The sequence below is a fragment of the Nicotiana sylvestris genome, chromosome 2 (genome assembly GCF_000393655.2).
Source record: "Nicotiana sylvestris chromosome 2, ASM39365v2, whole genome shotgun sequence".
NCBI classification, from domain to species: Eukaryota; Viridiplantae; Streptophyta; class Magnoliopsida; order Solanales; family Solanaceae; genus Nicotiana; species Nicotiana sylvestris.
Genome location: NC_091058.1, coordinates 116,035,556 through 116,107,644, shown reverse-complemented (window position 1 = coordinate 116,107,644; position 72,089 = coordinate 116,035,556). Strand labels below are relative to the sequence as shown.

General features: G+C 40.3%; 2 protein-coding genes across 2 annotated transcripts; one reads left to right on the top strand and one right to left on the bottom strand.

Annotated features, from left to right (window-relative positions):
- Window positions 1-31,111: 31,111 nt before the first annotated feature.
- LOC138885451 (uncharacterized) lies at window positions 31,112-32,320 on the top strand. Its single transcript, XM_070166402.1, has 2 exons — window positions 31,112-31,828; window positions 32,042-32,320. Exons 1-2 carry the CDS (start codon window positions 31,112-31,114, stop codon window positions 32,318-32,320), a joined length of 996 nt encoding a protein of 331 aa, XP_070022503.1.
- Window positions 32,321-59,909: 27,589 nt separating this feature from the next.
- LOC104239403 (ABC transporter I family member 11, chloroplastic-like) lies at window positions 59,910-66,886 on the bottom strand. Its single transcript, XM_009794033.2, has 11 exons — window positions 66,692-66,886; window positions 66,556-66,601; window positions 65,529-65,608; window positions 65,152-65,203; window positions 64,904-65,037; window positions 64,445-64,559; window positions 64,243-64,329; window positions 64,046-64,094; window positions 62,803-62,887; window positions 61,067-61,198; window positions 59,910-60,360 (listed from the first exon to the last, which is right to left on the bottom strand). Exons 1-10 carry the CDS (start codon window positions 66,802-66,804, stop codon window positions 61,120-61,122), a joined length of 840 nt encoding a protein of 279 aa, XP_009792335.1. The 5' UTR covers window positions 66,805-66,886; the 3' UTR covers window positions 59,910-60,360; window positions 61,067-61,119.
- Window positions 66,887-72,089: the final 5,203 nt, after the last annotated feature.

Here is a 72,089-nt window from a genome sequence, read left to right as displayed (position 1 = left end):
GCTTTCCCATGGCTGACATCATGTTTTGGAAATAGTCGGACTCCTGAGCCTGGAGAAAAGTGGTGACCATTTCTATTTCGTCCATGGGAGGCTTCACCCTTGACGCCTGTTCGCGCCACTTAATAGCATATTCTCTGAAGCTTTCTGAAGGTTTCTTCTTCAAGTTAGACAGAGAATTTCGGTCTGGTGCAATGTCGATGTTATACTGGAATTGTCTTACAAAATCTCTAGCGAGATCATCCCATATATGCCACCGGGATATGTCCTGGTCCATGTGCCATTCCGAGGCTATTCCTACCAGACTTTCCCCGAAATATGCCATTAGCAATTCCTTTTTTCCGCCAGCTCCCCGCAACTGGTTGCAATATTTCTTGAGATGAGCAATGGGGTCACCGTGCCCGTCGTACTTCTCAAACTTTGGGGTCTTGAAACCCACTGGTAGGTGCACGTGAGGGAACATGCATAGATCGGTGTAGGAGACGATTTTCTGTCCGCTCAAACCTTGCATGTTCTTCAAACTCTGTTCAAGGCTTCTCATTCTTTTGGCCATCTCTTCTTGTTCAGCCATTTTGGGGTTCTGATCCTGCATAGGTGCAAACTCGCACTGAGGCTGTGGAGGGTGAGTGCTCGTGACAAACCGAGTTGGTTCCATTGAGAAAGACGGTGCTTGGAATGTAAAAGAAGATGAGTCAAAACTTGGCTTGTACGTAGCCGGTTGTGCCGCGATCGGGCAGGGTGGTGCAGTAAAGATGTTTGTGTTTGCATCTATTGCTGATATCCGGGGATGAGAATCAGAGGGCGCTCCAGTAGAGAAGGTCGAGATGGCTGGGTATCCGAACGGGGTAGCAGGATAGCTTATGGGGACATTAGAAGTCCCGCTTGTTCTGGAGAATAACTCAGGGAATCCAGGGACGACACTTGGCGGCTCTTTTCCGTTATTCCAGTCATCCAGCATTTCCAACATGCGGAGCCGAAGGATTCTATTTTCCTCCGCAGTTGCGGACTCAGGCGTGAGGACGGCCGAGATCGAACTCTCCTCGGAATCAGGAACTGTTGGTAAAGGAATTTCTGCAGACATTTCTATGCTTCCTTTGGACCTTGTGAAATAAGTGTGAGCACCGCCTCCTGACTTAATAACAGGTAGTTGAATACTCCCTTTCGACCTCGTGAAGTATGAGTGCGAGGCCAGACTTTCACCAAACCAACCGCCTTTTCCAAAAACCTAGAAGAACTCAACGACAAACGAACGGTTAATTCGAAACAAATAACAGATAGGCTATCTCACGTTGGGGCATGATGCACCTATACAGTTAAATAGATTCCTAAATTTATGCGACGAAAGCATGCGTCATTCCAGCTTCCTTTTAGGATTCCCCTTTTTTTTCTTTTTTTTTCTTTTATTATTTTTTATTATGTTTTTCTTTCTCCTTTTGTTACTGTTTTCAATTTTTGTGGTTAAAATGTGACCGGATCCGATGAGGATTGCCTACATATCACGATGCCACGCGAATCAGATCATTACGTAGTTCAAAAACAAATGAGTGTAAAAAGAAACACACCTTTATTACTGAAATGATCGATTACAAACATCATTTTTGCAAAAGGAAAAGCAAACCTTGAAAAATAAACTTAGACTCAAACAGACTAAAACACCCTGATGCGAAAGGACAGACAGAAAATGTTAAGATACAGACTCGACTTATGAGTACATTATGGTTTTAAAAATTGGTGCCCACGGGGCATCGTTCGGCCTCGTCGCGGTCCTAGGTGCGAGATCCCTTTCGAGTTGCTCCAACTCGTGCATGGTCTGCTTGACATAACCCATCACTGCTGAGAGAACGGTAACGCTGGTCATGTTCTCACACCGTAGACACCGTCTGATGATGGCGTGGGAAATGGCCCTGATCCTATCTCTGGTTTGTTTCTTCTCTATGAGTAGGTGTCTTATCTGATCACTGCACGTCTTAAATACCTGAGAATCCTGTATATGCTGATTCTTTAGTCGCCGCACTTCTAATTTCATCTGGGCTAACATGTCGTAACAGTATCTGCTCTCAATTTGGAAATCCTCAGCCTGATTAGCTGCTTTGATCTCAAGTGTAGCCATCTCTCTTTATTTTGGCAACAGTTTTCTCGTGGTTGCCTTTAAATTGATTCAAGTATAGGTGATGCTTATCTGCTCTTGTATCCCACTGTGCCCTGAGCTCTACTATGACGTTTTCAGATTTCTCTAAACCATCTTGCCATTCCCTGACTTCACTTTTTAGCCTTTTTATCAACTGCTCGTCTGATCGACTCCTTGGCTGTTTATCAGCATCCATCCTTATCTGTTTGATCTGGGCCCTGAGCATTTCGTTTTCCTAAATCAACCTGTTCTGCTCTCCCAGATCGGTAGCAACTTGCACGTTGTGCTCATATTTCTGGCTTTCCACTTGTTGCTTTAACCTGCTGATTTCGGCGCAATAGCCTCTTTCTTTCGCTAACCAATCCCACTGCCTTTGCGACGATTCGGCAAAATTCAGGATGTGGGGTCTTTTAGCCGGTCTTCCATGTTCGAGTTCTCTTCTGTACCATGCAAGGTAGCCTGGTGCCATCTCACTTTTGGCCCGATCCCGCACGCAAGTATCTGCTTTCAAATATTGACATTCATTCCAGATCTGGCAGATTTTTGCTTCAGGGAATTGTCCGTCAGGACTTATCTCAATTGTTTGAGCACTAAGATCCTCCTCGTGTGGTACTATCTGGTATCTTCCGAGCTGTCTTAAGACTCGGCAGGGCGCGTAAGGTTGAATGCTCTTAAGTCCCATCAGTAGGAAATGAGTTTTAGTTGCTGGCATATATATGACCTCATCAACAGGTAGCCATCCCAGTGTCCACTGTATTTGGCTGGCAGTAAGAGCTTGAAAGAATGAGGTCCATGCTATAACTCCTTTGGGCAGACTGATCTCTTTGGTTCTCGTGTAAAATTCTTCTATGTAGGTTTTCTCCGAGGAACCATGGCTCAAGAGCTCGGAACGATGGCAGAGATGTTCAGTCATCCATATTTGTAGCAGCAAGTTACAACCTTCGAAGAAATTCCCCCGGCTTTGCAAGCTGTGAGAGCTCGAAAGATATCAGATACCACCATAGGCGCGAGAGTGCTATCGTTTTGAGTAAGCAAAGTACTAACTACCCCGGATATCTTCAGATCAATATTCCTATCTTTCCTTGGAAATACTAAAAGGCCCAAAAATGTTATCATGAAAGCCACCCGTCTGTGCTTATCCCACTTCTGACGACTACCCTTGCTGCATAGTTTGTTAATCGGATTGTTGAATCCTCCTACATGACCATACCTGTCGTATATGAAGCATGGATTACAAAAACCGGCGGCCAAATCTGGATTGCAGACCGTCCTGGGTATTTTTAGCGAGTCCAGGAATCGATGTACCGTGACAGCTCTTGGGGCGACTAGGTATTTTTGCCTTAACGGAAGTTCAGCGTTCCCGATGTACCCAGCCATTTCTTCCAGAGTTGGGGTGAGTTCAAAATCGGAGAAATGGAAAACATTGTGTGCCGGGTCCCAGTAGGTAACCAAAGCTCTTATGATATCTCCCCGAGGCTGGATTTCCAATAAACCTACGAGACCTTTCAGATATTTCTTGACCTCATCTTGTCCTTCAGCACCTAAATCATTCCACCATAGCCATAACTTGATAGGGATTTTAGTCATTATCGAAAAGTGTTCATTTTGCATCATGCTCATCCTGCACATTTATTAAGGTGACCCTTCTTTTAAAAAAAAAAATAATATTTTGACTATTTTTCAAAAAAGAAGATCAGATTTTCGAACACGACCTTTAAGAAACTCAGGGATGAAGATTTTAAGGCTGCGTGGGTCAATTGGACAAAAATCCTAAACATGACCCAAAAGGTGGCTGTTTATGCAAAGTCAGCCTTCCGGCGTCCGCTTTGGGAACATTCGGCCATTTATGATAAAACAACATCACCTGACTTATTTTGACACATTTTTTTTGTTTTATTGGTTTTGGCTATCTTAACAAAGAGCGGGGTTGAACCCGATGGGGGTTGCCTACGTATCTCACATCCGGTGAGAATCAAACCGGCGTAGTTCGGTACATCGTGAATAGAGTAAATCAATTAAACCCTCTTTTTTTTTGGAATACAAAATTTTTTTTTAAAAGGAAAAAGCAAGAATATGTTTTTATTTTTATTTTTATATATTATTATTATTTTTATTTTTCTTTCAAAAAGAGATACAGAAAATATTCTTAAGGACTACTAAATAGCATGTTTTTTTTTTGGATTTTTAATAAATCAAACTAAAAGACAAATTTTATTTTTTTTAGAAAATACCGGTGAGGTTTTGACATTACTTGGACATTGGTTTTATTTTTCCAAAATAAGTACTTATCTCCCTACACTGCTTTTCTTCCCTTTTTAAGTTTTCCTCTTTTTTTTTTAGGAACCGGTCAACATGCAGATCCGAAGCAAATAAATGCGACAAAATAAACGGGATGCAGCAGGATGGTCTTTTTATTTCAGGTTGCCTGTCCTAGACGGACCCAACCCCTGTGTTGAGTCCCCTATGTCAAATGCAACATGATGCAAATAAGCGTTCCTACTAGGGATCCGGCATGAAGTTTCGTTATACTAGGTTTATAACCTGGGTATATGTTCTAGACTGTGTACCCGAGCGGACAACTCGAGTCGAGGAGGGGGCTACGTACCGGGGACCCGCGAGATCGTCCGGCTTTGTAACTTGTCCGGCCTCTTTCTTATTTCAGGTATTGACACTAACAGAATAGGGAGTCTCGACCAGCGAGCTTCTCCCCGGAGGTAAGAAGAGAAGGGTTTCGGCACAGTTTATATACAGTTCAAATAATATCAAAGCGGTAAAAGCAGCATTTAGCACATTAGGCTCAAAACATGTAAAAATCAGATAAAACCAAATATAACGATTTATCTAATCTCGAATTCTAACCCTAAACCAGTGGTTCTGGGTCTTTTCCCCAGCAGAGTCGCCAGAGCTGTCACACCTCCTTTTTGCGCGCCCCGCCCCGAAGGGTAAAATGCGCGAGGGGAGTTTTTCCAATTTAAGTGACAATATTCGAAATGGGATTATTTATTTAATTCAGAGTCGCCACTTGGGAAAGGTTTGGTTTTTGGTGTCCCAAGTCACCGGTTTATCTTGAATCCCAAATCGAGGAAATTTTCGACTTTTCCAAATGAAGTCTGCGAACCAGAAATTCTAAGTAAGGAATTCTGTTGACCCGAGGGAAGGTGTTAGGCACCCTCGAATCCCGTGGTTCTAGCACGGTCGCTTAAATTGTTATAATGGCTAAATATCTGATTTAAATACATGTCATGACTTATGTGCTTTTATTAAGTTTAAACTGCTTTTATTATTATCATTTATTTTTATAGAATTGCAACGTCGTGAAAATGCATCTCGAACCACGTCACAATCAATGCACCCGTAGTTGTTAACACATATCTACTCCGTTGAGATTTGGATTTGGGTCACATCAATGTGCACCCGAGTTTAAGAATGTAATTCGATTAAGTTGCGCCTAAAGAGCCTAACGCGTTATTATCTTTGGGGAAGGAGTGAATTTTACTAGACAGTCCATCCCAAATCCTATGTGTTTATTATGATCAATTATTGAGGGCCCCGCAGTGTGTATCTTTATTTGACGAGGCTCGTCTCATTTTTTTAAAAGGGATATCCTAAAGTGACTACATTTCTATTATGTTTGTCTCTAAAAATAAAAGAAAGAAGATACCAAATTTACTTGTTTAAGCGACTACATACTAAATCTCTGCTATGTTTGCCGAATCCGAATTTTGTTTAATTACCTGATTGGTTGTTTATGAGGTGAGAATTGTCTCATGCCTTATCTTCAACGAGTGAATACGCTTGTTAATTTGCTAAGGGAGATTGCAAGCAAACTAATAACATATACTAAACTTACACTAAACAACCTTCAAGTTTGAATTTAAAACTAGCTTGTTTGGGCTTGATTAATGAAGTCGGCTATTTATTAGAAAAAAAACTGCTACTAATTGAATTCAAAACTGCCTAATGAAGTTTGTATGTAACGGAGTTAAATTGAACAGTTTGAAACCAATGTTGCATCTGTCCAGGTTAATAGCAATCCATTTTATACATGTATGATATAACTAAGAATGACTTATGTGCGTATACCAATTACTCGTGCATTCCACAAATTGCGTAATCACATCACACACACAATTAAACAAGATAAACCATTGTAAGTTAAGACAGTTAAACAGACCCAGTTTTCAATTAAATACAAAACTACCTGCTGTATCTTCCTATCGAGTTTGCAATCTAAAGATTTGCGCGAATTTATTAACACTTTAAAAGACTATAAGTGCAATACTGAAGGACTAAAAATTCTTTGCGTCTTTCATTTCAACTCATTGCTATTGTTACATCAATATGAGATTCAAAATGTGTACCTGGATGCTGAAATGCAAAGAGGAAAATGGAAGCAGCAAGTCAGCAACAAACTCAAGGGACAGTAGTGATCACAAGTAAAAGCGACGAGCAGCAGTAGTAGCAACAAATAACAGCAGAACAATTGGAGTAGAATCAAAATCCCAACTAGACCAAATCCGGGAACAAACCAATGAAACACACAACTAGTAAACTCAGTTGGGAACTTGGGAAGATCAGTATTGATTAAAACAGGTCGAACAGGTGAAATCAAGACCAGCAAAGGGAAGAACAGTTTCTGATTTGTCTCTGTGTTTTCTATCTCTCCCCCCCTTATCTGTCTGTGTGTGTTCTCTTTGTATATGTGTATTACTGTATTTCTGTTTTTGTGGTATCCCTCTTTTTTCAAATTCCGTCCCTTCTTCTAATGGAAGTTCTCCTATTTATAGCCTAGCATCAGCCTTTCACAGCCTGTTAAACAACTCAGAACCCATTCCTTTTCAACTGTTTTTCCACTCAAACATTTAAAATTAGAAACTCTCCCATGAGATTCCCTGACAGCCCTTTTAATCATCTTATTAAACTAAAAGCAGACATGGGCAGCAAGAATATATCCTGACAGCATATGCTGTCAAGTTATTTTAATCTCTAAAGAGGCCTTAATGCGCATGTTGTGCACAAGTGCACATGCCACCAATTCAGACCAAAGTTTGAACTGCAACTATAAACAAACATCCTTAAAGGTTTCTGAATTGAACAACTGACAGACAACTATACTCAGTTCCTAATTGGATTCAACCACACTTCAACAGAAAATCCACAATATGAATCAGATTGATATCCTTCCAAAGCCAAACTAATTGGCGACGTATATCGACTCGACTATACTAATTGTAACATATACAATTGAAACCAATGATTGGAATCGAGCAGTATTGAACAAGGGGTTCAGATTGTACTGTCAATACAGAAATGACCCTGGGAACTAATTAATCGACCCATTTCAAATTGGTTTTATTGTACAGCTTACACATACACACGTTATCAGTAAATGAAAGAAAGACTCGATCAAACAGAGAGGTCCAGGCAAGGTGGATAGGACACAGTCGACCAACAATTCAGAAATAAAATCAACTAACATTTTGTGGCAATAAACAAACATTTAATTACAACAAAACTCATGAACTGATAGAAAAGAAAACAAAAATACCTGAAATCTTGAAAAATCAGCAAACCCTAGCTCGGATTTGAATCGATCTTTCTTAAGGTTGAACGGACTTTAATCGAAGTGTTCTCAACTAAGAACACTTCGATTAAGGTCCATTAGACCCTAATCATTTGGCTCAATGGACACAGATCAGACATGAGGACTCTTACGGTTCTTAAAGGGCGGATTTGGGATCTGGGTTCCCCTGGTTAGATTCGGACCAAACCAAGCATGGTTTGGTCACGAGGGAGGTCAGGGGAGTGTCTGGTGTTAACCTGGGGTAGATCGGTGTAGATCGAAATTCTGCTCGAATCTTCAAATGAAGATTCGAGAAGCTAGGGTTTGATTCGAGGCAAAAGGACAACAAATCTATGTTCAGGGTGGTGAGGCGGTCCTATGGTGTTAAGGTGGGGGTCACCGGCGTCCATGCTGCCGAGATTAATGGTGAGGGGAAAGGGGGCGGCTAGGGTTCCTAAGGTTTTGGGTCTGTAGAGGGATGAGGACGAAGGAGGGGTGTTTGGATAGGGGGTGGGGTATGGTGTGGAGGCTTTTATACGGGGTAGATGGTTGGGTCTTGGCCGTTAGATCACTCGAGATCAACGACCTGGATCTAAAGGTTAATCCAAACGGTGCCATTTGGTTTAGTACTAGGGTCGGGTTGGTCTGAGTGGAATGGATCGGGTTCAAACAACGGGTAGGTGTATGTGATATTGGCCGTTGATCACTCTGAGATCAACGGCCCAGATCAAGCAATATCGAAACTACGTCGTTTGGACGCCCCTGGGGTCAGCTGGTTTTGACCGGGCAAAACACAGGTTTTGGGCTTGATTTGGTTCAGTTTTGGGCCTGTTTTATTTTAATTTGGACTGGTCCGATCCGAAAATCCTTCTTCGTTTTTTTTTCTTTTTTTTTCTTTTTAATTTCTTAAATTAAATTGCCAAATAATACTATATAAAACATTAAACAACGATTATCACACAATTAACATTTAATTACACTAACATCACTTAATGACAAAAATAGAATGAAAGATGCATTTTTTTTATTTTTTCTTTTAATAAACGGATTACGGTTCACACGACATATATTTCTTTTTATATTTTGTTTGAATAAAAATAAACATGGACAAGACCACAGATAACTAACAAAAATGCCACGTAAAATCTAAAAATTGTAAGGCGAGACCAATTGCTATTATCTTTATTTTTTTTGGAGTGATCGTCGCGTAAACAAAAATCACGTGCTCACACCCATGATCAATCGGACAAAAATATCCTCCACAATAGAAGGGCCGATCCGAGGCTGCATGGAGGAAGACACCCTCACATTCAGCGAAGAGGATCTCAAGACCTTGGCAGAACCACACAACGACGTGCTGGTAATCTCATTTCTTTTAAACAACATTCAAGCTAAACATGTGCCCGTGGATCCAGGCAGCTCGACCAACGTAATCAGGTCAGGGGTAGTAGAACAGCTTGGCTTGCTCGATCAGATCATACCCGCCTCTCGGGTCCTCCACGGCTTCAACATGACCGGCGAAGTAACAAAAAGAGAAATCACCCTTCCAGTCGACACGTCCATCACGGTTCAGAACACCAAGTTTCAAGTCATCAATAGCGACGTAAGGTATAACGCATTGCTTAGAAGGCCATGGATACACTGCATGAGGGCAGTACCATCAACTCTGCACTAGATGATTAAATTTCCCAAAGGATGGCATAACAACCATATATGGGGAACAACATGCGGTGAAAGAAATGTTCACGGTTTATCAGGAGGAGCCGAATCCCGTACTCTCGACCTCGGATGTGTCTAGGAGCATATACACCCCCGAGGACGACGAAAAAGATTTCCTTGCTCCTCAAACTTTCGTTGACCCCAAAGAGTCGGAAGCAATAAAATCGACAATTGAAGATCTAGAGCAAGCTATTTTGATCGAATACCTCTCCCGAACTCAGGAAAAAATTCATTCAATTTCTTATTGATAATATTAACTGTTTTGCTTGATCCCACGTAGATATGACAGGTATCCAGCTAGAAATAACCTCCCACCGACTGAGTGTTGCCCCCAGGTTTAAACCGGTGAAGCAAAAAAAGACCCTAGTCCGAGGTAAAACACGCATTCATCAAGGATGAGGTAAAAAACTCCTTAAAATAGGGTACATTAGAGAGGTAAAGTACCCCGAATGGCTGGCCAACATAGTAGGGGTACCCAAAAAGGGAAATAAGCTTAGAGTGTGCGTAGATTATATAGACTTAAATAAGGCATATTCGAAGGATTCGTTCCCATTGCATAACATCGATTGTCTGATCGATGCTACGACCAGCCACAAGACCCTTACTTTTTTGATGCCTACTCGAGGTACAATCAAATTCAGATGAACCCCGAAGACAGGGAGAAGATTCCGTTCATCACAAAGTAAGGTATCTACTATTACAATATTGCCATTCGGACTAAAAAACACAGGGGCTACATACCAGCGTCTAGTTAATAAAATGTTTGAGAATCAAGTAGGTAAATCCATGGAAGTTTATATTGACGATATGCTATTTAAGTCCCTGCGCACCGAGGACCATTTAACCCATTTGCAGGAAACATTCGACATCCTCATAAGTTACAACATGAAGCTCAACCCCGAGAAATGTGCCTTCAGAGTGGGTTCGGGCGAATTCTTAGGCTTCATGGTATCAAACAGGGGGATCGAGATTAACCCTGATAAAATCAAAGCCATCGAAGAAATCACAGTGGTAAACAATGTAAAGGCCATGCAACGACAAACAGGGCGAATAGCAGCTTTGGGCAGATTCATATCAAGGTCATCCGACTGGAGCCATGATTTCTTCTCTTTACTCAAAAGGAAAAACAACTCCGAGTGGACTCCAGAATGCCAATGTGCCTTAGAAGAGCTGAAGCTATATCTGACTTGCCCACCTCTGCTCCACACGCCAAAGGAGGATGAAACACTATATCTATACTTGGCCATATCCAAGATAGCGGTAAGCGGCGTGCTAGTTCGAGAAGAGCAAGATACACAATTCCTTGTTTATTATGTAAGCCGGACCCTAGGGGATGCCGAAACTAGGTACCCACACCTAGAAAAATTAGCTCTTGCATTAATAAGCGCATCGCAAAAATTGAAACCCTATTTTCAATGCCACCATATTTGCATTCTAACGACATACCCCCTCTGGAGCATATTGCACAAACCTATACTATTTGGTCGATTGGCCAAATGGGACATCAAACTCGGGGGGTATGATATTGAGTATCAACCTCGAACGACCATCAAGTCCCAGATTTTGGCGGACATCGTGGCCGATTTCTCGCCCTCCCTCGTGCTCGAGGCAGAAAAGGAGATTTTACTAAAATCAGGCACGTCTTCCAAGGTATGGACCCTGTTCACTGACGGCGCCAAAAACGTGAAAGGTTCCGGACTCGGTATAGTCCTAAAGCTACATACGGGCGGCGTAATCAGACAATCTATAAAAACTGCAAAATTGACTAACAATGAAGCCGAGTACGAGGCTATGACAGCAGGTTTAGAACTGGCCAAAAGCCTGGGAGCCGAGACCATCAAAGAAAAATGTGATTCACTCCTGGTAGTGAACCAGGTGAATGGGAGCTACGAGGTCCGAGAAGACAGGATGCAGAGGTATTTGGAAAAAATCCAAGTTGTATTACATCGCTTCAAAGAATGGACTTTAGTCCATGTACCTCGAGAGCAGAATAGCAAGGTAGATGCCCTCGCAAACCTGGGATCATCTGTTGAAGAAGATGACCTACTCCCCGAAGCTGTTATTCAGCTATCTAAATCAGTGATCGAGGAAGGTCATGCGGAGATTAATTCCATTAGCCTAACATGGGAATGGAGAAATAAATATATTGATTATCTAAAAGACGAAAAATTGCCCGCGGATCCAAAGTAATTGAGGGCCCTGCGAACCAAAGCAGCCCGATTTTTGCTCTATGAAAATAAGACTCTGTACAGAAGAACTTTCGATGGCCCCCTAGCAGTATGTCTGGGGCCAGGGGATACAGATTATGTACTCCGGGAAATTCACGAGGGCACTTGCGGAAATCACTCCAGCGCCGATTCCTTGGTCCAAAAGTTAATCAGGGCAGGCTACTACTGGGACAGCATGGAAAAAGATACTAAGGAATTCGTCCAAAAATGCAATAAATGCCAGAGATTTTCCCCTCTGATTAACCAACTCGGCGAACAACTACATTCGATCTTATCGCCATGGCTATTCATGAAATGGGGGAGACATCATCGGGCCCCTACCGACGCACTAGGTAAAGCTAAATTCATTTTTTATATGACTGACTATTTCTCAAAACGGGTAGAAGCACAGGCCTTCGAGAAGGTAAGACAGAAAGAAGTCATTAACTTCATCTGTGACCACATTATGTGCCGATTCGGGATTCCTTCCGAGATAACATGCGATAACGTGAGCCAATTCATCGAGAACAAGGTAACACAATTCCTTGAGTATCACAAAATCAGGAGAATCCTATCGACGCATTACCACCCATGTGTAAACGGCCAGGACGAGTCCACAAATAAAACCATCATCCAAAACTTAAAAAAGAAGCTAGAAAACGTCAAGGGAAATTGGAAAGAAATGTTTCCCGAAGTGTTGTGGGCATACCGAACAACTTCAAAATCAAGCACAGGGGAAACACCTTTTCTCTCTAGTGTACTGCATCAAGGCTTTGATACCAGTGGAGATCAGGGACCCGAGCACCAAATTCCAACACACCACTGAGAGCTCGAACAACGAGGCCATGATAACGACCCTCAAACTACTAGATGAAAAACGGGAAGTCGCGCTGGTCCGGATGGCCGCCCAAAAGCAAAGGATATAAAGATATTATAACAAGAGAACAAACCTTCAACATTTCGGAGTTGGGGACTTGGTTCTAAGGAAAGTCACCCTTAACACACGAAACCCTAATAAAGGAAAGCTAGGCCAAAATTGGGAAGGATCGTACCACGTCCTCGGAGTAGTCGGCAAAGGGTCTTACAAGCTCGGTACCACAGAGGGCGAACAGCTTCCAAGAAACTGTAACATATCAATGCTAAAACGATATTATTGCTAGGTCATCCGATTGAAAATTCCAAAAACATCCCCGAGCGTGCGTTGCACTCTTTTCCTTTGATCAGATTTTGTCCCTAGAAGGGTTTTATCGGCAAGGTTTTTAACGAGGTAATGGCCATACGACACCTAAAAAGACTCAACAATTATTCAAGATTCTTTTGCAATCCACCTTGAATACTGGGGGCCACCCCCCCCGGAAGGTCGCCTACTCGGGAAAGCCAAGATACCCCAAATGGGACCTCAATAGGAAAAGTAATGTACCGGGACAAACGGTCGAACAAACCATGCCCGTTTAGAGCAACCAAGCTTTTAAAAGCAACAACGTGAATACTTGTACTAAATAATCAATGAACACTTTTCATCAAAGAATTTCACGCTTCAAAAGAAACTCGACGTTTTAGCGAAAAAGACACCTTTGTCAAAAATGTCCCGAACACTCGGAGACTGGCGTCAACAATTCAACACCTGAATGACCCTCGGGTAAAAACTCCAAGCTCATAAGCCCTCAACGAGGCAACATCAAGATCATAAAATGTCTCCAAAATCTAAGGTGTCCCAAACACTCGAAGACTAACGCCAAAATCTCAAAAATCGCATGACCTTAGGGTCGGAATCGCCAAAATCGTAAGCCCTCAATGAGGCAATACCAAGTTTACAAGTAATGGCTCCCGAGTCAAGAAACCCTCGATGACTCGGGGACTATCGTCAAGCGCCACCTCCATCGACTTATCAAAACCCGAGGTTGTAAGGCCACATGCGGGCAGCCTCAGTCTCGTAAGACCTACATAAGGCAACAACAATATCTGTAAGACCTTAAGCAAGGCATGAACAATACTTGTACCAAGTATCCAAAACTGTATAACCTCAAAGGCATGAAAAACTGTAAGACCTCAAAGACATGTAAAATTTTGTAAGACCTTACTAAAGGCATAAACCCGATCTCAAAGTCTCGGCTATATATCGAACTTGTAAGACCCCTAAAAAGGCATACCCTCAATATAGATGTTGAAACTATTTCACTCAGGACGTAAAGGCTCCGGCCAAGCACAAATGACTCTGGCCATAAGATTGTACCAACCGAACTAACACGACTCGGGGACGCCTGACCATCGCTACAAAATCACAGGCCTTCAATTACTTCGAATCTACTTCAAAAAGAACCGGTTAAACAGGCTACCCTCGACATAGGCAAAAGAGCTTCGTCCATGTCAACTCCAAATCACAGGCTTCGAGATACTCAACCTCTGAGCCAAACCTCCCGAAGTGCTCGATTATCGCCACATAATGGCTCGTAATCGAGGTTTTTATCGAACCATCGAAGAGTCAGGAAAAAATTATTTCAAAAAGTCCTTAACGAGGGAAAAACGCCAAGAAAAGGTAGCTTCGACCCAAGGCATAAGAGCCATTGTTGCCTGCCCACACTAAAAGGTCGCATCGGCCCAAGGCATAAGAGCCATTATTGCCAGCCCGCACAAATACAAAACTTGAGAGTCGAATGAGCTCGAGTCGAAACCTGACTCGAATATTGAACCCAAAATAGTTAACTAAATATGCCTAAGGGTAAGGTGTAAGAGCCATTATCACCAGCCCACTCAAATCCAAAAGCTTAAGGGTCGAATGAGCTTGTGTCGAAACCCAACTCGGAGACTGAACCCAAAATTGTTAACTAACTATGCCTAAGGGCAAGGCATAAGATCCATTGTCGCCAACCCTCATAAAAAGGTCGCTTTGACCCAAGGCATAAGAGCCATTGTCGCCAGCCCACATATAAGGTCGCTTCGACCCGAAGCGTAAGAGCCTAAGGGCCAGCTAGAAATTTTAAAACTTGAAGGTCAAATGAACTCGAGTCAAAATCCGACTCGAAGACTGAGCCCAAACTAACAAAAATGCCTAAGAGCGAAAGCATAAGAGCTCAAATGCCAGCTTACACTAAAAGGGCGTACCGACCCAACACATACGAGTCACTGTCACCAGCGCTAAGATCAAAGGTCGTGCCGGCCGGATACATAAAAGCCAGGTCACCCGACAATTGCAATGCTCGAGGTCTAACTCGAGGTCTGGGATCTTGGGTCAAAATGCATCACATTGAATTTCCGAAAAACAAAAGGGAAAGAAGGGATAGGAAACAAAAAGCTTTCTTATGGCCCCCAGGGGGATGTTTACAAGCCTTGAAAAACCCTTACAAAGAGAGAACCAAACAGAATCCTAATCTATCATCGAGCCTACATCTTTGATGTCTCTGCCAAAGGTTGCACCCCAACACTATGGGCCCTTCAGCGGCCCCTCTTCGACGGCCTCTTCCCCTCCGGGGGCTACGCCTTCATTTTTATCACCTCTTGAGCCACTGCCTGGCGCACCTCCGAAAGCAAGCAAGGCAGCATCTCTTTTCTCTAGGGTCTTCACCCTCTCAAGCTCTGCACGCAAAATGATATCTCTCGCATATATGTCCCCAAAAGTTTGCCTCCGAGATCCCAGTCGAGCACGCTCCACAACCCAAGTCAATTTCGGCTCGGCCCCCTCAGGCGCCCTCCCCGTTTGAGTGCTTATCGCAATGGCATCCTCTCCATGCAAAGATATAAGCGCCTCGGCTTTAGTTTTGATCCCGAATAATACATCTACCAACTAGTACAAGTAATCTGTCTACATTCATTTTTTATGTCTACATTCATTCTTTAATAGTGGTTAACCATTCTGTTGCAAAGTTGATATTGGCATTTTTATCTAGTATAAGATTAATGCTTGTTGTACGTATGGGAGGGCGGAGCCTTGTACCTTAGAACGTAACTAACATTCTATTATTATAAAATGTCCATTACTTCTTTTTCTTTCATTCTCTTACCTCAAGCTTGCTAATTTTGAGTTACTACTACTAGACTTGGAAATATTACAATTTACAAGTAACCATTTTGTTCCTATAAGCTGTATTATTTTCTATTACTCTGAAAAAAATACAAGAATTGAGTTTGCTTCATTTAAAGTCATGAGCTGTGAAGAAAAAGAAACGTCCATGGATGAGGAGTATGATGAATACGTGAGAAGTAAGGCTTGTGAAAGAGTTGTCAAACCAACCCCTAAGGTGAAAGACAAAGTAATTTCTGCTTTATGTATGTTCTGTCTTCATTTTTAAAACCTTGGTGTTTTATCGGCAAGGTTTTTAACGAGGTAATGGCCATACGGCACCTAAAGAGACTCAACAATTATTCAAGATTTCTTTTGCAATCCACCTTGAATACTGGGGGCCACCCCCCCGGAAGGTCGCCTTCTCGGGAAAGCCAAGATACCCCAAATGGGACCTCGATAGGAAAAGTAATGTACCGGGCCAAATGGTCGAACGAACCATGCCCGTTTAGAGCAACCAAGCTTTTAACAGCAACAACGTGAATACTTGTACTAAATAATCAATGAACACTTTTCATCAAAGAATTTCACGCTTCAAAAGAAACTCGACGTTTTAGCGAAAAAGACACCTCTGTCAAAAATGTCCCGAACACTCGGAGACTGGCGTCAACAATTCAACACCTGAACGACCCTCGGGTAAAAACTCCAAGCTCATAAGCCCTCAACGAGGAAACATCAAGATCATAAAATGTCTCCAAAATCGAAGGTGTCCCAAACACTCGAAGACTGACGCCAAAATCTCAAAAATTGCATGACCTTAGGGTCGGAATCGCCAAAATCGTAAGCCCTCAATGAGGCAATACCAAGTTTACAAGTAATGGCTCCCGAGTCAAGAAACCCTCGATGACTCGGGGACTATCGTCAAGCGCCACTTCCATCGACTTATCAAAACCCGAGGTTGTAAGGCCACATGCGGGCAGCCTCAGTCTCGTAAGACCTACATAAGGCAACAACAATATCTGTAAGACCTCAAGAAAGGCATGAACAATACTTGTACCAAGTATCCAAAACTGTATAACCTCAAAGGCATTAAAAACTGTAAGACCTCAAAGGCATGTAAAATTTTGTAAGACCTTACTAAAGGCATAAACCCGATCTCAAAGTCTCGGCTATATATCGAACTTGTAAGATCCCTAAAAAGGCATACCCTCGATATAGATGTTGAAACTATTTCACTCAGGACGTAAAGGCTCCGGCCAAGCACAAATGACTCTGGCCATAAGATTGTACCAACCGAACTAACACGACTCGGGGACGCCTGACCATCGCTACAAAATCACAGGCCTTCAATTACTTCAAATCTACTTCGAAAAGAACCGGTTAAACAGGCTACCCTCGACATAGGCAAAAGAGCTTCGTCCATGTCAACTCCAAATCACAGGCTTCGAGATACTCAACCTCTGAGCCAAACCTCCTGAGGTGCTCGATTATCGCCACATAATGGCTCATAATCGAGGTTTTTATCGAACCATCGAAGAGTCAGGCAAAAATTATTTCAAAAAGTCCTTAACGAGGGAAAAAAGCCAAGAAAAGGTAGCTTCGACCCAAGGCGTAAGAGCCATTGTTGCCTGTCCACACTAAAAGGTCGCATCGGCCTAAGGCATAAGAGCCATTGTTGCCAGCCCGCACAAATACAAAACTTGAGAGTCGAATGAGCTCGAGTCGAAACCCGACTTGAATATTGAACCCAAAATAGTTAACTAAATATGCCTAAGGGTAAGGTGTAAGAGCCATTATCGCCAGCCCACTCAAATCCAAAAGCTTAAGGGTCGAATGAGCTTGAGTCAAAACCCGACTCGGAGACTGAACCCAAAATTGTTAACTAACTATGCATAAGGGTAAGGCATAAGATCCACTGTCACCAATCCTCATAAAAAGGTCGCTTTGACCCAAGGCATAAGAGCCATTGTCTCCAGCCCACATATAAGGTCGCTTCGACCCGACGCGTAAGAGCCTAAGGGCCAGCTCGAAGTTTTAAAACTTGAGGGTCAAATGAACTCGAGTCGAAATCCGACTCGAAGACTGAGCCCAAACTAACAAAAATGCCTAAGAGCGAAAGCATAAGAGCTCAAATGCCAGCTTACACTAAAAGGGCGTACCGACCCAACACATATGAGTCACTGTCACCAGCGCTAAGATCAAAGGTCGTGCCGGCCGGATACATAAAAGCCAGGTCACCCGACAATTGCAATGCTCGAGGTCTAACTCGAGGTCTGGGATCTTGGGTCAAAATGCATCACATAGAATTTCCGAAAAACAAAAGGGAAAGAAGGGATAGGAAACAAAAAGCTTTCTTATGGCCCCCAGGGGGATGTTTACAAGCCTTGAAAAACCCTTACAAAGAGAGAACCAAACAGAATCCTAATCTATCATCGAGCCTATATCTTTGATGTCTCTGCCAAAGGTTGCACCCCAACACTATGGGCCCTTCAGCGGCCCCTCTTCGACGGCCTCTTCCCCTCCGGGGGCTACGCCTTCATTTTTATCACCTCTTGAGCCACTGCCCGGCGCACCTCCGAAAGCAAGCAAGGCAGCATCTCTTTTCTCTAGGGTCTTCACCCTCTCAAGCTCTGCACGCAAAACGATATCTCCCGCATATATGTCCCCAATAGTTTTCCTCTGAGATCCCAGTCGAGCACGCTCCACAACCCAAGTCAATTTCGGCTCGGCCCCCTCAGGCGCCCTCCCCGCTTGAGTGCTTATCACAATGGCATCCTCTCCATGCAAAGATATAAGCGCCTCGGCTTCAGTTTTGATCCCGAATAATACATCTACCAACTAGTACAAGTAATTTGTCTACATTTATTTTTTATGTCTACATTCATTCTTTAATAGTGGTTAACCATTCTGTTGCACAGTTGATAATGGCATTTTTATCTAGTATAAGATTAATGCTTGTTGTACGTATGGGAGGGCGGAGCCTTGTACCTTAGAACGTAACTAACATTCTATTATTATAAAATGTCCATTACTTCTTTTGCTTTCATTCTCTTACCTCAAGCTTGCTAATTTTGAGTTACTACTACTAGACTTGGAAATATTACAATTTACAAGTAACCATTTTGTTCCTATAAGCTGTATTATTTTCTATTACTCTGAAAAAAATACAAGAATTGAGTTTGCTTCATTTAAAGTCATGAGCTGTGAAGAAAAAGAAACGTCCATGGATGAGGAGTATGATGAATACGTGAGAAGTAAGGCTTGTGAAAGAGTTGTCAAACCAACCCCTAAGGTGAAAGACAAAGTAATTTCTGCTTTATGTATTTTCTGTCTTCATTTTTAAAACCTTGGTGTTTTATCGGCAAGGTTTTTAACGAGGTAATGGCCATACGGCACCTAAAGAGACTCAACAATTATTCAAGATTTCTTTTGCAATCCACCTTGAATACTGGGGGCCACCCCCCCCGGAAGGTCGCCTTCTCGGGAAAGCCAAGATACCTCAAATGGGACCTCGATAGGAAAAGTAATGTACCGGGCCAAATGGTCGAACGAACCATGCCCGTTTAGAGCAACCAAGCTTTTAACAGCAACAACGTGAATACTTGTACTAAATAATCAATGAACACTTTTCATCAAAGAATTTCACGCTTCAAAAGAAACTCGACGTTTTAGCGAAAAAGACACCTCTGTCAAAAATGTCCCGAACACTCGGAGACTGGCGTCAACAATTCAACACCTGAACGACCCTCAGGTAAAAACTCCAAGCTCATAAGCCCTCAACTAGGCAACATCAATATCATAAAATGTCTCCAAAATCGAAGGTGTCCCAAACACTCGAAGACTGACGCCAAAATCTCAAAAATCGCATGACCTTAGGGTCGGAATCGCCAAAATCGTAAGCCCTCAATGAGGCAATACCAAGTTTACAAGTAATGGCTCCCGAGTCAAGAAACCCTCGATGACTTGGGTACTATCGTCAAGCGCCACCTCCATCGACTTATCAAAACCTGAGGTTGTAAGGCCACATGAGGGCAGCCTCAGTCTCGTAAGACCTACATAAGGCAACAACAATATCTGTAAAACCTCAAGAAAGGCATGAACAATACTTGTACCAAGTATCCAAAACTGTATAACCTCAAAGGCATGAAAAACTATAAGACCTCAAAGGCATGTAAAATTTTGTAAGACCTTACTAAAGGCATAAACCCGATCTCAAAGTCTCGGCTATATATCGAACTTGTAAGATCCCTAAAAAGGCATACCCTCGATATAGATGCTGAAACTATTTCACTCAGGACGTAAAGGCTCTGGCCAAACACAAATGACTCTGGCCATAAGATTGTACCAACCGAACTAACATGACTCGGGGACGCCTGACCATTGCTACAAAATCACAGGCCTTCAATTACTTCAAATCTACTTCGAAAAGAACCGGTTAAACAGGCTACCCTCGACATAGGCAAAAGAGCTTCGTCCATGTCAATTCCAAATCACAGGCTTCGAGATACTCAACCTCTGAGCCAAACCTCCCGACGTGCTCGATTATCGCCACATAATGGCTCGTAATCGAGGTTTTTATTGAACCATCGAAGAGTCAGGCAAAAATTATTTCAAAAAGTCCTTAACGAGGGAAAAAAGCCAAGAAAAGGTAGCTTCGACCCAAGGCGTAAGAGCCATTGTTGCCTGTCCACACTAAAAGGTCGCATCGGCCTAAGGCATAAGAGCCATTGTTGCCAGCCCGCACAAATACAAAACTTGAGAGTCGAATGAGCTCGAGTCGAAACCCGACTTGAATATTGAACCCAAAATAGTTAACTAAATATGCCTAAGGGTAAGGTGTAAGAGCCATTATCGCCAGCCCACTCAAATCCAAAAGCTTAAGGGTCGAATGAGCTTGAGTCGAAACCCGACTCGGAGACTGAACCCAAAATTGTTAACTAACTATGCCTAAGGGCAAGGCATAAGATCCACTGTCACCAACCCTCATAAAAAGGTCGCTTTGACCCAAGGCATAAGAGCCATTGTCGCCAGCCCACATATAAGGTCGCTTCGACCCGACGCGTAAGAGCCTAAGGGCCAGCTCGAAGTTTTAAAACTTGAGGGTCAAATGAACTCGAGTTGAAATCCGACTCGAAGACTGAGCCCAAACTAACAAAAATGCCTAAGAGCGAAAGCATAAGAGCTCAAATGCCAGCTTACACTAAAAGGGCGTACCGACCCAACACATATGAGTCACTGTCACCAGCGCTAAGATCAAAAGTCGTGCCGGCCGGATACATAAAAGCCAGGTCACCCGACAATTGCAATGCTCGAGGTCTAACTCGAGGTCTGGGATCTTGGGTCAAAATGCATCACATAGAATTTCCGAAAAACAAAAGGGAAAGAAGGGATAGGAAACAAAAAGCTTTCTTATGGCCCCCAGGGGGATGTTTACAAGCCTTGAAAAACCCTTACAAAGAGAGAACCAAACAGAATCCTAATCTATCATCGAGCCTACATCTTTGATGTCTCCGCCAAAGGTTGCACCCCAACACTATGGGCCCTTCAGCGGCCCCTCTTCGACGGCCTCTTCCCCTCCGGGGGCTACGCCTTCATTTTTATCACCTCTTGAGCCACTGCCCGGCGCACCTCCGAAAGCAAGCAAGGCATCATCTCTTTTCTCTAGGGTCTTCACCCTCTCAAGCTCTGCACGCAAAATGATATCTCCCGCATATATGTCCCCAAAAGTCTGCCTCCGAGATCCCAGTCGAGCACGCTCCACAACCCAAGTCAATTTCGGCTCGGCCCCCTCAGGCGCCCTCCCCGCTTGAGTGCTTATCGCAATGGCATCCTCTCCATGCAAAGATATAAGCGCCTCGGCTTCAGTTTTGATCCCGAATAATACATCTACCAACTCAAAATGGAGACCTCTGTAATTGTCACTATCCTCCCTTGCACTACACTGACGCCCAACTAAGGTCACCTTCTCCTGGAGGGCATCCCTCTCAGAAGTTATCTCTCTCTCATGCCATTTGAGTTCGGAGACTTCGGAGTCTCTGGCCCGGAGCTCCTCCCTCAGTAGGGCACCTTCCTTCCAAAACTACACGAATCAGATCCAAGATGTTAAAACATTGGGATCTGGCAAAGCATTCAGATAATGGAAAACGGGGACTAGATAACTTGTTCAGTAAGGAGAGCCTTCTCACGCTCATGACGGGTCACCTCGGCCTAATATCGGGTGAAAGTTTGATTGTAAAGCACCTTGGCCTGAAGCCACAAAAAAAAAGACAAGTTAGAAAGATAAAGGTCAGAGCATCCGAGGCCTGAGCAACTGGCAGGGTTCGCAAAGATTAACTGCTCACAAAGCATGCTCATCTCGCCAAAGACGAGGGAAACATCGATCTCAGGGATTCCCTCGGGAATGGTTGGAAGCCTTTCGAGCACATCTCCTCCTTTGATAGGCATTCCAGCATCGGATGATTCTTCGTGCGGAGCATCTTGCACTCCCTTAGGAGGTAGGGTTGTTCCCTGAGGGGAATCAATCACGACCCCGGCACTAGCAGGGTCAGTCAGGACCATCCCTTGTCCATTCAGGGCCTCAGAACTAGGCCCCTCCGAACCAACTAATGAAGGCACCCCAAACTGAGGGAAACTCTGGCCATTTGCCAGCTCGAGGGCAGAACCTGATACTCCCTCAGTTGTCTCTCCGCTACGAAGTTGGACCGCAACAACATCAGACTCCGGCTCGGAAGCCACCATCTCTACAGCCCTAGGATTGGCCAGGTTTATTCCTTTCTCGGGCATTGTTGAAAAGCTATTTTCCCCCTTACCTTCAACTTGAGGGTTTTCTGCTATTTTTGGAGTCAGGGCTGCTGGGTCGGCCTTATTTTCCTCTGCCTTAACCTTCTTGGACTCCGAAGGTCCATCCGACGGGTCCCTTGGTCTTTTCTTCCCTTCATCAGGTACCAAATCACCCTCCCCACCGGGTAATGCTCCCTTCATCAAGGGGACTTCCCCCAGGCCTACACAAATGCAAGAGGTAAGTGTCGGGAACAAAAGCACTGCTAGTAGTGATTTAGATCGAAAAGGATGACTATAGTAGGGGTAGAGGCTCACCATGATCCTTAGCTTCCCACCGAGCCTGGGATAAATCACGCCACACTCGCTCAACATAAGGGAAAATCGAGTCCAGACGGCCGACCCAACCCGAGAGGTCCGGAACCGCGCAAGGATAAATTGATGCAACTGCATTAACAAGAAAAATTAAGTGCGTGGAAGAGCGTATTCAAAGAGAAGCGAGGGAATGCTAGATAACGTGTCAACTTACGTTCCATATTCTACCTCTCAGGATACGGCATCCATTCCACCGAGATCAGGTCGGAAGTCCTTACTCGGACAAAGTGGCTTATCCATTCCCCATTCCCGAGCTCCTCGGTACAGGCGAAGAGGACCCTCGGTGCTCGGCAATGGAATTTGATTAGACCCCCGCAGAAGAGACAGGGCTATACATCCGGATCAGATGATCGAAGGTGAAGGGCATCCCCTCGATCATGTTCACATAGTACCTAATCATGTAAACAACATGCCAGAATGAAGGATGAATTTGGCCAAGGGTCACTTGATACCGTTGGCAGAAGTCGAGAATCACGGGGTCGATCGGGGGCGAAGATGGCTCCACCGGCCCTAGCGTAAACGGGTAAGTATACACATTGAGAAAATCGGCTTTATATGTCGTAATATCCTCCTCCCAAGTAGGAATCTCCACAAGCACCACGTCCCCCTAGCGACAATCAACTCTCACTCTTTCGACGTCTGTTATCAAGCTAATATACTGAGTCATGGTCTCACGGTGCCCCGGCTTCGAAGAAGGCCTCTCGACCTTGAAATTAGAAGCCATTGTAAAAAATCCTAGAACGCATTCCTCAGCATGAGGAGGCATCACCGCTTCACCTTGAAATAAAAAAGAAGAGGATGAGGCCGCATTCTCATGAGAAAAAGAGATGGAAGTTTTCACCGTTACTAGAAAATTTCGGAAGAAAAAGGGAAGTCGCACTCCTAGGAAATAATAAAAGTAAAGGTACAAGGAACCTTTTTGGGGGTTTGGAAATGAAGTGAGTTGGAAAGAATAAGAAGGGAAGTATTTATAGAAGCCCCACGTACGCGTTGAAGGAGGTCAAGGGGCAGCTAACTGCCATAATCAATGCGGAGGCCTTCAAGGGCTGCGTGTGCATCGTCTTTTGGCACCTTATGACTGTCGTCATTATAAGAGTATCGGAGGGGGCAAATATTCAAGGTCATTTCTTATCACTTTCACTCTAAGAAACGCGAAGACTATCTGTGCACGATGAAATCGGAGGGTCCAATTTCCTCGTCATTATAACCCCACGAACATACTTTCCTAGGGCTCGAGACTGGGGTCGAGGTTCACCTTCGAGGGCTGTCGATGCTCGACCTTGGGGCAATGTAGAACAATGGCTTTATTGGAAAAGAGGTGAGTTCCCAAAGTTTGTCACGCTAGTCTAAGCCCGCATCATGACGTCGACTAGCTATCCCATCTCCATATCTTTGTAATAAATGCATTAGTACTATGATAGGATCCCACATTTTTCTATATAAAGAGGGTCCTTACCACATTTTAAGGATTGATTGCTCCATACTAAATAAACAAGAATATTTTCTCTGCTCTCTAACATACTCTCTTGACATTACTACTTCCATTTGCTATCTTCATTATTGTTCATCATTTATTGCTTAGCATTGGCCATAAAGAGCCTTCGTTGATATCATTATAATTGTTAGCCATACTTCCACCACCTTCGATAGTTCCCAGTCGAGCTCCGGAATTGACCTCGAGGCCCCTGAATCGACGAGCTCGAGGCCCCGATTATTAACGTATAGGTTCGGTTATCACCTTATCCTTAACTCCTATTTTGTTTCTAAGTCTCACACATAGCATCATCTTCTTAATATCTAGCATAAAAATAGATCACGTATTTTTAGAGTCACATAATCAAATTTAATTTTTATTACCATTTTGACGGTAAACAGTGATGAATGTACATTCTCTTGTTAATGAATCGTGTCTTACAAATGAATAGGCCCCCCGTTATATAATAGGGGAATCCTAATTAGGGTACACTTCTAATTATAATTAAGGTACACTTCTAATTATAGTATAGAATCTAATTGGACAGATGTCTAACTGCCAAGGATGAATCAATTCTGAAATTTATGCCGTGATCTTTGGGTCGTTGCGGAAATCTTGCTCTTTTTGTTATTGAACCCTAACGATATTATCTCAAAATGGGCCTTCTTACAACTTCGAATTAAAGTTATTGACCTCAACCTCGATATTGGAAAGAGCCTCGACCCCGAGCTCGGCGTCCTGACCTTTCGATGTGGCATCACCTTTTCTATTGGAGAACGAAATCGGGTAGCCCCGATTTCCACCGTATACACTAGAAATTCTATGTACTCACTTGAAAATAGAAAAACTCTAGTATCACTATCTTGAAACACAATAAGCCAGGTAATTGAAAAAAATGAAGGCAGAACATACATAAAGCAGAAATTACTTTGTCTTTCACCTTAGGGGTTGGTTTGACAACTCTTTCACAAGCCTTACTTCTCACGTATTCATCATACTCCTCATCCATGGACGTTTCTTTCTCTTCACAGCTCATGACTTTAAAAGAAGCAAACTCAATTCTTGTATTTTTTTCAGAGTAATAGAAAATAATACAGCTTATAGGAACAAAATGGTTACTTGTAAATTGTAATATTTCCAAGTCTAGTAGTAGTAACTCAAAATTAGCAAGCTTGAGGTAAGAGAATGAAATCAAAAGAAGTAATGGACATTTTATAATAATAGAATGTTAGTTACGTTCTAAGGTACAAGGCTCCGCCCTCCCATATGTACAACAAGCATTAATCTTATACTGGATAAAAATGTCAATATCAACTTTGCAACAGAATGGTTAACCACTATTAAAGAATGAATGTAGACATAAAAAATGAATGTAGACAGATTACTTGTACTAGTTGGTGGAAGACGCACCAACTTTGATTCTACCATACTTGTTTATCACATGGTATCAGAGCCGGTGTTGATTTTGAAATCCGGCCGAGAAATAAACGGTCTCACTGGAACTTGACTGATTTTAGGAGAGTCCTTTGGTCTGGCGAAGTAACTCTCACCATCAATCCTTTTGATATACATGTTTCCAAAATCTGGTGGTCGGATTTATTGTTTGTGAATCCTACACACCGATAGACGAATTCTGACATAATCTGGCCCGACAGCATGTGAGGGCACATGCGACATTGGTTGGAGACTTGGTTCACTGTTCCTAGGTCACGTCGTTATTTTCAGCGTGTCTCTGGTGGTTTCTACTTGAACTGACCACGATTTGAAAAGACTTTCTTGCTCCCATAAGTGTTGCTCATTTACAGTCTCATCCGAAAGTCTCAGGTTACTGATTTCCATCTAAACTTTGTTTCGTCCATCTTGATTTGGTCCTTCGCAGCTACCTACCTATTTGGAGTTTGAAGATAATCTGGTATTTTTGAGTTCTTTTAGTGGTGGAATATACTTCATTATTCTTGGTTATATTTTCTGGTGGAGTATATTACTGGTTTATGTGATTTATTGGTGCATCATTGGTTATTTGGTTTGGTCATATTTCTAGTGGAGTATATCTTTATTGACTATCTGCTTGGAACTTAGTTAATCTCTTCTTGAATATATTTCGTGAGTTTTATCAGAATGACTATAAATAGTAAGCAAGGAGGAAATAGTGCTACAACTCCTAGTCCAGCAATCTTGGTCTCGGATAAGTTTCCTGAGTTCCTTAAATATCATAAATCAATAAAGAAATCTTCTTCAGTTATTGCTTTTGCTGGTTCAGATAAAGATATGTCTTATCACCTCTTCAAATAAATGGGTGATTGATTCTGGTGCCACAAATCACATGACAGGTAATCCGAATATTTTTTCTAGCTTTCGATCACACAAAGAACCCTCTTCAGTTACTGTAACTGATGGAACAACTTGTAGCAGTGTTGGATCTAGGACTATTAAACCAACTACCTCTATTACTCTGTCATTTGTATTAAGTCTACCAAACTTGGCCTTTAATTTGATTTCTGTTAGTAAAATCACTAGACCTTAATTGATGTATAGCGTTCTTTCCCAATCATTATTTGTTTCTAGATCTTATGACGAAACAGATTATTGGTAAAGGATATTTATCTGGTGATCTCTATATCCTTGATGAATGGGAGCCACAGTCTATTGCATGCTCCAATATCGTGTCTCCTTTTGAAGCACATTGTCGATTAGGGCATCCCTCTCTGCCTTTATTGAAGAAACTCTATCCTCAGTTTCAGAATATTTCTTCATTGGATTGTGAGTCATGTTGATTTGCAAAACATCATCACATCTTGTTAGGTCCAAGGGTTAATAAGCGAGCTGAGTCAGCTTTTGAGTTAGTTCATTTTGATGTTTGGGGACCATGTCCTGTTGTTTCTAAAATTGGGCATAAGTATTTTGTCAATTTTGTAGATGATTTTTCCCCGATGACTTGGATTTACTTTATGAAGAGTCGCTCTGAAGTGTTTACTCATTTTTCTGCCTTCTGTGATGAAGTCAAAACTCAATTCAATGCTTCAGTGGTACTCTAGGGAGTGATAACGCTAAAGAATACATGTCAGAGTTATTTCAGTCATACATGAGACAACATGGTGTACTATATTAGTCTTCATGTGTTGATACACCCTCTCAAAATAGAGTTACTGAGAGAAAGAATATGCATCTAATTGAGACTGCTCTGGCATTTTTGATCCAAATGAAGGTTCCTAAACAGTTCTGGGCTGATGCGATCTCTGATAAGTGGGGATTTTAACCATTATTTGCTCTCTTTTTACTTGTGTTTTGGGCTTTTAATGCATAAAGGTATCCTCGAAAACTAACATAATATGCTTGCTTGCAGGTATTGTTCACACTGAGCCAAATTGGCCATGATCAACTCATAAAGGAGTCAAAACCTGAATAAAGACCAAGGTTGGGCCAAGACTGTAGAAAGAGGACCGCAATAGAAAAGTGTGGCTGCGAAAGTGTCATCGCAGACGCGGTCATGAATTTGTAGACCGTGAAAGGGAGAATCAGAGAGGTGGATTTTGGGAACATTCATGGACGCGGACGACACTGGAAATTAGCGGCCGCGAATATACTACCGCGGCCACGATTGGTATTTCGCTGACCGCATTTGCTTAGGTTCAGAGAGCTCGCTAAAAAAGGCAAAAATGTTAAGCGCAGACCGCATCACAATTACGCGGCCGCGAAAGGCTCTCACGCGGACGCGGTGAAAATTACGTGCTCCGCGAAACAAGTTCCATCCAGTCTTAGATATGAATAAACACGGACTGTGCTAAATATTACACGGCCGCGAAAGCAAGAGTGCGGTCGCGGTTAGAATTACACAGCCGCAAAACTTTCGAAATGGCATTTTTGTTCGGGAATTTTAGCCTAGTATAAATATATCTTTTTCACATGTTTAGGTTATATTATGTTTTGCTGAGTACGTGAGACGACTAGTTTTACCTGTTTGGGCAATTTTGTACAAGATTTACCTTATAACTTTAGATCTTCATCTTTTAATATAACATTATGAATTTTATATTTTCTTTATCTTTGATTTTTGCTATTTTCATGATTAGCTAAACCCATAGCTAGGGTTGTGACCCAACCCTAGTGTGGGTATTTAATGGGTCTTGAAATTTAGGGCTTGAATGTGTATGGGTTAGTGATTTTTAGCCTAGTTCTTGCTAGAACTATTGAATTAGTGGTTGGAAACATTGATTTATGCCCTTGTGACTTGGTCTTTACTTGAGAAAGAGGGACTAAGTCTAGGATAACTAGGCTAACAAGGAATTAGGGTGAACTCAAGAAATTGATAGCCCCAATTAAAGGGTTAAACCTAGAGATAGTAATACCTGACTTGAGCTTAAATCACTTGAATTGCATGAATACCCATTTGGACTTGAGAAAGACAAATTGGGCAAAATCACTCAAACTACCGAGAGGTATAGAGTGAGTACCCGAGTATTATAGCTAGATTATGAACCCAATTAATCACATAATTGCCCCAAATTCTTTCTACCGGTTAGATATCCACCAAGGCGGAAGTCACTACCCTAGTCCCTTTAAATCTTTGAAAATAACCAACAAAAATATTGTACTTAGATTTAACTATTGCATGCTATAGAATAGAAGTAGAAGTAGAAAACAAAACCAACCATTTGTGGAAGTACAATTAAGAGCAAAACCCGCATCTCTACTTGAATATAAACCTAACTCCAAACTAATTAACTCCTTGTGGATTCGATCCCGACCTTTGTTGGGTAAAGCTTCATCGACCATCCTTGCTACTCTATAGTAGTGCAGGTTTGGAACCGATTATTTTTTGGCACCATTGCCGGGGAGTTAAACGGTTTTAGCTATATATCCGAGTATTTGTGTGTTTTGTTTTTCTTTCCTTTTGATTTTCTGATTTGTTTGTGAATTGCTTTTAGGTACAAAATGGCTCTTAACAATGATGCTCCTGGAAATTTGCCATTGGGGGAGGAGGTAGATGATGATAATGTGGATGAGATTCAACCCGAACCACAAGCACAAAGGAGAGGCCGACCGCCTCATGATAATATTCCAAACCCTCCCCTACCTCCAGCAAGGGCAGCACACCGGGTGTTGCCAACGAAGGATACGCAAGTGCAATAGTCTCGCCCCGGATTAGGGCGGGCAACTTCCAAATAACCACCATTATGCTTACACTCTTCGAACAGAGGGGTTTATTCACCGGAGCTCCACACCAAAATGCCTACAAGCATCTTAAAGTTTTTGTTGATACATGCTGGGGGAGAAAGCAAACTAACATTTCTAAGGACGCGTTGAGATTAAGGCTTTTCTCATTTTCTCTAAGGGGGAAGGCTTTGAATTGTCTTGAGAGGTTGCCCAACCATTCCATCACCACATAGGATGAGTTAGCCGAGAAATGCATAGCAAAGTTCTTCTCGCCGGTACATATGGTGACACTGAGAGATGAGATCCTTACCTTTAAACAAGAGCCAAATGAACCGCTTCATAAGATTTGGGAAAGGTATCGGATGATGGTTAAAGAATGTACGAACAATGACATGATCAAATCCATGATCCAACAAACATTCTACCGTGGCATTAACACTACCAACCAGTGTGTAGTTAACCAACTCGCCGGGGGAAACTTCATGAACACACCTTATGCTGAGGCGTGTGATATACTTGATGAGATGGCAGATACTTCCTAGGCATGGCAAAGTTGAGCTAATGTTCCACAAGGTGATCCCAATGTCATTCACCTACACAAAGAGCTCCATGACCACGACCAAGCAATAGCCGAGTTAACTACGACCATGAACCAGTTGGCCAAAGCTCAATTGCGACAAGTTCGAGGGCCAAAATAAGTGAATGCCATGGAAGGGGTAAATATGATAGTCAACAAGAGGAGGCAAAGAGGTCAACAAGTTCAAGGAAATCCGGATCAATTTGAGAAAGGTGGTAGTGGTTATAATCAAGATAATGTGTATGATGATCAAAGTGAAGTGGTTCAGTATGTGAACAACTACCAAGGACAACGGGGCGATGCTCTAAATTAACAACAACAGTGGAGATGCCAAGGAAATTGAGGAAATCAAAATCAACAAGGAAACTAGAACAGCGGAAACAACAATAAACAAAGCAACTGGGGGAATAACAATCAAAATTGGGGCAACCAAGGTAACTGGGGTGGAAATAACAATAGCAATTGGGGAGGCAATAACAACCAAGGTGGTTGGAATAATAATTAGGGGAATTGGGGGCTGGGCTTTCAAAGGCCTCCGATGTATCAACAACCTAAAAACCTACCTTCATATCCATCACAAGGTCGTAGTTCGTCCAACAATGATATGGGACGGATTAGGACAATGTTTGAGCAGATGATGAAGAAAAGCGCCGACTCCAATGCCCAATTGGCATCCCACAATACTTCTATCCGCAACTTGAAGGTCCAACTTGGACAAATTTCTCAAGCTTCGAATACCCTCCCTAAGGGGGCACTACCTAGTGACACGGTAGTAAACCCAAAGGGAGGGAACAATACGGGCCATGCTATGGCGGTGACTACAAGGAGTGGTAGAGGTGGAGTTTCTAGTACCTCTAATGCAAGAAATGTCGTGAGTGATGATGTGTTGGTTCAAGATGATGATGATAAAATCAACGATGTGCAAGTGAGTGATGGGAATGTGCATGAAGAAGTGAGAATTGACATTGATGACAATGTGGAGGAGGCACAAAATGATTTGAACCCGTCTAGGGAACACGTGATAGACATACCAGAAATGGTAGTGCCAAATGCCAAGGCTCCTTTGCCAAGGCCTCCTCCACCATATCCTCAAATGCTTGAAAACAAAACAATGAGAACCAATTCAAGTAATTTATTGATATGATGGAAAGTTTGTCCATAAACAAGCCTTTGACGAAAGCTCTAGAACAAATGCCAGGATATGTCAAGTTTATGAAAGACTTGGTAACAGAGAAGAGATCCATGAATTGTGAAACAATCAATATGACGCATCAAGTGAGTTCCATTCTACATTTCATGGCCCCAAAGCTAGAACACCCCAGTGCTTTTACAATCCCGTGCACTATTGGTAGTGCCGATTTCGCCAAAGCTTTGTGCGACTTGGGGGAAAACATTAACTTGATGCCATATTTTGTGTTTAAGACATTTGGGATTGGGCAGCCAAGGCCCACATCCATGAGGTTGCAAATGGAGGATAGGACAATGAAGAGGCCATTAGGGATAATTAATGATGTGTTAGTGCGGGTCGACAAGTTCATACTTCCCACGAATTTTGTGATACTTAACTGCGAGGTTGTCTATGAGGTACCGATCATATTGGGGAAACCTTTCCTAGCTACAAGGAAGGATTTAGTTGATGTGGAAGCAGGGGAGCTCACCTTCTGGATGGGTGATGAAAAGGTTGTGTTCCATGTCTGTAAGTCAATGAGGCAGCCTAATAGCAACGAAGTATGTTCATTTGTGGATCTTGTGACCGAGGTGATTGCTGAAGACACCAGTGATGTGATTAATGTGGAGGACCCTTTGGAAGCTATTTTGTTGAACCATGATATGACTGAGGATGAAGGCTTGGTGGAATATGTCAATTCTTTACAAGGAATGGGTTCATACACATATGAGCCCCGAAAACTTTCCTTGGATCTTGAGAACCGAAAGACTCCACCAACAAAGCCCTATATCGAGGAGCCTCCCATATTTGAGTTGAAGCCTTTGCCTTCACACCTCAGGTATAAATTCTTGGGCCCTTGTTCAACTTTACCTGTTATTCTTTCTTCGTGCTTAACTAACGTGCAGGTAGATGCCACCCTTGCGGTGCTCCAAAGAAGAAAGAAGGCGATTAGATGGACTTTGGCTGACATTCGGGGTATAAGCCCCCGCCTTTTCATGCACAAAATTATACTAGAGGATAATGCCAAACCCTTTGTGGAACTTCAACAAAGGAGGTTGAATGAGTCCATGCAAGAGGTCGTCAAGAAGGAAATTATCAAGTGGCTAGATGCAGGGGTTGTGTACCCCATTTCGGATAGTTCATGGACTTCGTCGGTACAATGTGTTCCGGAGAAGGGAGTATGACTATGGTCACAAATGTGAAAAATGAGTTGATTCCCACTAGGACTGTCGCCAGATGGAGGGTATGCATGGATTACCGAAAGCTGAACAAAGTGACCCGCAAAGATCATTTTCCATTGCCCTTTCTTAACCAAATGTTGGATAGACTTGTCGGGCGTGCCTACAATTTATTTTTGGATGGGTACTCAGGTTACAATCACATTTTGATAGCATCGGAAGACCAAGAGAAAACCACTTTAACATGTCTGTATGACACCTTTGCTTTCTCACGGATGCCATTTGGTTTGTGTAATGCACCGGCTACCTTTCAGCGGTGTATGATGGCAATATTTACGGATATGGTGGAGGACTTCCTTGAAGTGTTCATGGATGATTTTAGTGTTTTGGGTGACTCCTTTGAAGAATTCTTGGATAATCTTGACAAAGTGTTGGCCCGCCGTGAAGAAACCAACTTAGTACTTAATTGTGAAAAGTGCAACTTTATAGTTGAGGAGGGCATTGTCCTCAACCATAAGATCTCAAAGAACGGTTTTGAAGTGGAACAAGTGAAGATTAAAGTGATTTCAAAACTCCCTCCTCCTACTTCTGTCAAAGGAGTGAGGAGCTTTCTAGGGCATGCGGGGTTCTACCGTCGGTTCATCAAGGATTTCTCAAATATGGTGAATCCCTTGTGTAAGTTGTTGGAAAAAGATGCAAAGTTTGTGTTCAATGATGATTGCATGAAAGCTTTTAAGCTTCTCAAGTATAGATTGACTACCACTCCCATCATCACCGCACCCAATTGTAGCTTACCATTTAAGCTCATATGTGATGCTACTGACGTTGTGGTAGGAGCGATTTTGGGGCAAATGATCAACAAGGTATTTCATCTGGTCTATTATGCAAGCAAAATGATGAATGATGCCCAAGTCAATTATACGGTGACCGAGAAAGAGTTACTAGCCATTGTCTTCACTATGGAAAAGTTTAGGCCATATCTCATGGGTACCAAAGTGATTGTGCACACCGATCATGCGGCACTCCGTTACTTGATGATAAAAAAGGAATCTAAGGCTAGGTTGATGAGATGGGTTTTGTGCTTCAAGAGTTTGACCTTAAAATTATTAATCGAAAAGGTTGTGAAAATCAAGTGGCGGACCACTTGTCCCCCTTGGAAAAGGAGGGGAGGCCCCATGATGGCCTCAAAAGTAATGATTCGTTTCCGGATGAACAAATCCTCTTCGTGTCTTTGAATAGTATTCCTTGGTTCACCGATATGGCTAACTTTCTTGTGACCAGAATTATCCCAAGTGAGCTCTCTTCTAACCAAAGGAAGAAGCTTAAACAGAACAGCTTGGATTATTACTAGGACGAGCCCTATCTTTTCAAGATTTGTAATGATGGTGTGATCCGGAAATACGTTCAGAAAGAGGAGCAATTGAGTATTCTTGATACTTGCCATTCCTTGCCCTATGGTGGTCATCATGGTGGGGCGAGAACTGCTTCAAGGGTTCTCAGCTGTGGATTTTATTGGCCTACCCTATATAAAGATTCTAGTGAGCTTGTTAAGAGATGTGATGAGTGTCAAAGAGCTGGTGGATTTTTCAAGAAGGATGAAATGCCTCTCACCCCTATTCTTGAGATTGATATTTTTTATGTATGGGGCATCGACTTTATAGGTCCATTTGTGAGTTCATGTGGGAACACCTATATTCTAGTTGTTATGGATTACGTCTCCAAATGGGTTGAAACTGTGGCTTTGCCCAACAATGAAGCACGAAGTGTGGTGGCTTTCTTAAAGAAAAAGCATATTTACAAGGTTTGGCACTCTAAAGGCGATCATCAGTGATAGGGGTTCTCATTTTTGTAACAAAGCCTTTGACACTTTACTCTCCAAATATGGTGTCACTCACAAGGTGTCAACTCCCTATCACCCTCAAGCAAGTGGACATGTTGAGGTCTCCAACAGGGAGATCAAGAGTATTCTTTCCAATGTTGTCAATGCAAACCGGACTGATTGCTTAAGGAAACTTGATGATGCTTTATGGGCCTATAGAATAACTTACAAGACTCCAATTGGTATGTCCCCGTATCGATTGGATTTTGGGAAAGCATGTCACCTCCCGGTAGAATTAGAGCATAAGGCCATGTGAGCGCTGAAGAAGTTAAACCTTGAATGGGATGTAGCTTCAAATCTCCGGGTAGAGCAACTAAATGAACTTGATGAGTTCCGGTTTCATGCTTATTCCAGCTCGTCCTTGTATAAGGACAAGATGAAGTACTTACATGACAAATATACCAGAAACAAGAAATTCAAGGAGGGTGACTTGGTTCTTCTATTCAACTCTCGGTTACGACTGTTTTCGGGAAAGCTCAAGTCAAAATGGAGTGACCCTTTTGAAGTGGTGCATGTAACTCCTTTCGGTGCTCTTGATTTGAAAAACAAAAATGATGAAATCTTCAAAGTTAATGAGAACCGAGTGAAGCACTATTTGGGCAAGTTTTATGATAGCCACGTGGTGGCATTGATCTATTTCAAGCGAATGATGGTAACATGCATCGTGCAGCGACGTTAAATTAGGTGCTTCTTGGGAGGCAACCCATGTGTTTTTCTTTCTTTGTGATTTTCTTCTTCGTTTAGGCTTTGTTTTGGACTAACTGGTTGTAAAGTTTGTGTAGGAATTGTTTGTGCAGTGCAGGACTTTGGCTGGAAAATTTGGCTAAGTATGGGGCATTTCGCGGACCGCCAAAATTTTGCGGTCCGCGTTAGAAGTACGCGGGGGAGCTTTTTGTTCGCGGACGCATACTTAAAGAGATCAAAATATCATCTCTCTGAAGTTGAGTTCGCATCTGTGTTCATAATTGGGCGGTCCGCGGTGAATTCCGCAGTCGCGTTCATAATTTCGCGGTTGCTTGAGGCTATTCTTCATCAGGTAAAAGAATGCGGACCGCGGTAGAATTTCGCGGCCGCATTTAGGTAAGTTGTGGGGTCCATCTTCTAAGTATAAATAGGAGGTCCCTAGATCTTTTACCCTTTTCAAACCCTAAACTCCTAGAGCACTGTTCATCTATCTGGCTTTCACTCTAAATTTTTTTGAATCAAGCATTGTTTGTCTGCTAAACATTCACATTTGCTAGTTCAAATCCATAGGTTAATTTTATCTGCCTCTGTTCTTTTCTTTTTGTTTTAATTTTTCTTTTTAATTTTTTTAGTTAGAATGAAATACATCCTTCGATTTAAAATTACTGATTAAGCATATGTGGGTAATGTTTACATGCCTAATGGGGGGATAGGGTTAGTAACCTTAATTGCTAATTGAATGGATTGGATGCACTTAGTGAAAACCCTAGGTTAAATTGTTCTTCAGTGTCAGATGCGTTAGAAGTTCGCGGCCACGATTAATTTTTTGCGGTTTGTGGTAGGGTATTTTTTTTATTTCTTAGTTTTGGTACTAGTTCGCTGTCTGCGGTTGATTTTTCGCTGTTCGAGGTTGTTTCTTCGTGGTCGCGACCAAGTTTTCGTGGACCGTGCTATTGAACTTCAAAAAAGTCTGATAACATCATTCGTGGCCGTGTCTACTTTTTTCCGGTCCGTGGTTGATCATTCGCGGTCGCATTTACTTTTTGCAGTCCGTGGTGATCAAAGTTCAGAGAGTTAGTAGTCTGATCCTAACCTCTTTGCAGACGCGGTTACTTTTTTGTGGTCCGCGATGGCCACTTTGCGGACATGTTAACTTTTCCGCAGTTATTCAAATTCAAAGAAAGGAATAAAAATATGATTAACACTATTTCGACAAATACAACATATATATACACCAAAGAATGAATTGCTTATGAAACTAAAAAATGATTCATCAAGGGAAGAAATATTTCCAAGAATTTTCATTATTTTTATTTAGTGCAAATTATATTTTTTTTTTACTTACCATTGATTTAAAGTGTTGCAATTTGTACATGTACATCTCAACTTATTCTCATATATTCGTTTTTAATCTAATAGGCGAAATTATTTTAATTAATTATGCTTAAGACTGAGTTGGGATAGATATGTATATATAATCAAACCAATTTAATTCTCAATCTATATGAATTATTACTAAGCATTATCTTTCACATTGTATAAGTTCTTAGGCCCTTTATTATTAAGAAAGAGAATAAATCTACCTGTTGACTTAATAAAAAGATATTGCATACAATATTACTCATCATATTTGACATCGTGAACCTAGCGGATTATACTAACGCGTTTTTTTAACCATTGATTATAACACGACCAAGTTTGTGCCAAAAGATAGCAAATTGCAACCAACATCATCTAGCTTTAAACAACAATTAACTTACTAACAAAATAAACCAATAGCGTATTTTTCCTTGATATTTCCATATTGCGCTATACCTAGCTAACAATACCATAAAGTGTAAATAAAAGCCAACTTTCTGCCATGCTTCCTATTTACACAACTCAAAGATAACTAAACTAATGAAATTTTGACATGGAAAACATTATTACAAAGTTTTATATGAATTTCAAATAAAGACAATTAACTCATAACTATCAAATTGAATTCACTACTAGTTAACTAACATGAAACAAAAAATGAAATTTAAACTAATAAACTTGGACAAATGGAAAACAGAATTGCAATTCAAGCTTCATTGATTTGTCATGCTGAATCTTTTTCCAACATAGAATTTAAGAGATAAGTACCTGGAAATGAAGGTAGAAGAAGTAAGTTTTCAGCAGTTGCAGCAGTAACAAAATACTGGCAGAATATCAGTATTTCCACAGATTTGAGCAATTATAAGACCCGAGAAACCTAGATGCACAGTAACAGTATTTTTAAAGAAAACTTCAGATTTTAACTGAACTATGGATTCAAATAAATCCGAACAGATTCAACAAAGGGACAATATTTCAGATTTCAGTTTCTTTTCTGTTTCAAATTCCTTGTTTTTGATTTTTTCCTGTTTCTGATTTTTTCTGTTTCTTCTTTCTCTTCAAATCTGATTTTCTCTTCTCAGATTTCTGTTTCACTCAAATGTATATGTATTTCTGTGTGTATTTTCTATGCTTTAGAAATCAACCTCTCTTTTCTTTCTTTTTCTTTTCTCTCTTTTCTTTCTTTTTCTCTGATCCCTTTTTCTCTCTTAAAATCTCCTAAAGTCTGCCCTCTAAAGTCTGTCCAGCTCCCTGTATTTATACAGGGCTGGTCCTATCCTTTTAAGTGCTTCTTGGACCCCCTTCCTCTTTTAAAATCAAAAAGTTCCATTAAAAACTGCTTTTGAATAATTTAAATGATCCTATCCTGATTTTAAGCAGCCCATTACCCTTTGTTTCCCATTAGTATCTTAAATTATAGCCAACCAACATTCCACTTTCAGTCCACTATTCTATCACATTACCCTCACTATTTTGTCCCAAAAAATGTCCCAGATTCCCTACTGTAATTACTGTTATTACTGCCTTAAATTCAGAATCTAACAATACAGATTTTAAAATCTGTTTAAGCAGCTATAACCAATCCTATGACAGTATATCACATTTATTCACAAGAGTTGAATTTAAACAAAGGATTCTCAATTGAATACTGAACCTGAATAAAACACACTAACATTGCACAGAACATGCAGGATTATTTCAACTGAGATTCAAAACTGAACTGAAAAGTAAACAAATACAGGAGCATTGTCAATATACTGACAATGCCCTGAAACTCAAATGCTCAGAAATCAACATACACACAGCATTCATTTTGAATTTAGTGATTTATCAAACAATAACCAACTGATTAACAATAACTAACCACTTGATCATAGCAAAATAATCCATCCAAAACAGGTTGTTTCAGTCAACATTTTCAGAAGCAAGATTTATAGTACAACTAATCGACGAACTTAATCGAGTCGATTACACACATTGTACATAATCACAATCAACAGAAACAATTCACATTTGGAATCAAGTAGACGGGTAGGAGACAGTATAACAGAATTGACTAGAAAATTATGAAAATTTAAACAAACTAATGAAACGAACATAGAATATACGTAGAATACACATAAGAAACAGAAAATTACCTCTGAACCTTCAAATTCAACCGGACTCAACTCAACTTGGATTTGGATTTTGTTTGAAATCAAACAGACCTTAGTCGAAGTATTTTCTACTGAAAATACTTTGAAGTAGAAAATACTTCGACTAAGGTCGATTAAACCTCAATCTTTCGTCTGAAGTGAAAAAGATGCCAAGATTGGAAAATTTAGGGTTTCAGACCTTGGCTTTTAAATCCGAACACTTCTGGGTAGATTCGAGGGAAACCAAAGATGGCACAAGGGTGATGGAAGCCTAAAGGTCATTTGGTGTTAATTTGGGAGGAATCTGAGTTTGTTCTTGTTTGGTCCGAATCTTCAAAAGAAGATTCGAGAAGCTCGGAAATGATTCGAGCCAAACAAACTTCAGATCCATAACGAGGCATGCTAGGGGGTACTATGGTGTTATTTTGGAAGCCATTGGAAAGGTTTGAGTTTTCAGACCTACCTTCGATTTAATATTCGAAGAGTTGGGGTCTGATTCGAAGGAAACTAAGGTTAGATCTATGTAGAGGAAGTGGTGAGGAGTCTAGGGTGTTATTTTGGTGACCGGCGGCGTTGATGCCGCCGGGTTTCAGGCGGTGGGATCCTTGGGCGGCTAGGGTTAGGGGTGAGTTTCGGAAGGGACGATGAACAGGGAAGGAGGGGGGTTTGGCTAGGGGGTCGGGGTAAGGTTTTGGGCCTTATATAGGGGTGGGGTGGATTGACATTGTCCGTTGGATTAGGCAGGATAGACCGCTAAGATCTATTCACTTAACCAAACGATGTCGTTTGGTTTAAGTTAGGGGGACGGGTTGAACCGGGTATTAGATCGGGTAAGGGTCTGGGTTAAGGTTCGTGGGATCTCAGCCGTTGGTTGGCTTTGATCCAACGGTCCCTGATAAACTACAATCAAACGATGTCGTTTTGACTCGTTTGAATTGGACCGGTGCCTGGGTTGCCTGAATTGGGCTGAAGGGGGAGTAATTTGGTTTTGGGCCTGGATTTTAATCCAGGTCCGATATATTTTACAACTTATTTTATTTTATTTTATTTTATTATTTATCATTAAAAAATCCTAATAAAAATTATAAAACAATTTTTATCCTTACACAAAAATATTAATTATTTTATAACAACTATTAACACATAGTCAAAACATTAATCACACAGTAACATATTTAAAAATAGAACGAATGCATATTTTTTGTGATTTTATTTAAATTATCTTTCAAATACATAATTAAATCCTATATGCATGCAACATGTATTTTATTTTAATTTTCATTTTATTATGACAAAGTAAACATTTACGGACATAACACAAATATTTAACACCACGCAAAATTCAAAAATTACACAGTAAAAGAAATTTATTTTATTTTTTGATTTATTTTGGAGTAGTTTTCGTAAGGCAAAAATCACGTGCTCACAGCTGCCCCTCTTTGTGCGGAAACTCGAAGAGTTTTCGTGCAAAGATAAAGTGAGCGGATACGAGCGATTTTTGCCCGTTCAAATACTCCGTGGGAAGCATTTTTTGAAAGATTTGACCGAACCTCTGCTTCAAAGGTTTCCTACATATCCTTGGCTATAAAGGAATCAGGTCAATGTAGTTCGGGAAGTTTTGGGTAGCTGGGACTACCGTGGGACTGTGATGTTACTGCTGCTTCGTGCTGTTTTTACTGCTTGCTGACCTCCTTATTACACCTTACTTCCAAGGTAATACAAAAAACTAAACTAGACTATGGTACATGAATTATAAAATTTTATCTAGATCATGCCCTTGCGTTTCTTGTTGTCTTGATATCTTGGTGACTCTTGGGCATTTGGCTCATTCCGTTTTCCTTTTCATCGTGTCCCGTATTTTCTTCATCTATTTGGGACTCTTGTTGTTTCTTGCTGGGGATTTTGTTAGACTCCTCTGCTTTATTGATTCTAAGTGTGCTCCTTTCTCATATGAGCGGGCTTTTGACTTCAATACTTCAATTGTATTCCCTTGTTCTCCAGGTGGGTGCCTGACTGCGGATTCATCCTCATTCTCCAGGTGGACGCCTGACTTCTTCAATTCTTTGTCCTCGTTCTCCAGGTGGACGCCTGATTTCTTCTTCAATTCTTTCATCCTCATTCTCTAGGTGGACGCCTGACTTCTTTCTTTAATTCGTCATCCTCATTCTCCAGGTGGATGCCTGACTTCTTTTTAACTTTTTCATCCTCATTCTCCAGGTGGACGCCTGACTTCTTCTTAACTTCTTCATCCTCATTCTCCAGGTGGACGCCTGACTTCTTCAACTTTCATCCTTATTCTCCAGGTGGACGCCTGACTTCTTTCTTTAATTCTTCATCTTCATTCTCCAGGTGGACGCCTGACTTCTTCTTTTCTTTGTCCTCGTTCTCCAGGTGGACGCTTGATTTCTGTAATTCTCTGTCCTCATTCTCCAGGTGGACGCCTGACTGCTTCTTTTCTTTATCCTCATTCTCCAGGTGGACGTCTGATTTCTTTTTAACTTCTTCATCCTCATTCTCCAGGTGGACGCCTGACTTCTTCAATTCTTTGTCCTCGTTCTCCAGGTGGACGCCTGATTTCTTCTTCAATTCTTTCATCCTCATTCTTCAGGTGGACGCCTGACTTCTTCTTTTCTCATCCTCATTCTCCAGGTGGACGCCTGACTTCTTTAATTCTCATCCTCATTCTCCAGGTGGACGCTTGACTTCTTCAATTCTTATCCTCATTCTCCAGGTAGACGCCTGACTTCTTCTTTTCTTATCCTCATTCTCCAGGTGGACGCCTGACTTCTTCTTTTTCTTATCCTCATTCTCCAGGTGGACGCCTGACTTCTTCTTTTCTTATCCTCATTCTCCAGGTGGACGCCTGACTTCTTCTTTTTCATCCTCATTCTCCAGGTGGACGCCTGATTTCTTTAATTCTCATCCTCATTCTCCAGGTGGATGCCTGATTTTTAATTCTCTCATCCTCATTCTCCAAGTGGACGCCTGATTTCTTCAATTCTTATCCTCATTCTCCAGGTGGACGCCTGACTTCTTCTTTTCTTATCCTCATTCTCCAGGTGGACGCCTGATTTCTTTAATTCTCATCCTCATTCTCCAGGTGGATGCCTGATTTTTAATTCTCTCATCCTCATTCTCCAGGTGGATGCCTGATTTCTTCAATTCTTATCCTCATTCTCCAGGTGGACGCCTGACTTCTTCTTTTCTTATCCTCATTCTCCAGGTGGACGCCTGACTTCTTCTTTTTCATCCTCGTTCTCCAGGTGGACGCCTGACTTCTTCTTTTCTTATCCTCATTCTCCAGGTGGACGCCTGACTTCTTTAATTCTCATCCTCATTCTCCAGGTGGACGCCTGATTTCTTCAATTCTCATTCCTCATTCTCCAGGTGGACGCCTGACTTCTTCAATTCTCATCCTCATTCTCCAGGTGGACGCCTGACTTCTTCAATTCTCATCCTCATTCTCCAGGTGGACGCCTGACTTCTTGAATTCTCATCCTCATTCTCCAGGTGGACGCCTGATTTCTTCGATTCTCATCCTCATTCTCCAGGTGGACGCCTGACTTCTTCAATTCTCATCCTCATTTTCCAGGTGGACGCCTGACTTCTTCTTTCCTCATCCTCATTCTCCAGGTGGACGCCTGATTTCCTTAATGTTTCACCAGGTATTTCCTGACACAAATATTGTCTTTGCCCCTGTTTTAAATCAAAGAAAACTTCGTTAGTTTAAAGCAGGGTGGTTAACTGGGGTATTCTTGCCGATGGTGAGGCTTCTCTTCGTCTCTTTTTTATTGCCTTGGAATGGTTGAAAAAGACCGTTTTGTCCTTGTAATTGATCTTTGACTATAAGATTCCCCTATGTATGTTTTCCTTCAAACCCTTTTAACCGTGATCATATGTCTCTCCTGACATTGTTGATCCACTTTTGATTTCACTTTTCTTTCTCCCATATCTTATTATTTTTATCTCCCGCCTTTCATGGCCTTATTTTGCATCATGTAACCTTGATTCTTGGTAGTATACCTTGACACTCCTTCTTATTTGTTTGGAATAAAACTTATCTCAAAGCTTTAGAAAAGTAAGATTATTAGTGACGAAACGCGCTGATTTCGACAATTATAGAATGAAAAGAAAAATCCAAATTTGGATGACTGTCGGAGAGGGAATAAAACTTATCTGATTGGAGTTACTGGCGCCAATGATCAGGGTATGCATTTCGGATTAATCAACCCAGTCTTTTAATCAATCTCCTTTCAATTGTCTCATTTTCGTTTTCCCCAAAATTTCCATAATCCAACTTCATTTTTCATTTCACAGACCTGTTGGACTTGTAATGTCTCAAAGAGTTTTCACCGATAAACCTTCCTCATTTGTTCATTTCTCACTTCCTTTTCGCCTTATGGTGCCTACGAAGGTTTTCACCAATAAGACTCTCATTTTTACTTTTCTCTCAACTTCCGTCGCCTTATGGTGCCCGTGTGGGTTTTCACCTATAAGACTCTCTCACTTTTTCCTTTCTTTTCTTGTTTGTACCAGAGTGTTATGAACCATCTTCATTTGCTTGTCTCAGCATTTTTCTAAGATTGATCGAAAGGTCTTTTTGGTATGGGGTTAGAAATAGAAAAGGTATTAAAAGCTAAATAGCTTTGGTATGGGTTTAAAATTACAACTCTTGGAATCTTTTCTTATTTCCAATACAATTCCTGCCCCAGTTTCTTGATTGGGGTCGCTTGATGCTTCACATTGTGCACATTATGTATGTTGTGCACCCTATGACCGAGCCGTGAGGCGCCTACGTATCCTTCTTTGAGGAATCAGGTCAAACGTAGTTCACTTGGTAATAGTGATTTTTTTTTTAACATATTGATTCCAAGAGAGGGTAGGAAAGAAACAAGTATGGCTCAAAGAGTAAACAAAGGGTATAGTGTTTGGATAGCAGAATAAATTGCCTTCGTCATTCCAATCTTCGAAATAATGCTAAATACAAACATTCAAAAAGTTATGCGTAATATCTCTTTACCGCGTCAGAATTGATCGCCATGTCTATGCATTTGCCTTCAATATCTGTTAAGCATAGTGCACCATTCGACAATACTCTGGTCACAATGAATGGTCCTTGCCAATTCGGGGCAAATTTGCCTTTCGCCTCAACCTGATGTGGAAGAATACGTTTCAGCACATGCTGACCCACTTCAAACTTCCGTGGACGCACCTTTTTGTTGTATGCTCTTTATATTCTTCTTTGATATAATTGACCATGACATACTGCGGCCAATCGTTTTTCATCAATCAAGTTTAACTGTTCCAGACGGGTTTTGACCCATTCATCATCATCAATCTTTGCTTCGGCGATGATCCGAAGGGAAGGAATCTCAACTTCTGCAGGAATTACTGCTTCAGTGCCATATACCAACAAATAAGGAGTTGCTCCTACTGAAGTGCGAACAGTAGTGCGATATCCCAATAATGCAAATGGTAATTTTTCATGCCATTGTTTTGAACCTTCTACCATTTTCCGAAGTATCTTCTTTATGTTTTTGTTGGCTGCCTCTACTGCTCCATTCGCCTTGGGCCGATATGGGGTAGAGTTGCGATGTGTAATCTTAAACTGTTGACATACTTCCTTCATTAAGTTGCTGTTAAGATTAGCACCGTTATCTGTGATGATCACCTTTGGGATTCCGAATCGACATATGATATTTGAGTGGACAAAATCGACCACAGCTTTCTTGGTCACCGATTTGAATGTCTTGGCCTCAACCCATTTGGTAAAATAATCAATGGCTACCAGAATGAACCTGTGCCCATTGGATGCTGCCGGCTCAATTGGTCCAATCACATCCATGCCCCAGGCAACGAAGGGCCATGGTGCCGACATTGTGTGCAACTCGGATGGTGGAGAATGAATCAAATCTCCGTGTATTTGGCATTGATGACACTTGCGCACAAAACTGATACAATCTCGCTCCATGGTAAGCCAATAGTAACCAGCTCGGAGGATTTTCTTTGCCAACACATATCCACTCATGTGGGGTCCGCAAACTCCCGAATGTACTTCAGACATGACAGTTGTAGCTTGTCTGGCATCTACGCATCTTAATAATCCAAGATTTGGTGTTCTTTTATACAAAACTCCTCCGCTTAAGAAGAATCCATTTGCCAATCGCCTAATGGTCCTCTTTTGATCTCCTGTGGCTTGTACGGGATATATCCCCATCCTGATATACTCCTTGATGTCATGGAACCATGGTTCACCATCAAATTCTTCTTCGACCATATTGCAATAAGCGTGCTGATCGTGGACTTGAATATGTATCGGATCTACATAAACTTTGTCCGGATGATGCAACATTGATGCCAGGGTAGCCAATGCATCGGCAACCTCATTATGGATTCTTGGAATATGTTGGAACTCCACTGATTGAAACCGCTGACAAAGATCATGTAGACATTGTCGGTATGGTATGAGCTTCAAGTCTCGAGTTTCCCATTCTCCTTGAATTTGATGTACCAAAAGATCTGAATCTCCCATGACTAAGATTTCTCGGATACCCATGTCTGAGGCTAGCCTTAACCCCAAAATGCAAGCTTCATATTCAGCCATATTATTGGTGCAATAAAATCGCAATTGAGTCGTAACAGGATAGTGATGCCCTATTTCAGAAATGATTACGGCTCTTATCCCAACTCCTTTCATGTTAGCGGCTCCATCAAAGAAAAGTTTCCAGCCAGGTTTTTCAATTCGCTCCACCTCGTCGATATGCATTGCTTCTTCATCAGGAAAATAGGTTTTCAACGGCTCGTATTCCTCATCGACCGGGTTTTCGGCTAAATGATCGGCCAGTGCTTGAGCCTTCATTGCAGTTCGAGTCACATAGATGATGTCAAATTCTGTGAGCAATATCTGCCACTTTGCAAGTCTTCCCGTTGGCATAGGCTTTTGAAAAATGTATTTCAATGGATCCAACCGAGAAATGAGGTAAGTAGTGTAGGATGACAAATAGTGTTTCAATTTTTGAGCTACCCATGTTAGGGCGCAACATGTCTTTTCCAGATGAGTATACTTAACCTCATAAGCTGTGAACTTCTTGCTAAGGTAGTAGATGGCCTGTTCTTTTCTGCCAGTGAGGTCATGTTGCCCCAATACGCAACCAAATGAATTTTCCAAAACTGTTAAGTAAAGAATCAAAGGTCTTCCTGGCTCTGGCGGGACCAACACGGGTGGGTTCGACAAGTACCCTTTTATTTTATCGAACGCTTCTTGACACTCATCGGTCCATTTGACCGCAGCATCCTTTTTCAACAATTTGAAAATTGGCTCACAAGTTGTTGTGAGCTGAGCAATAAACCTGCTGATATAATTTAACCTTCCCAACAAACTCATTACTTCAGTTTTGTTCCTGGGAGGTGGCAATTCTTGGATGGCTTTGATTTTTGATGGGTCTAGCTCGATGCCTCGTCGACTGACTATGAATCCTAGCAACTTTCCAGATGGAACTCCAAATGCGCATTTGGCAGGGTTAAGCTTGAGGTTGTACCTGCGAAGTCTTAAGAAGAACTTCCTCAAATCCCCAACGTGGTCGGCCTGATGCTTTGATTTTATGATCACATCGTCCACGTATACCTCAATCTCCTTGTGTATCATATCATGAAACACTGTGGTCATTGCTCTCATATAGGTTGCTCCGGCGTTCTTTAAACCGAATGGCATTACCCGGTAGCAATAAGTTCCCCATGGTGTGATGAATGCCGTCTTTTCTGCATCTTCTTCATCCATTAGAATTTGATGATACCCGGCATAACAATCCACGAAAGATCCTATATCATGCTTGGCACAATTGTCGATCAAAATATGGATATTGGGTAATGGGAAATTATCCTTTGGACTTGCTTTGTTGAGATTGCGGTAGTCGACGCATACTCTAATTTTGCCGTCTTTCTTTGGTACAGGAACGATATTAGCCAACCAAACAGGATATCGAGTGACTCGAATGACCTTTGCTTCCAATTGTTTGGTGATTTCTTCCTTAATTCTCACACTCATATCAGGCTTGAATTTTCTCAGCCTCTGCTTGACAGGAGGCACCGTTGGATCGGTGGGCAATTTGTGAACCACTAAATCAGTGCTCAGGCCCGGCATGTCGTCATATGACCATGCAAAAACATCTTTGAATTCTATGAGTGCTTTAATTAACTCTTCTCGGATCTTTGGTTCGAGATGGACACTTATTTTAGTTTCCCGGATATTACTCGTGTCCCCTATATTGATGTCCTCGGTATCACTCAAGTTAGGTTTGATTTTTTCCTCAAAGTGAATTAACTCTTTACTAATCTCTTCAAAAACCTCATCTTCATCATATTCTGATTCATAATCACAATATATTTCTTGAATTATTACTTCGGAACCAGATTGATTTTTAAGACTGGGCTGAGGATTCCTCATGCATGCCATATCACTAGAGCCAGCGTAAAAAGAACTGTACAGAAAAAAGAAAAAGAAAAGAAAACTATCAGGAATGATAATAAAAAGGAAACTGCTTTTTATTGGATGATGAAAGATAACAAGGTTTGCACACTTCAAACAAACTGTAAGATAAGCTTTGGGATTACAACCCTGAAGTAACCCAAACAAACTTGAAAGAAAATCAAAATAAACTACCAAGACTCCTTTCGAATGGGGAGAGGAGTGGCTTTCCAATTATTAAGCTTTGTTTCTGGCCCAATGAATTGAACTTCTGCGTCGCTACACCCTTCTCCGTTTTCCAACATATTCACATCATCAAACAATTTCTCGAATCTTTCAATTAATTCTTCCTCAGGATTGACCCGGGATTTAAGAATTGTTGTTATCGGGCGATTTTTAGCACCGGTCTTGACAAAAGACTTTGATAGTGGTGGGACTGGTTTTGGAAGAACCCATGCCTTGTGTTTCAACTTTATGGCCTTTATCACGTCATTTACAGTGGGTATGAACCCCAAACCGAATGTTCCCCAGTTCTCGGGGAGAGATACTGGTTGTATAATTCCTTGCAAAGATAAGCCCAGACCTTTGCCGGGTATAAAACCATTCTTTAACATTTCATAAGCTATCATGACTGATGCAGAGGATATCTTTGGATTCGGAAGGTATTTCCCCTCTGGAATTTTCTCTACCGACACTGTGTCGGATACTTGGTATACCCATGGTCCCTGGTCATTCTCTGTTCCCTCAACCGGTACAATGGTACTGCTGTGAGCGTTTAAACTTTCTTCCCCATGCACAACTATTTCTTGATGATCCCATTCAAACTTGACAACCTGATGTAGTGTTGACGGGATTGCTTTAACAGCATGGATCCATGGTCGACCCAACAATAAGTTGTAAGAAACAGTTATGTCCAACACTTGAAATTCCATTGTGAATTCAACTGGCCCTATTGTTAGTTCCAACACTATGTCGCCATATGAATCTCTGCTTCCACCGTCAAACCCCCGTATGCAAATACTATTTTTCTGGATCCTCTCTTCTTTGATTTTCAATTTGCTTAAAGTGGAGAGAGGGCAGATGTTTGCACTTGACCCATTGTCAACCAATACCCGGGTTACTACGGAGTTTTCACATTTCACGGTGAGGTAAAGAGCTCTGTTGTGCTCGGTACCTTCCATAGGCAATTCATCATCAGAAAATGTAATTCTGTTTGCCTCAAAGATTCTGTTGGCTATTCTTCCCAAATGATTTACAGAGATTTTTTCAGGAACATGAGCCTCATTCAGGATTTTCATCAAAGCCAGACGGTGCTCCTCTGAATGGATCAGTAATGACAACAATGAAATTTGAGCGGGTGTCTTCTTCAATTGATCCACAACAGAATAGTCATGGAGTTTCATTTTTCTTAAAAACTCTTCCGCTTCTTCTTCCGTCACAGCTCTCTTTATTGGTGTTGGATTATTTTTAGTTTTTCTTAACTCTTCGGGCGTAAAACATCTTCCCGAACGAGTCAAGCCTTGCACCTCACACACTTCTTCCTTGACTTCCTTTCCCTTGTACATTACAGTCACCTGTTCATAGTTCCATGGGATGGCTTTGTTATTGATGACTGGCAGCTGGGTCACAGGTGTGATGATGACCCGATCTGTACGGGCTCCTTCCACGAATACAATGGGTTTGTTAGCAACCCCTGGTACTATCACTTTCGGCCTTTCTTGTTTTGGGGCAACTTTGCTCGATGATCCCTCCTTGTCTACCACAGATGATTCATCGCCATTTCTGCTCTATTTAGGTACCGGCTTCTCCTCTGTTAACTGCTTATCTGGTTTGGCTTCATGAGACTTGATCATCATGACAGTTTGTGACGGCTTCTTTGTCTCCCCATCAGCTTGTATGATTTCTATCATATTGGCCTCTTGATGGGCTGGCATTGGATTTCTATTGATATTGGGAGCTTCGGGGGTTTGAACCTCGATTTTATTAGTATCAATCAGCTCTTGTATTGCATTTTTCAAATGCCAGCATTTCTCCGTATCATGGCCTGGTGCACCGGAGCAATATTCACAGCTAATGGTGTAATCCAGATTCTTTGGAGGAGGATTGGGTAGCTTGGATTGTATTGGTCTCAGCATGTCTAGCTGTCTCAGCCTGTGGACAGACTGGTGTAAGACTCTCCCAATGGAGTGTAAGTTTTCTTTTTCTGTTCCCTTTCTCCCCTGAATGCTGGCCTAGGCCTGAAACCTGGTCCGGGATAGGCTCGTGGGTAAGTATTTGGTGTGACAGGAGCACACCAATTGGTGTGAACAGGTGGCTGATTGTATGCTTGAGCATGGTTAATGGAAAAATGAGGCTCTGAAGGGTGATAGTAGTGTTGGGATGAATCGTGGTGGTAAGCTGATTGGCGAGGTCGTTGTTGATTATAGTAAAGCGGTGAACCTCTGGGTCCCGGCCAAATTCCTGAATCAACTACCGCTGCTTCCTCCCTCTTCTTTCTTCCGATTCCTCCTACCCCGCCTTGAATAGCTTGAGTAGTTGCCTTAATTGCTGAATAGCTCATAATTTTATTTGTTTTGAGGCCTTCTTCCACCATACCTCCCATCTTCACCACTTCGTTGAATGATTTCCCAACCGCTGAAACTAGATGGGCATAGTAAGTTGGTTCCAAGTCTTGGAGGAAATAGTCTACCATTTCACTCTCCTTCATAGGAGGATCCACTCGTGCTGCCTGTTCTCTCCATCGGAAGCCATACTCTCTGAAACTTTCATTGTGTTTCTTCTCAAATTTTGTCAAAGATAATCGATCTGGGATGATTTCCAGATTGTATTGGAAATGGTATGCGAATGCCTGTGCCAGGTCATCCCAAGTGTACCATCTCCCATGGTCCTGGCATGTATACCACTCCAAAGCTGATCCGCTTAAACTTTGACTGAAGTAAGCCATCAATAATTCATCCTTTCCCCCAGCTCCTCGCATCTTGCTACAGAAACCCCTTAAGTGGGCTACTGGGTCGCCGTGCCCGTTGTATAGGTCAAATTTGGGCATCTTGAAGCCAACTGGTAATTGTACATTGGGGAATAAGCACAAATCTTTGTATGCTACACTGACTTGCCCACCTAATCCTCGCATGTCTCTGAACGATTGTTCTAAACTCTTGACCTTCCTGAACATCTCTTCTTGTTCAGCATTTTTGGCTGGCTTGTCAATTTCGGTTGGGAGATCAAAACGAGGAGCAGTTGAATTAATTTCGGAGGCTTTGAGGATGGGTTCCGGGGGGTAATATTGGTTGTCCTAGGCCTGGAATGTAGGCTCACTAGGAGATTTGTGGAATGTAGCCGGGGGAGGTGCTACGAAAACAGGAGTTATAGGTGGAGGAAAATATGGAACTGGTTTCGGAGGTGGAGACTGTGCTGTCTGAGAGGTGGTGCCTCGGTAGTGCTGGTAAATGGGGAAATTTGGGGATAATTCAGTGGTAATATTATCCTGAGTTTGGGTCATTGATGGAGCAGGGTTATTCGGGTAAGATGGGGGTAACTGTCCTGTAGACCAGGCTTGGTACATCTCAGCCATTTGCTGCTTGAGTTTAAACATCTCTTCTTTCATTTTCCCGACATCCATCTCCTCTAGCTCCATACCTGTGTCAACATCTGGGATAGACATACTTTCGGGTATTGGTCCTTTTGATCTTGTGTGATAATGATAATATGCCAGTATACTCTTTAGAGAAACTAACTGCTTGAATTCTGGAAATGAACAAACTTGTTAGTTTTGAGAGTTTAACACATATATAATCACACGTTGAGATGCAATGCTCCTAAACAAATAATCTCTTTCTATTATGTATTTGCTCGGCTGCTTGTGTCGTCCCAGCTTTCTTGAAATTTTTATTGTTATTCACTTTTATTTATTATATATATCTTTTATCGTGGTGGTCGAATCTTATAGAGATTGCCTACGTATCATGCTCTTACATGAATCAGACCTTGCGTAGTTCGGACATGAGGCAAACACTTTTATTCATTATTCAAAGATGAGCAAACATTACATTTGAAAACTTTGTAAGAAAATGGCTTGAAACACACACACTTAAATCAAAATAAAAGATACAATTCTTAACATCTCACACCGCGCCCCACTTTCCATTTGTGTTATAGATTATTAGATTATTTGCTCAATGTGGGGCTTGACCTGGATGACCTCCCAGCGTACGATACATCCTTTCCAACTCTATTGCTAGATGACGGGCAAAAGTGGGTGCATGCTCTGTAAACCTTTCATAATCCATTCCTTGGCAATTTACGTAACTTTGAGAAGTGTAGATTGCCAGGTCGTGGATTTGTGCCCTGAAATCTTGGAGACATTGGTCTTGGTTCTGCAATTGCTGCTGACGAGTGGTGGCTATATCTCTAATACGGTTTTCACGATCTAGAGCTGATTCTAATAGAGCTCGGAGTCTGGCCTGCTCTAATCTTGCTTGCGCTCTTTCCTTGTCGAGGTCTGCTTGTTGATGTTCTCTGTTGCATCTTCTTGCCTCTTCTAGTTGTGCACGAAGCTGGTTTTCTGATTGTATCCAATGGTCTTTTTCCTTCTTGAATTGTGCCTTGTCTTTTTCGGATTGTCTATCTTGGCGTTCCTTATTAGACATGGCTTCTTCGTTTAATCGTTGGATCCTTTCTTTTGCTTTGCTCAATGCCCTTTCGTTTTCTGCAAGAATAGAATCATAATCTTGCATTCTTTCAAAAAGATTGGCGATGGTTTTTTGATCCTTCCAGCTCCTCTTTGGTGTTTCAGAAACTCTTTTCATTTTTTGGAATCGAGCATGAAGATTTTCATTCTCACAAGCTAGACTCTTCTTCTCGCCTTCGGCTTCTTGTGCTTGCAAATCTTTCTCCAAACTGAGGCTTCTCAGATTTTCTTTTAGGGCATGGATAGTTGCTTTGTACCCTTTTTCCTTTTCTCCCCAGATCAACCGCTCTTGGATTTTATCATTGAAGTTTTGAACATGGGGTCTTTTTGTTGGCCTTCTTAGCTCAGGCTCTGGTACATCATCCACGCGAGACCGTTTTTCAAACCACCTTGCATATCCAGGATTTATCTCACCCTTTGTAGTGTCTGGGACTTGAGTATCACTTTTTAAGTATCGACATCCATTCCACATCTGCTGAAGTAGAGCCTCGGGAATAGTGGCTTCTGGGTGTAATTCGATTACTTGCATACTCAAATCTTCATCATCAGGAACTACTTGATATCTCCCTAGTTGCCTTAAGACTCTTAGTGGCGCATACGGCTGAATGCTTCTCAATCCCAATAGTAGTAGATAACTATTTGAGGTTGACATGTGTATTACTTCCCTCATCGGGAGCCATCCCAAAGTCCATTCAATCTGATTTGCCGTTAAAGCCTTTAGATGAGATACCCATGCTTCTATCCCTTCTGGAGCCTGATAATTTTTTGTTCTTTCCTCATAGCTCTCGATGCAATTATCATTGTTTGACCCATACTGTATGATCTTGGGCTGTTGTTGGAGATGTTCCATCACCCACATTTGCAACAAAATTTTGCATCCTTCGAAGACCTTTGCTCCTGATTTACATAAAGTCAAAGCCCGATAAATGTCTGATAGAATGATGGGGACAAGGGTGTGATTTTCTTTGGTGGTGAGGATTTGCACAACTTTCGCGGTGCGAATATCAATTGTTCGCTCTTTGTTTGGGAAGATCATGATTCCTAGAAAAGCCACCATGAAGGCAAAGCGACGGTGAATCTGCCAAGTGTCTTTGTTTTGCTTGTTAGTAAGGCCTTTCTCATGAATTTCGAACCCATCTGACTTTCCGAACCTTGAATACAAAAAGTTGAAGGAACAACATCCATTGATGACATTGCTTTTCCTGATTTGACTGCTGATGTTCAGAAGACCGAAGAATCGATGTACCGAAGGAGCCTTTGTGAATATCAGGCTTTGATTTCTTAGACTTCCGTCAAAACCAGCATATCCAGCTATTTCCTCTAATGTAGGAGTAAGCTCGAAGTCAGAGAAACGAAATACATTGTGAGCAGGGTCCCAAAAAGTTACTAATGCCGCAATCAGATCATCACGGGGTTTAACCTTCATAATATCCGTGAGATTTCCCAAATGCTTGACGACCCATTTTTGACCATCTTCGCCTAAATCATACCACCACGTTTGAAGCTAAAATAGAAACTCTTCTGTATTCGTGGATGGGGGGTTTTGCGTGGTGCTCATTTTGTATCTGAAATTTAATTTAATAAAGTCAAGACTTATTTTGAAAATATACACATAAAAAAAATCATTTTCGAAAAAATTTTATTTATTAAAACCTTTATTTCAAGATTTAAAACTATTTTTTGGAATTTTTTTTTTTAAAACAACTCATTTTATTCCTTGGTTCTCACCATGATTTCATTTAAGCTGGTCAACAAGCATGTTCGAGGCAAATGAATGCACAGGTAGCAAGTAGGATGCATCAGGATGGTCTTTTTGTTTCGGGTTCACCTGTCCTAGACAGACCCAACCCCTGTGTTGAGTCTCCAAGGCCAAATGTACATGATGCAAATAGACGTTCCTACTAGGGATCCGGTTCATGGCTGAGTTATTCTAGGCAAAAACCTGAGGTTGATTGTTCTAAACCTGGCTTACCCAAACGGACAGTTTGAGCCGAAGCGGGGGCAACGTACCGGGAGCACGAAAGTCTACCCGGCCTAGTTACTTGTCCCAACTCCGTCTTATTTGGTATGACTTTAACAGAAAGGTGGGTCACGCGCACGTGTACACCATAAATTCAGAAGACTCAGAAAGAAGGGGGTTTCGTAGCAGTTGTATATATTCACAATTCAAATAATATTAAAGCGGTAAAAAAAACATTTAGCATATTAGCATATAAACAGTTGAAAATCATATAGTAAATAAAGCCAATTATCGTAGTTATTTAAAGCTCGAATTCTTTAAACCCTGAACCAGTGGTTCTGGGTTATAACACATTGGTCCCCAGCAAAGTAGTCAGAGCTGTCACACCTCCTTTTTACCGCGCCCGCGGGGCGCGTGGGGAGTTTTCTCCAATTGAAGGACAGTCGAAACGGGATTTATTTAATTATTTCAGAGTCGCCACCTGGGAATTTTAAGGCATCCCAAGTCACCAATTTTAATCCCTGAATCGAGGAGAATATGACTCTGTTTATTATTCTGCGAACCAGAAATCCTGAGTAAGGAATTCTGTTAATCCGGAAGAAGGTGTTAGGCATTTCCGAATTCCGTGGTTCTAGCACGGTCGCTTAACTGTTTTTATTATTGGCTTAATTATCTTGATTTTATTAAATACATTTTTGTTACGTGATTTTTCTACCGCTTTTACTTATTGTGATTAAGGACCCTTCTTTTAATCGAATTACGCGTACGTATATTCATGTTATAAATTTAAAAATGCGGAATTGTGTCATGCGTACGTGTACACGATAACTTTTGATAATATATTTATTAAACAATCATTTTTTCGAAATTGTGTCGAATCAAGAATATTTGTTTTTCTTAAACAATGAACCGCACATCTCGGGTTTTTATGAAATTAATTTAACGTCCTCGAAGAAATCCCTTATATTAAATATTCGCTCGAAATTGCGCGTACGCATAATTCGAATTGCTTTTATTGGTATAATCAGGTTACGCGAACGTATCCCTAATTACACCAAATATTCTTAATGGTATTATGAATTTTTCACAAATTGTTTGTTATATCTACACATTTTATATGAAAATACTGAGAAATTCATATTCAAGGGATGTCTTTGAATTCTTTTAAAAGAAATTCACAATTTTTTTAAATGTTGTCCGTCGATTATAATTCTCGCGCATAAATTATATTTATCCAGACTATTCAAATTCAAAGAAAGGAATAAAAATATGATTAACACTATTTCGACAAAGACAACATATATATATACCAAAGAATGAATTGCTTATGAAACTAAAAAATGATTCATCAAGGGAAGAAATATTTCCAAGAATTTTCATTATTTTTATTTAGTGCAAATTCTATTTTTTTTTTTACTTACCATTGATTTAAAGTGTTGCAATTTGTACATGTACATCTCAACTTATTCTCATATATTCGTTTTTAATCTAATAGGCGAAATTATTTTAATTAATTATGCTTAAGACTGAGTTGGGATAGATATGTATATATAATCAAACCAATTTAATTCTCAATCTATATGAATTATTGCTAAGCGTTATCTTTCACATTGTATAAGTTCTTAGGCCCTTTATTATTAAGAAAGAGAACAAATCTACCTGTTGACTTAATAAAAAGATATTGCATACAATATTACTCATCATATTTGACATCGTGAACCTAGCGGATTACACTAACGCGTTTTTTTAACCATTGATTATAACACGACCAAGTTTGTGCCAAAAGATAGCAAATTGCAACCAACATCATCTAGCTTTAAACAACAATTAACTTACTAACAAAATAAACCAATAGCGTATTTTTCCTTGATATTTCCATATTGCGCTATACCTAGCTAACAATACCATAAAGTGTAAATAAAAGCCAACTTTCTGCCATGCTTCCTATTTACACAACTCAAAGATAACTAAACTAATGAAATTTTGACATGGAAAACATTATTACAAAGTTTTATATGAATTTCAAATAAAGACAATTAACTCATAACTATCAAATTGAATTCACTACTAGTTAACTAACATGAAACAAAAAATGAAATTTAAACTAATGAACTTGGACAAATGGAAAACAGAATTGCAATTCAAGCTTCATTGATTTGTCATGCTGAATCTTTTTCCAACATAGAATTTAAGAGATAAGTACCTGGAAATGAAGGTAGAAGAAGTAAGTTTTCAGCAGTTGCAGCAGTAACAAAATACTGGCAGAATATCAGTATTTCCACAGATTTGAGCAATTATAAGACCCGAGAAACCTAGATGCACAGTAACAGTATTTTTAAAGAAAACTTCAGATTTTAACTGAACTATGGATTCAAATAAATCCGAACAGATTCAACAAAGGGACAATATTTCAGATTTCAGTTTCTTTTCTGTTTCAAATTCCTGTTTTTGATTTTTTCCTGTTTCTGATTTTTTCTGTTTCTTCTTTCTCTTCAAATCTGATTTTCTCTTCTCAGATTTCTGTTTCACTCAAATGTATATGTATTTCTGTGTGTATTTTCTATGCTTTAGAAATCAGCCTCTCTTTTCTTTCTTTTTCTTCTCTCTCTTTTCTTTCTTTTTCTCTGATCCCTTTTTCTCTCTTAAAATCTCCTAAATTCTGCCCTCTAAAGTCTGTCCAGCTCCCTGTATTTATACAGGGCTGGTCCTATCTTTTTAAGTGCTTCTTGGACCCCCTTCCTCTTTTAAAATCAAAAAGTTCCATTAAAAACTGCTTTTGAATAATTTAAATGATCCTATCCTGATTTTAAGCAGCCCATTACCCTTTGTTTCCCATTAGTATCTTAAATTATAGCCAACCAACATTCCACTTTCAGTCCACTATTCTATCACATTACCCTCACTATTTTGTCCCAAAAAATGTCCCAGATTCCCTACTGTAATTACTGTTATTACTGCCTTAAATTCAGAATCTAACAATACAGATTTTAAAATCTGTTTAAGCAGCTATAACCAATCCTATGACAGTATATCACATTTATTCACAAGAGTTGAATTTAAACAGAGGATTCTCAATTGAATACTGAACCTGAATAAAACACACTAACATTGCACAGAACATGCAGGATTATTTCAACTGAGATTCAAAACTGAACTGAAAAGCAAACAAATACAGGAGCATTGTCAATATAGTGACAATGCCCTGAAACTCAAATGCTCAGAAATCAACATACACACAGCATTCATTTTGAATTTACTGATTTATCAAACAATAACCAATTGATTAACAATAACTAACCACTTGATCATAGCAAAATAATCCATCCAAAACAGGTTGTTTCAGTCAACATTTTCAGAAGCAAGATTTATAGTACAACTAATCGACGAACTTAATCGAGTCGATTACACACATTGTACATAATCACAATCAACAGAAACAATTCACATTTGGAATCAAGTATACGGGTAGGAGACAGTATAACAGAATTGACTAGAAAATTATGAAAATTTAAACAAACTAATGAAACGAACATAGAATATACGTAGAATACACATAAGAAACAGAAAATTACCTCTGAACCTTCAAATTCAACCGGACTCAACTCAACTTGGATTTGGATTTTGTTTGAAATCAAACAGACCTTAGTCGAAGTATTTTCTACTGAAAATACTTTGACTAAGGTCGATTAAACCTCAATCTTTCGTCTGAAGTGAAAAAGATGCCAAGATTGGAAAATTTAGGGTTTCAGACCTTGGCTTTTAAATCCGAACACTTCTGGGTAGATTCGAGGGAAACCAAAGATGGCACAAGGGTGAGGGAAGCCTAAAGGTCATTTGGTGTTAATTTGGGAGGAATCTGAGTTTGTTCTTGTTTGGTCCGAATCTTCAAAAGAAGATTCGAGAAGCTCGGAAATGATTCGAGCCAAACAAACTTCAGATCCATAACGAGGCATGCTAGGGGGTACTATGGTGTTATTTTGGAAGCCATTGGAAAGGTTTGAGTTTTCAGACCCACCTTCGATTTAATATTCGAAGAGTTGGGGTCTGATTCGAAGGAAACTAAGGTTAGATCTGTGTAGAGGAAGTGGTGAGGATTCTAGGTGTTATTTTGGTGACCGGCGGCGTTGATGCCGCCGGGTTTCAGGCGGTGGGATCCTAGGGCGGCTAGGGTTAGGGGTGAGTTTCGGAAGGGACGATGAACAGGGAAGGAGGGGGGGTTTGGCTAGGGGGGACGAGGTAAGGTTTTGGGCCTTATATAGGGGTGGGGTGGATTGACATTGTCCGTTGGATTAGGCAGGATAGACGGCTAAGATCTATTCACTTAACCAAACGATGTCGTTTCGTTTAAGTTAGGGGGACGGGTTGAACCGGGTATTAGATCGGGTAAGGGTCTGGGTTAAGGTTCGTGGGATCTCAGTCGTTGGTTGGCTTTGATCCAACGGTCCCTGATAAACTACAATCAAACGATGTCGTTTTGACTCGTTTGAATTGGACCGGTGCCTGGGTTGCCTGAATTGGGCTGAAGGGGGAGTAATTTGGTTTTGGGCCTGGATTTTAATCCAGGTCCGATATATTTTACAACTTATTTTATTTTATTTTATTTTATTATTTATCATTAAAAAATCCTAATAAAAATTATAAAACAATTTTTATCCTTACACAAAAATATTAATTATTTTATAACAACTATTAACACATAGTCAAAACATTAATCACACAGTAACATATTTAAAAATAGAACGAATGCATATTTTTTGTGATTTTATTTAAATTATCTTTCAAATACATAATTAAATCCTATATGCATGCAACATGTATTTTATTTTAATTTTTATTTTATTATGACAAAGTAAACATTTACGGACATAACACAAATATTTAACACCACGCAAAATTCAAAAATTACACAGTAAAAGAAATTTATTTTATTTTTTGATTTATTTTGGAGTAGTTTTCGTAAGGCAAAAATCACGTGCTCACAGCTGCCCCTCATGGCTGTTTCAATGTAACACATTTTTTTACAAAAATATTCAAAAAAATCATATGAAATGAAAAAAAAAGGACCAAATTTAATGCTCGATTGTTCTATGAGCGTACATCTTACCTTTTAGATTAAAGAACTAGCCTTTTGTTGATGGATTTATCTTCTCTTTTAAGTATTTATTAGTCGGATAACAAAAAGGAAATCAGGATGGTAAGTTCAAAAATCAAAGTTCAAGAAAATATGGTAGGAGTAAAATATTTTGAATGTCCCAAAAAAAAACTAGAAATATGTGCAAAAGTTCCAAAAAAAGACTAGAAATATGCACAGAAAATTTCCGTGGCTAATAAGTGATACTTTATATGCTATTAATCTCATAAATTTCACACACAAAGAATATACTTTAATTGATCTATATTAACTTAAATTGTATAGTTAACATTTGTACAGATAATTCGTCGGACACCTATGCTCTCAAAAGTTCTCTTTTTAAACGTAAATTTCTTCTCATCATGCAAATTTTAAGAATTTTGTTTCCTATAAAGTAGTAATAGTAGTAGTAGTATGAAATGTCATAACCAATAATTGAAGCTAAATCATCTAACTTTAGTATATGCATCTCTATAATCTTATAAAAATAACATTAAACTCCTTTGAATAAACAATTTTCCTGAGTAAAATAGAGTTGAATTTGATGTAAAACCGAAAAACAATAGTCCTCCTCTTCTACAATGTTATTTTCCTTATTTAACATATAAATAATTTTAATTAAGTTATATCCGCTTCCCTTAAAAATAAATGTCATCTTAGCTAAATATATTTGGCCAAAATAAATGTTGTTTTGGGAAATTAAAATAACATTAGTCTGTTTTTTCAAATCTATTTTCGATCTAATAAATTACCTACAGAATATAATGAGTAATTTGACTATGATATAAAGCATAAGTTAATCAAACAAATTGTATAATAAATGTTTTATATGATTTCCTTAATAAGCATACAAAAAATTTAAAAGATAACTATTTTAGATATGAAGTAAGTTGGGACCAATAAAATTATAATTTTTTAATGACTTTAGGTGTTTTAAGAATAACTTTAGTATCCCTTGGAGATGAACTCGATCTAACTCTACCATACACATCTTTACGGCACTAATATTTAGATAATAGTATTATTGGGCTCATGCACAGCATGGGCTATCGCTTACTTGTACTCGACACAATTTCCATTGATCTACTTCCTTCATTGGATGCAATATTTCGAACATTGGTATATGCTTAGTTTAATCACCATTCAAATGCTATTTTTTACAAAACAGGAAACCAGAAAGGAATACTATCATAGCAAAAATAGCGCCTTCGTTATACCAAATTGTACAAGACCTAATATGCTTTCTGCCGCTGATTGTAAAAATTCCCGAACGGGAAAAGCAAGGAAAAACAGAGAAAAACAAGAAGATAAAATTTGATTTTCCATTCAACATAGCCGGAAATGGACGAGTACAAGGAATATAAATATAGGCAGAATCAACTTCATAACAAACTAGACACGTGGCTGATATTTACGCTTCTACCTTCTCAACAACAAATAACTAAGGACTCAATTTGACAATAAGTAAACTGATGACCTAAGAATTGTAATTAATTAGACCTCAAATACTAAACTCTAAAGACAAGTATTTATCTTCAAAACCAAAATATGTCTCCACCTTTACACTGATCTTATAAACAATTTTTCACTAGGATTCTCTTTACGTCCCGATACTTTAGGGACATACTACAGGATTATCACTTCATCCAAGCAGGATTCTTCGAGAACCTGGTACTACCCAGCTCAATTAGCGCTTGGCCAAAAAAGAAATGAAATCAGAGCAAGACTGCTGCCTTGACATCAATACCTGCCGACAATATTGTTTACTTAGTTAAACTGAGAAGCAATAACTAGTATGTGACCTCGTTGACAACATAGACTTCAGAAGAAGCAAAGAAACACCAGCAAGTTTAAAGCACTTCTTTTAAAAACAAAATATGATAAATCCCACCCAGAAAGCCCTCCGCTCAGGATATTAGGTCCTTTTCCACTTTATCCCATGAGTGACTCAAACTCCAACCTCTTGGATGAAAGTAAGTGCTCTAACCATTAGAGCAACCTCACTCAATAACATAGAAACACATAAAGTTCATCTGATTTGCATGCTCCAAAGTCTTCTTCTGTTCATCTAAAACACACACATATTATTTAAGATCTGTGTGGTTTGAATTAAAAACAGGATCTTTGTTGCATAGTGAGCCATGACAAATATATTTGGTCTACTTGGGCGGAGTGGGTTATGACACGCTTCTCAGCCCTTTCTAAACCAAACCATCTTGACCCAAGCAAACTTTGGGTGGCGTGAACTTTAACCCAACCTGCTTATTTGACACCTCTAATTAAAGTAAAAGATCAGAGTTTCACTCTTGTTACAATGGTAACTCAACCATGTCGTTTTTATCATTTTGAGCTTTATTTACTACTCCTCAATTCTTATTATTTTCCCAGTCTAACTAGGATCAGCCATAACTGAAAGAGCGTGAAAAAAAAGAGGCCTAATAGTTGTGGCATACCTCATCCATCGCATCAGAAACTAATGGCTGGGAACATAATAAACCCCCGAGTATTAAATTGGTAGTGGCTCTCTTTTAAGTACTCCTCCCATTTCCATCCTCCAAGATTGATCTACCAAAGATGCTAACTCTCTGTAGATCACCATCAATGCAGCTATTAGAGAAGAACCAAATTTTCAAGTATAATAGGAACATCAGATACAAATATATCATTTTAACTGCCAGCTAATGTGTGGTAAAAATACTCAAGAACCACGATGAATTGCAAGAAAAAAAGGAGTGTCAGAAACAAAATGATGATATATTGTCTTCCAATTAAATACGCTTGTGTGAATATGTTCAAGCTGAGAGTTGAATGCAATTCTACCTCACCTATGAAAAATAGTGGCCACTGCTAGTTTTTGTATCCTTCAAGGAGAGCAGTAAAAAATATAGCAGGCCAACTAGTTATGGATTGAGGCCCAATAGATTGATTGATCTTTAACTCGGAAATTGTTGATTGTGCTAAATGTAAAAGCATGTCCTTATATTGTCTTACCCTTCTATTTCAAATTGATTGTATCGGTTTTCCTTTTTATCTTTGATAAGATTTCATCTCTTATTGCAAACAATTAAAAATTTGATACACTGCTTTCAACATCTGAAGAATTGATCTGTTTGGCTGCTTGACATACAAACAAATTCTTATATGAACTCTAAAATATGTTATCAAAAAAATATAAAGTCAGTGATTATATATAAAAATGCTAGAAGGAAACAAGATATGCAATTTGAAATGAAGAGAGTAAAAATTATGTGAAAATTTCAAACAAAGACAGATGGAAACTACTTCAAACAAAGACAGATGGAAAATTGTCCCTGCAACTATTTGGTGGACAGTTTGGAAGGAGAGGAATTCAAGATGCTTTGAGGATACAATTAGCCCTACTCAGAAAATTAAAATGAATTGTATTCTTCTCTTTTGTTTTTGGTGTAAAGCAGAATTTATTGATTATTTAGAGTCAATTCTACAACTCCTAGACTCCTTGTAAAAAGAGCAAGGATTATAATTTTGAGCCTTGTAGGTTCTTGTAAACTATATTTTTAGCTCCCAGCACAAGCTTTGAGCTGAAGATTTATTAATATACAGATGCACCGATGAGGAGGTGTGAGAGGCTGGCATTGGAGGGCCAACGGAGAGATAAAGGTAGGCCGAAGAAGTATTGGGGAGAGGTGATTAGGCAAGACATGGCGTTGCTCCAGCTTACTGAGGATATTATCATGGATAGGAAGGCATGGAGGTTGAGAATAAAGGTAAAGGGTTAGGTAGCCGGGTGTTCCCTGGTTTGTAACAGTAGTTTTGATACACCACTTAGTGTCTTTCGTGTATTTTCGTATCCCTAGACTTCTATTATTACTTGTCGCTGCCTTGTTTCGGTTTCTTGATTGTATTACCTAGTGTTAGTTTTGTATTTTCACTTCGATTGTCTCATTGATTTGCTTATTATTGCCCCTTCCCCTTATCCTTCCTGAGCCGAGGGTCTACCGGAAACAGCCTTTCTGCCTCCTTAAAGGCAGGGTAGTTAAGATCTGCGTACACTCTACTCTCCACAGACCCCATTTGTGGGACTATACTGGGTATGTTGTTGTTGTTAATGGTAACATCGAGTGAACCTAGACCTCTAGCATGGTGATTCATTTCCAATAAAATAACATATGTAAACAAAAATATCAAATGGACCAAATCAAGAACTTACTTGAGGTCATGGCTGACAACAAGTAAAGTTAGCTCCTTCTTTAGATGCTTTAACAATTTCGCCACATCTGCACGAGCCTTCCAATCTGATTTCCCTCATAAAATATAAACTTTTTCAGACACCGGGGTTAGCCACTCAAATATAATTCAAAGTTGGGACCAAAAATACGAAAATAAGGTATCCATTTAATAACTTCCAAGGTCTACAGTAATTAAAACAGAACTTATTTATAGTTAAAAGCAAGTAATTCATTAAGCAAAAACAGGACGACGCTAGCAAATCACATCAAACGAAAGAGATCCGTACAATTAAGTTTTCCAATCTCTATGGAAATAACGTCACTCCATAAAACAATCCTCCCACTCTGCACCACAAGCAAGCTTCATACCATTTTATCCAACATGCAACCCGAACTGAGGTACGATCGAATCTCGCAAGCTCTTGAACTCCGCTTGCACCACCCATACCAAATAATTACAAATACAATAGATTTCCAGATTACCTCTTGTAAACATATTAGCAGCAAATATGAGAGCTGGTATGCGGATAGTAGCAAGAGTGTTTAAAATAAGCAATCTTTCTTTAAATCGATGTTACCATTTGGAGAATAAGAACACATAACCCAACAAGGAATTCTAAGCTTCTACTTAAGAAAAAAAAATGCTTTTCAGTGAAGCCGAAGAAGAGCTCCTCTAAAACAAATGTAGAGATACCACCTGGTTGCCATTAGTTTTTGGAGAATTAGAGAATGCAACCTAAAATAGAACCTTAATGTTCTATGGCAGAAAGATTCAAAATAATTTCTAAGTTCTTCATAAAGTAAAAGCAAGTAACATATCCATGATTCTTTTTGTTTTTTAGATTACTAAAGCTAATTACTCATCCTATTTTTACTTGTTTATCATTATTAAATTTCAAGTATATAGGACTTGTGACTAGTAAGAGTTTATAATCTTGATGCTTTAGACAATTTTTAACAACCATAGTGGGGAGAAAGATTGTTCTTCAAAATTATCCAATGTAAAATCCTTGTGCAGGCATCTCAATTCCTACTGTATCCTTTAAAATTTGACCTAGAAATCTCACCTAGTCCTGTTCTGTTAAACTAGCACTTTTGTTACCCAAGAAAATCACAAATGAATAATATCCAGTTAGAGAAAGACATAAAATTGGGGTGGGAGGGGGGGGGGGTGAAGTAGTCCAAAAAATAAAATGAAATAGATCACAGAAAGCTTCTTCGTACCAAGACCAGCAAGAGGCTCATCCAATATTAATAAATCTGGTGTTTGAACCTGTGTAAAGACAAAAATACATTAACAGACAGATGATCATCCCAGATATCAACAATATTTTGTTACAAATAGGTATATGCATGTTCATAAAAATGCACTTAAAACAGCAGGCAAGCATTCTTGTTTTTCATAGTTGAGAAATCCTTACTAACTGAATAGCAAGGGCAAGCCGACGTTTGTAGCCACCACTTAATGAATGGGGATCCTTATCCAAAGATATTCCTGTTAAACCAACCTAGAAGTTGTCAACCACATAAACACCTGTCATAATTTGCTGAAATGCAGGCAAACTTTTCTCCTTTGGAAGACAGAATTAAACAAAAATGTAATCGCACTAAAGGAATATGTACCGAGGTAATGGCCTTTTGAAGTCTCAAAGCAAGAATCTCTCTTAATTGAAGGCCACCCTTTTGTCTTGGCCACCCAAATGTAACTTCATCAAGAACAGTATCAGCAACAAAGTATCTGTAAGACAGTGAAACAGACACAATCAAGTTGAATAAACTGCTATTGGAACCAAAAAGAACTGTTTAAACTTTATGTACATACCTAACCATGCAATACTCACTTTACCAATATGCATGTAAATAGACAAATCTACATACTTATGTACATAATACCAGAATTGAAGAGTAACGTAGTAGTGCTTAGATAATTGCATTGCTAACTGGAGGGGTTTTGTTGTCTTCTCAATAAAAATAGCAAACGAAAATGCATTATTTTAATATGAACGTAGTCATGAAAATCGCATTGTATCACAAAGAACATCCTGACAGTGCATGAAACACCACCAACCAAAAAATGAGTACCTCTCAGGAAACTGGAAAACAATGCCAACTCTTTCTGGTTGTAAGAGTTCAGGAGACTTAATCTTTTCACCATCATCACTATATCGCTGCACATATATGGAACCTGATGTTGGTTTGCTTAACCCTGCAAGCAGCTGCATGGAGAAGGTCAAAGATAAAAAGCAGCCTGAACAAAGTACCTTTCGGTGGTTGGACAAGAAGAAAGCTAAAATGAATTTGAATAGAAAAGACAAAATCAAAAGGAAGACCTGCAATAAAGTAGTTTTCCCACTGCCACTCCGTCCAAATATCAAGCCAAAACTACAAAAGATCTATGTCAAATCCTCTCATCCACACAGAGCCTCTTTAAAATGCATATCAGTATTTCATACCCTAGTTGATCTCCAGTGACACTGTTCCTTAGACCACTTCATATGTTTTTTACATATCTTACTGAACAGCTAAAACATTTGAAAATCTTATGAAATGCTGGATTTCTGATATCATGTGTGCTTCCATCCAATCAAGAAATAGACGAAATAATATCTTGTTAGCTCTAAACCAGGATCAGCTTACAAGATGACAAAGCACATTTGCAACAGTAACGGAATGTAGTGCATTTGAAGTATAGCAACACAGACTGTACCTTTTCTCAGGGATGGAAAGATTGACTTGACTCAATAGGTTGATCTTGGTCCCTGGAGGCCGATAAGACACATCCCTTATCTCCACAAACCCATAAAAAAAGAGAAGGGTCGAACATCTATTATTAGCACCTCCATAATACATCCGCAATATGTTAACTAATCTCTGGACAACCAAAATAGATCAATTAAAAAAAGAAAAATGAATTCAAGTTCGGCATGCTTTATCCCTTGTTAATTAAGATGGCACTAGAGTTATTTGGAATACCGTGTTTCTAATACTTATAAACCCCTAGGAGTCTACAAACAACTACTACTATTACGCCTCAATCCCAAACAAGTTCGGATTGGTTATATCAATCGTCACTGACCATGTTTCTCCGTTTAAAATTATCTCAGGCCGATATTATACAAAATTAAAATAAAAAGTGAAAATTACACCACTAGGAGTATAAGATGCTTAAGAAGAAATATCAATAAAAAAATCATTGGGAATTCAATAAAAAGTTGTTGAATGACTTGTTGGTTTAAATGGTGTATACGCTAGAGAATAAGGTCCACCCACCTAAGTAACATACTCTCTCCGGTTCACAATAAGTGTCCAATTTGCTTTTTCATTTTGGTTCAAAATAAGTGTTCAGTTATGTAATAAAGAAAGAATTCAATTTGTTTTTACAAAATAACCCCTATATACATATCCCTAAAAAGTTTTCTTACTCCTCACATTAAATGTTTAATTAGGGGTAGTTTAGTCATAGTAGGTATTTTTGTATACAATTTAGTATTTTCTTAATGGGCGTACTAAAAGTAAATTAGACTCTTATTGTGAACAGGAGGGAGTAACATTTTTCGCCGCCAACACATAAAAGAAAAGGAAGCCTGCTATACATCTAAATCCCAAATATGGGGAAGCAAAACAATATTAAAGAACTCTGCAGGAATTAATTATCCTAAGACTATGAAAAGATATAGGAGCAAATAATACAAAATTTATCATTCAGGAAAAGAAACAAAAGAAGAGAGCTTTACTTCGAAACAGGAGTAATCGCAGGAAACGGAGAGTGCTTGCCCTTTTCTGAAATAGAAATGAGAAAGTTAAACTTCCAAATGTAAAATTATATGGCAAGAATCGGAGAAAAACGAAGGAAGAAGGAACAAGACTTGCCTTAAGCGCCTGTGAGGATAAAAAATCGTGGATGATGGTCTTCCCGAAATGGAGTAGGAGCTGGAAATCAGTAGACACGACGACGACGAGGAGGGGAGTGGAATGCTTTCCATCTTTTTCTGATTTCTGGAGCTATAGCCCCCTTGTACAAAAGTATATTTTTGTACGAAGGACTTCACTTGGCCAAATACCTCAAAATCACTTTTGGCCAAAAAAGAAATTTAGCCAAATAGGCTAATAGCTACTATTTAAAATATAATCGAAATATTATATATTTAAAACTTAGCCTATTCAGAGTTAAATTTCAGACCTCGAGGATAATGTTTTCAATCTCGGATCGGAAGCTTCAATACCAAAGCCTAACTTCCGCCTTCAGGTATGAAATAGAAGAAAAAATGTCGCTATGACCGAACAAGAGATCCACGTCATGATTCAGGTATATCCTAACTCTCCTAAATGGTTATTTTCTGCAATTTATGCAACTCCTCTTTTTATGCTAACCGTTTATTATTATGGCAAAATCTCATGAATTTATTTAGTCACTACAAGGGATCTTGACTCATAGGGGGGACTTCAACGAAATTCTTTACTCCACTACAAATTTGGTGGTCGTGTCATTAATAAGTACTCGCTCAAATAAATTCGTTGATTGTATTAATTACTGTAATTTAGTCGACCTTAGCTTTAAAGGCAGCAAATATACTTGGACTAATAAAAGAAAATTTGGTTCCAATATATTAGAACGACTTGATCGACTTTTTGCAAACTATGATTGGTTTAACTTCTTCCCCGAAGCCCTGGTGCGTCACTTGCCTAGAACACACTCAGATCACTCCCTACTCTTACTCACCCTTCAACCTTCGCGGGTTACCACATCACTCATTTTTCGTCTGGAGATCATGTGGACCTCTCATCCGGATTTTATTACCATCATCCGCGATAGCTGGCACCCCTTCTACACTAGTCGATGCCATCACACTCTTTAAACATAATATTACTAATTGGAATAAAGATTCCTTTGGTAATATCTTTCATCGAAAACGCCATTTACTCGCCAGATTAGGAGGCATCCTATCCTCCCAAATTTTCCCACTAGCTTCTTCTTACAAAATCTAGAAAGTACCTTATTGCAAGAATATAATGACGTCCTTTGGCTGGAAGAAGAATTCTGGAAACTAAAATCCCGTGTTCAATGGTTACAAGACGGTGACGCTAATACAAAAAAAATTCACCTCTCCACCCTACACAGGCATCGCAGGAATCGTATCTATGCTTTAAAGGACCATGCGGGTAACTGGTGCTATGATGACCTTCAAATTCATGACATCATTCTTAATTATTTCAACACACTCTACACCACTGACTCCACACATTCATTCATACGTCTCACTCCCCCATGCTCCTCCCCCATCACTCCAGCTGAGAGTGCAGCCTTTTTACACCCCCTTAACCAATAGTGAAATCCTTTTAGCAGTCAACTCATTTAAACCCTTCAAAGCGCTAGGACCCGATAGTTTACACCTTTTTTTCTACCAACACTAATGGTCAGAAGTGGGACCAAAAGTCATCGACTTCTGTCACCACATATTTTCCATATTTCAAATTCCTGAATCCATTAATCAAACTTATGTCTGCCTCATTCCAAAAGTTTGACACGCCTCCATGATTACCCAATATCATCCTATTGGACTATGTTCCACCATCTATATAACCATCACAAAAATATTAGTTCATCGCATTAAACCTCTTATGGCAATACTTATCAGCTCTACCCAATCTAGCTTTCAAAAAAATATAATAGCGGCAGATAATGCTATCATTGTACACGAAATTTTATACCATTTCAAGAAAAAATCGGGTAAAATCAACTTTATGCTTCTTAAACTTGATCTAGAAAAAGCTTTCGACCGCATTGAATGGTCCTTCGTTCGCCAAGCTCTCCAATACTTCAACTTTCCCTCTCCCATTATTAACTTAATGATGTCATGCGTCACCACTTCTTCACTCTCTATCCTCATCAACGGTACTCGTACCCCCTTCTTCTCACCCTCACGCGGTATCTGTTAGGGTGATCCTCTCTCACCTTACCTTTTCATTTTATGTATGGAATTACTTACTCATAAAATCGATATGGTTGTTGATTATCAACTGTGGAAACCCATTCGCCTTTCTACACATGGCCCCGCCTTTTCTCACTTATTCTTTGCGGATGATATTATTCGCACTTCTACGACATCAACACGCAATTGTCATGCCATCATTGACATACTCAACGAATTCAATCGTGTCTCTGGTCAAAAAATCAACTTCACCAAATTAAAATTTCTTTTCCAAAAATGTTTCCTCCCAGGACAAGAATTTTATTCTCTCATCCTTCAACATGCTTGAAGGCACATCCTTTGGTAAATATTTGGGTTTTCCAATTTTTACCGAACGGCCCAAAAAATGTCACTTCCAATTTATCCTTGATAACATTAAACACCGGCTCGCGGGCTGGAAACAAACTTCCTTACTATGGCAGCGCGCACGACTCTATTTAACTCCACTCTGAATAGCTTTCCCAATCTCGTCATGCAATACATAAAAATTCCTCTAAATATACTCTCCCAATTAGAGTGTTGTCAATGTAATTTTCTCTGGGGCACCACTCCCAATAAAAAGAAAACCCACCTCGTCAACTGGAATACTGTCACCAGGCCAAAAGCTCAAGGTGGCCTCGGGATATATTGCCTCACACAGAAAAACCAATCCTTATTAGCTAGCTAGGCCTGGCGAATGCTCCGCAATCCCTCTTCCTTATGGGTTGCTACCCTTCTTCATAAATATTTTACCATATAACCAATCCACAAGCTCCTGGCTCTTTTATTTGGAACAATATCCTCATAGGCTGGCACCTCTGCCAAAAAGGCATCCGGTGGCTCATAGGCGACGACACATTCATTAACTTTTGGTCGGATCCTTGGATCGGATCTAACCAACCCCTGCGTCAATGTATCACTAGGCCTCTACTCCGCCACACTCTTCTTCATACTGTATCCATTTACCTTATCCATCGCCAATGGGACCTCACCCGCATCGCTTTCGAACTACCATCCGAGCTCTTACAACAAATCCTTAATACATATATTCCTTCCCACACCACTACACCCAATTCTTTTGCCTGGGCTCTAAATTCCAGGGGCACCTTCACCACCAAATCACTCTATCACCACTTACTCCCCACCTACTCCAGACCCTCTTTTACTTGGATCTGGAAACTCCGGCTACCGCCAAAACTTAAACACTTCGTCTGGCTGATCAGCCACAACCGCCTCCCTACTGCTAGCCATTACCACCATATAGGCTTCCTCTAAGATGCCATATGCATCCTGTCACGACCCTGGTTCACTCTCCATGAACCATCGTGACGGCACCTAGTCCTCTACAACTAGATAAGCCTAAATTTGCGGAAGATAACCAAAATGCGGAATATAAACAATTAAAGCAGAAAGAAGAGTGATAAAAAAAGACAGTGTTAAAACGTGTCGCTCGGCATACACAACACAACATTTCTCAGAACCAAGTACACTATCCTAAAACCCGGAAACTCACGGAACCACAAGCCTTTGGAATATCTAACAGTCTAACTCTAGAATATCTAACAAGAAAGAAAATACAGAAGGACAATGTTTAACAGCTAGAATAGAAAGGGACTTCTCGATCTGCAGATGCGGCATATGTACCTCGAAGTCTCTAGAGCAGTTGCCTGCCTCAAGGATGATAGGCTTGAGTAGCGGTACCTGGATCTACACATGAAAAATATGCGCAGAAGGGGCATGAGTACACCACAACGGTACTCAGTAAGTGCGAAGCCTAACCTCGGTTGGGTAGTGACGAGGAAGGTCAGAGCCCTACTGAGGTTAAATAAAATATACAGATCAACAGTATAGAACAGAGCAGTATAAATAAGTACGGCAGTAAAATAACATAGGATGTACATGACATCAACAACTATACAGAAGCAAGGTAAGCACGGAAAGGAAATACAGCTCAGCACTAATAATAACAATCGGAGATCTCCCAGGATACCGTCCTGTAGTCCCATATGTACATATCCAATAGATCTCCCGGGATCCCGTCCCATAGTATAACTCATAGTGCGCGGGGATCTACCGGAATCTCGTTTCGTAGTCCCAAATGTAAATACCCAGTACTGGGGGAATCTACCCGGTGCATTCTCATAGTTCCATATAACTGTGCAGGGGGATCTACCGGAATCCCACATCCGTAGTCCTAAAATAAACAGATAAGGGAGAGCTACCGGAATTGTACATCCATAGTCCTAAAATAAATAGACAAGGGGGAGATACCGGAATCTCACACTTGTAGTCCCAAAATAAATACACAGCAGCAACAGAAAAATATACAGAAATGGCAAGGTTTCATATTAAGGCAATAAGTGATCCTAGCCTAGCATGCTGCACAGAATTCAGGTAAGGCAAGTTGAGCAAATAAAACAATTAAGTCACTTAGACATGCTTTCCTAAGCTAACAACAGACTTAATAGTGCAAGTAATAGAAACAGAAAAGGAAACATACTAGTAATTACTTAAAGAAAATCGGATTTCCAACAATTAGCACAAGTACGCACTCGTCACCTCACGTACAAGGCATTTCAATTACCAAATATATCAATCCTAAGGGGAAGGTCCCCCACACAAGGTTAGACAAGCCACTTACCTCGAACCTTCTCAATAATCAATCCGAAACCACGCTCTTGCCACGAGTACTCGACTCCAAATGGCCCAAATCTATTCAATTCAATTGCATAATGTAAATAACACTTCAAGTAACTGATTCTACAATTAAATTCTAAACTAATAGGCGAAATTATGTAAAATGACCAAAACGCCCCTCGAGCCCATGTCTCAGAATCGGGTAAAATTTATATTTCCGGAAACCTCGCACTCTCACGAGTTCAGTCATATCAAAAGTACCAAAATCACACCTCAATTTGTCCCTCAAATCATCACTCAAAGTCCTTTAATTAGACAAGCCCTAACCCCCACCCCCAATTACCACTGATTTTCCTTATTTTTTCATGTTTAAATTGATAAAAATCAATCCAATAACGAGTTTAGGGACCAAAGACCTTACCCCAATGAATTCCTCTGAAAATCCTCTTGAAAAGTGCTCCCCAAGCTTCTTCCCGTCTTGAAAAGATGAAAAATGGCTAAATTTCGCGAAGGCAAGAATTTATATGTCCTGCCCACCGATTCCGCATTTGCAGCGCTAGGACCGCTTATGCGGTCCTGCTTCTGTGAGAAGTTTTTCGCATCCGCGACTTCCACTTAAACGCCAATTTCCGCATGTGCGGTTACCCTTCCGCAGGTACGGTATCGCTTCTGCAGTGAATTAC

Excerpts from the sequence above, each read along its gene's own strand:
- LOC138885451 (XM_070166402.1), top strand. The coding sequence starts at position 31,112 with ATGGAAAGTTTGTCCATAAACAAGCCTTTGACGAAAGCTCTAGAACAA. Across the intron at positions 31,829-32,041 it reads ATGAAGGCTTGGTGGAATAT|GTAGATGCCACCCTTGCGGT; the intron begins GTCAATTCTTTA and ends ACTAACGTGCAG.
- LOC104239403 (XM_009794033.2), bottom strand. The coding sequence starts at position 66,804 with ATGGAAAGCATTCCACTCCCCTCCTCGTCGTCGTCGTGTCTACTGATT. Across the intron at positions 64,330-64,444 it reads TTCAAAAGGCCATTACCTCG|GTTGGTTTAACAGGAATATC; the intron begins GTACATATTCCT and ends GACAACTTCTAG. Across the intron at positions 64,095-64,242 it reads TTGCCCTTGCTATTCAGTTA|GTTCAAACACCAGATTTATT; the intron begins GTAAGGATTTCT and ends GTCTTTACACAG.